The 55,601-nt window shown below is 30.2% G+C and overlaps 2 protein-coding genes across 11 annotated transcripts; one reads left to right on the forward strand and one right to left on the reverse strand.

Moving 5' to 3' along the window:
• The first annotated feature begins 14,862 nt into the window (after positions 1 to 14,862).
• LOC134714967 (suppressor of Mek1-like) lies at positions 14,863 to 44,545 on the forward strand. 9 transcript variants are annotated; one of them, XM_063576717.1, is made up of 6 exons: positions 14,863 to 14,907; positions 21,479 to 21,522; positions 22,569 to 22,704; positions 35,813 to 37,174; positions 40,179 to 40,268; positions 43,473 to 44,545. In XM_063576717.1, exons 3-6 carry the CDS (start codon positions 22,621 to 22,623, stop codon positions 43,659 to 43,661), a joined length of 1,725 nt encoding a protein of 574 aa, XP_063432787.1. In that variant the 5' UTR covers positions 14,863 to 14,907; positions 21,479 to 21,522; positions 22,569 to 22,620; the 3' UTR covers positions 43,662 to 44,545. The 9 variants fall into 9 exon arrangements, with proteins under 9 accessions (XP_063432787.1, XP_063432786.1, XP_063432792.1 ...); XM_063576716.1 differs by lacking the exons at positions 14,863 to 14,907; positions 21,479 to 21,522 and adding an exon at positions 21,916 to 22,142; XM_063576722.1 differs by lacking the exons at positions 14,863 to 14,907; positions 21,479 to 21,522; positions 22,569 to 22,704 and adding an exon at positions 23,034 to 23,248.
• Positions 44,546 to 50,631: 6,086 nt separating this feature from the next.
• LOC134714968 (5-formyltetrahydrofolate cyclo-ligase-like) lies at positions 50,632 to 54,882 on the reverse strand. 2 transcript variants are annotated; one of them, XM_063576725.1, is made up of 4 exons: positions 54,763 to 54,882; positions 53,161 to 53,279; positions 51,663 to 51,915; positions 50,632 to 50,870 (listed from the first exon to the last, which is right to left on the reverse strand). In XM_063576725.1, the coding sequence occupies exons 2-4, from the start codon at positions 53,269 to 53,271 to the stop codon at positions 50,650 to 50,652; spliced, it is 585 nt and encodes a 194-aa protein (XP_063432795.1). In that variant the 5' UTR covers positions 53,272 to 53,279; positions 54,763 to 54,882; the 3' UTR covers positions 50,632 to 50,649. The 2 variants fall into 2 exon arrangements, with proteins under 2 accessions (XP_063432795.1, XP_063432796.1); XM_063576726.1 differs by having other exon boundaries at positions 53,161 to 53,276; positions 54,763 to 54,869.
• Between the last annotated feature and the right edge of the window lie 719 nt (positions 54,883 to 55,601).

The raw sequence follows: 55,601 nt of genomic DNA on the forward strand, positions 1-55,601 counted from the left end.
GAGGTTATCTCCCCCTAGTTGATTCTGTATCATAGTTGATGTAATTCCCCTCCATGCCACCTAAGATACATATGTATGATAGAGGTTTTCAGTCCAGAGGTTATCTCCCCCTAGTTGATTTTGTATCATAGTAGATGTTATTCCCCTGAACGCCACCTAAGATACATACGTATGATAGAGGTTTTCAGTCCAGAGGTTATCTCCCCCTACCCTAGGATACTTATGTATGACAGGAATCAAGCAAACAAACTTGTCACTGATACCTTGATAAACCTTTTAATTAAATGCTTTACTCTCAGTAGAAATGGAATTTTAACATAAATGTATTTCATATATACAAAGGATTTTATCAGCAGTCAAGAATATAAATGATTTAATCTGTCTTTTAAACGTAGATAAATCAATAAAGAAAAATGAGGCTTAGCACCTGAGATTGTATGAAGGAAAATAACAAGCATTAAGATCTGATTAGCAAAAATTCCAAAGACTTCCATGCTGTCAAATAATCAATCACTTACCGTCTATAGTCTAATGATTGTTAATCTTTGAAATAACAGAAGCTAAGGTATTGATATTTTAAAACAAAACAATACCAAGAGGCTCCTTTTGATTTTAATTCATGAAACAACATTATTTTTATGCCCTTTCTAAGATAATAGGGGAGCATAATCTTTTCTAGTACGAGGTTTTATAGTATGTGCGTCTCTCCCCCCCTGATGAATAACACGGCTAAAACTTTGATACAAAGAAAACTACTTATTAGTTGTTTAAAATTAAAATCCTTTTTATGGGTAGATAAGATTTTAGATATTTTTTCACTAGCCATATGACTTATTTGAATAGTAAAATTTTTGCTGAATGCTTGTCAGTCAGATAATTAACTAGGTAACAACACAAGTAAATTAATGACTGTACTTGACTTATACATGTACCCTTGCCAGAATTAGTAATTTAGTAAAATTCAGAAATATATTTGTTTTACGGTTTTTATTAAGTTTTGTTTGTTGATTTTTTTAAAAGTAAGGTACTATCAGTGATTAATGAAAATGAAATCCCTATGAAAGTAATCTTCTGTTTAAAGCATATAAGAATATGATAAATAACCAGATGCATTCTACGCACAGCTTGCATGTGTTACGCCCTTTTGTGCTCCTCTCTAATCCTTTAGTCTTACCTCACTCAATAATAGACATGATAGATTTGACTAAAATTGAAAAAAAGTACTAGTATATACAAAACACCATTTTAAGACTGACATTTCATTTACTGGTTTGAAGAAAGAGTTAATAATGTTGATAGACTGAAGCACAGACGGACAGACGCCATCAATGATACTCCCTGACACAGACGGACCAACTCCATCAATATGATACTCCCTAGCTTCATTGCAAGTGTGGGTTGAATAGAATTCAAATCAAAAATATTATATTGGGGACTGTAGACTTTTGTACTCATTGGACCCCTTACAATCCCTTATAAAAAATTATTAACAAGGAAAAAAATAAATCTAAAGCATATTAGTGAATGTCAAAATTCTTGTTTACGTTTTTTTGGTACTTTGATATAAATTGTGATGGAATATTTAATTGGCAGTTTGTAAAAGATAGAAATTAGTTATATTATTAAGTTTGTAACTTTTAAAATAAATTATGTATTAAGCTATATTAGAAATGTGTCAGTATTGATGAAAATGACAAGGTCATGTATTTATGATGTATTTATAACTAAATTGGTACTGTTACATAGAAATACCAGCTGTCAGAAACGAGAAGATGAAAATGTTTCCTGCGATGTATTTAATTAAATTTAAACATAGTTAGTTGTAGGCTTTGAAATGAATGAATGGAATATTACATAACACCATAGCTTCTAGTTATATATCTTAATATTAAATGGGGATCTAAATATCAGACATTTAATAAATTAAGTACATTTGACAGTGAAAGTTATCAAAAATTGTTTTTGGAAAATTTCCCGAAATATTGATGATAACATTGTAAGAATCCCCCATCAATTTTTACCTGAGGACTTATTTACCTGTAATTTTACCTAGGAAATGTATTTTCTCTGATGTTTTACACTTGACTGAGCAACATTGAATGTTATTACAAACTTTTTTGTGTTTTCACATTCTTAATAACAGACAGAACATCATATATAATTTATTGAGTGGTGATAATCTTGGCTTTAAGTTGTTTTTTATTGACACAGGAGGACAGTTGGAATATACACCACAATTATATTGTCAACATTGCTTCACGTCCCCACCCACACAGTTCCACCTGAATGCACGTTTGATGAATGGAGATGTAATTAGTGAAGTGGAAATATTTGTCATATTTGTAAGTAAACAATTAATACTTTATTGATCATTCACTAATCGGCCAGTACATATAATTGTTGTTATTCCCTGTGGTAGAATTGGGATTATTGTTCCTAATGGAATATTAACGTAAGTTGAAAATACTGTATAAATGTCATAATTTTATAAAAGCTAATATAATGTTGAAAATAAATGAAATTGCCAATTCATAATAGACCGATCTTGATATAATCAAGATATTGACATTATTTCTGCACATGATAAAGAATAGGATTGATATGTGCAGCATCTTGCTTTAACTGCTGTCATTCTACAGCTATTTAACAGGTATGTTATGTGAGGGGGGATCTTACGTTGTAGTAAGTCACGACTGGCCCCAAACTTTTAAGGTTATACAATTTCAGAGAGCAAGTAAAAGACTATGATTTAAACTTGGGATTATTTTTGATTATGGAATTTCTATAATTTCTTGTGCTTGAAATTTTTAATTAGTTTCATGTTTATGAGTGGCACATAAAGTTTTCCATACTATATATTTTGTGCAGATAGTGTTGTGCGCAGCACAGTACATTCTATTGAAAATGTTCTATCTTCTTTGTAATAGAAAGTGTTTTGGGCGGCACTCAGAACTTTAAAATACAGAATAAACGTAAAATTCATTAAAAATTTCAAGCACAAGAAATTATGCAAATTCCATAATTAAAAATTATTCCAAGTTGAAATAATAATCTGTTTAAAATTGTCAATTTTTGTTGATTACTCTTAAGAAATAAAGAGTTTCAGTATAATTGCAAGTTTGACAAATATCATACAAGAACAAAAAGATTCAAGAGTAAATATCTTTGCATCTGCAGCAAATCCTCTCATATTTTACATAGTTTAAGAGAAATATGGCATTGGAATATTTACTTGAATAAATCATATTTTACTGGTAAAACATTTCTATATTTTTATCTATATCCATTTAGTTGCATAACTTTTAAATTAAACCATTTTCTTTTAATATAAGGAAATAAATAATGCAAGCAATTTAAATGCAAAAAAGATATGATATGTTTGTCTGTGTTTACATAAGACTTAATCCCATACTTTGAAATTAAATTAAGGAAATTTCAAAGAGGCGAATTAAAGCACATTAAGTTATTGCCAATTTAGAATGTGTTAAAAGTATTGTGAAAATTTATTCAGACTTTGTTTGTTTTTCTGAAATTCATGATTAAAAAACCCAGAATTTTCTAGTTTGTAAATATAAAAAAAAACTTTATATCAAACTTTCCTGGATTGATCACCATGGTTATCAATGATAGATTTACATTTAATGTCCAGTGGCAAGTATCGATAGCATATTTGTGACAAAAAATTTTAATGTGATATTGATAATTGATATCAACTCTGCTTTAGATAACCTTAAAGGTTGTATTAAATATTTTTGATATAAACCCATTGGAACTTCTTTTACTGACTTGTCACAGCAGCAAAATCTGGAATTCACAGACCTATTTTTAATTGCTTCAGAAAAACAATCATTACAATGTGACAAAGTCTGATGTACTACAATATATTTTTCTTATTAAAAAAAAAAACAGATTTCCTATCTGATATAGACGTAAAGTACGGTATTACTTAATTTACATGTGGTTGTAGAACATATTAAAGAAAATCACAGGACGAAAAGTCAAGTCAGATTTCAGATTTTTTTTTACTTTTATTTACTAAAGACTTATATTTTTTAAAGGTTTTTTTTGTGTTTTTGTTTAACTTTTATATATTGAGCAGTTTTGTAAACAATATATTTTGACAAAAAATTATCAGGAGGTAATCATATCTAAGTTGAGCAAATAAACTGTCTAACATGTCTAAGTGGCTGGTTTGTTGACTAGGCTCATGGTGCCAAGAAATATATCCTTTGTATAATTTTATAATTCATCATTTAACATTGCAAATTTTTGTCTTATATATTCAAACCATGGTAAACTTATTTTCTGTGACTTAGTGTACTGCTAATTTTGTGACTTTTTGTCCTATCAATTTTGTGATCTTTTGGCATGTGACTTTAGAGTTCTCTAAAATTTGTGATATTCTGTCTTATTAATTTTGAAACGTTTTGCCCTGTGACTTTTTTGTCTAATCAATTTTGTGCCTTTAATTCTGTCTTGTTACATTTTGTCGCTTCAATTTTGTGCCCTTCTGTCCTGTGACATTTTGTGTTTTCAGTTTTGTGCCCTTCTGTCCTGTGACATTTTGTGTTTCCAATTTTGTGCCCTTCTATCCTGTGATATTTGGTCTTATCAATTGTGTGCCCTTCTGTCCTGTGACATTTGGTCTTATCAATTTTGTGCCCTTCTGTCCTGTTACATTTTGTTAAATCAATTTTTTGCCCTTCTGTCCTGTGACATTTTGTCTTTTCAATTTTGTGCCCTTCTGTCATGTTACACTTTGTCTACCGGTAATAAATTTTGTGCCCTTCTGTCCTGTGACATTTTGTCTAATCAATTTTGTGCCCTTCTGTCCAGTGACATTTTGTCTTATCAATTTTGTGCCCTTCCGTCCGATGACATTTTATTCTTCTTCAACTTTGTTCATACCATTATTGTGTGATATTTTTCTTATTTGACTTTTTATTCTATACCATGGTATTATCATTATTATAAGTATGTATTAACTATGCATCAGTATTAGTGCTATTCAATTGATTAGTTTTATTTGAATACCTGCTGCATAGAATTTCTTCATTTTTAAAGGTGTGAAGATTGAAAAATGTTATATTGATTAACATGTTGAAATGTAAAATAATTTATTTATATACCTACACCTGGTTATTATGATGATGATAACTAAGCTAAAATTAACAATTTTGTATGTAATAAGTTACAGTAATAATCCGTTTTCAGCATATATTCTTTAAAAAGCTAACCAAATAAATGCGTGCAAGGCAGTTCATTTGTAGTCCATTTCACAGTCTCCATCTAGCCAATGTATATTTTTTAATTATGTCCAATTTATGTTTTCTGATCTGTGCCTCTGTCCGTCCGTTTGTTTGTTTGATTGTTAGTTTTGTTCTTCTGCACGTCTGTCCAACTTCAGGTTACAGTTTCAGATTGAATTTTTGGTCGAGGTAGTTCTTGATGAAGGTAAAGAAAGCACTATCATATTGAAACTTAGTAGTGGTACACATGTTCCTTATGATATGATCTTTCAAATCAGAGATTTTTATTCTATTTTCATGGACCATAGAAATGATAGTGCTGATGGGGCATCTGTGTACTTTGGACACATTCTTGTTTTAAATATTTTGTTGATAGAATACATTGAATTTGATCATCTACACTATTGTAGGATGAAATAATGTAAAAAGGGTAGAAATTATTTTAAAAAGTTTGTTTAAAAGATCAGAAAAAAAGATCTTAATACATTATACATGTACCTCAATAAAGCTAACAATAGTGTGTTCTATCCACTGCTTATTACTTTTAACAAATGTATTTTAAATTGAATATGACATTGTTATGTATTTTAACTAAAACGTAAGCTAGATAGAAGTTAACTTGATATAGCTTTTTAAGTTGCTTAAATGATTATTAAAAATATGTAATTTACATACTATTAACCACCAATTATCACCCAGACATTCTATAAAACATATATTACCCTTGTAAATATGATGTGGTATCTCGTTAGGATAATATTAATGGTGGATTTTGACAAACTATTATTATAATGTTCTCAGATGGCAATTTCTTCCATAGAAATGTTATTCTGCAAAATATTTTATAATTTATCTACAAATAAATCTTATTGTTAAGCACGGCTATTCCAGGATGACCCTAGAATCTGTCCCGCTTTAACTATTGATGTCATACAACAATCACTTTTCCATTGTGGCGTCAGATATTTTGTATTATGACATCAAAATTTTACTGTGTGATGAGGTGTTTCCGTATTGTGTGTACATTAGAAGGCTGTAAATATTATTTATTTCATATTTAATATTATACATGTACCAGTAGTTTATTTTATTTATTTTTTTTATCTTGGAGCTAAGAAGGTCTGAGACCACAATTATTTCATAGTTGCATTTCGTTTAGAACATAAATGAAAATTAAAAAAATTCCACCAGCGCTTTTTCAATGAAATTTTTACAGAGTGTTGTGCTACTTATGGGACAAATTATATCAAAATTATAGAAAACTTCATCGGCTCTTAACTCAAAATGTGGACAATTTTATGTTTAGGGTGTCTTGAAATCTTTTGACAGCTTCTGAAGTGCCAATTTCTAACCTTTTTCAGCTGGACCAAATCACTACTTTCCTTTAAAATTTCAGGACTCAAAGTTTTATACAGTTTAATTTCACCTCCCTTCTTGCAATTTTAGGCATTAAACATGGAGAAATAAATTTTGAAAGGGTGTTAAAATTAAGGGCAATGTCAACACTATAGACTATATTCGTGAACAACAAAAATTAAGGGGTGACAATTGTGGTCTCGGACCAGAACAGTGCTAGAGAGAGTCTTCTTTCTTCTTTTTCCATTGAATTCCAGTAAAAAAACTGTTTTTGGATCGTGTGATTAAAACAAATGAAATAAGAAAATCCCCAGTATCTTTACTACTGTAGCATTCTGTACTCAACAATTAAAGTTCTTGATTAATTGGGCCACACTTAAAAATATTTTGATTTGCCCTGAAACCCTACCCAAAGGTTGAGACAGTGGGTAGTTAGGTAGGCACTTTTTTTTAATTTTTTTTTTTAAAGAAATTGAAGTATCAGATGTTTATTAAAATTGATAATGGAAATGGGGAATGTGTCAAAGAGACAACAACATAAGTCTTCATGCCTATTTGATTAAAAAAAAACTTCTTCTAATCAGGACAATAAAAGAATTTGAGTAGTCAGCTTTTTTCTGGGTAGGTAGCGTTTGGGCAAACAAACCTATTACATGTATTTATTATGGCCTTGTCTCTTGCAAATGATTTTATATATTAAAATTGATTGTTTTTACTGAACAAAAGAGAAATCTATGTTAAAATGCACTATCCAAGAAATAAATTTATTGCATTCTCTATTTTTTAAAATAACAAAAATAGTGAATTTATGATTAGCAATACATTGAAAGAGAAATGTCTTTTTTATTGTCTACTAAATTAAATTATTTATAAATATTGTAAATTGGACAAAAATATCATAAATACCATAGCATTATGTACAGATGAAGGACACATCTTGATGGGATGACACTAACAAGTTGTCAATATTTTTTTACAACTATTTTCTCACATAGAATTAGTAATTTCTTTATCAGGGAGGTTATACTTATAAAAAGTAATGAAATTAGTTCCTGTAGGGATATATAGTTCAACTGAAGTTTACACAGATAAAAGTATACTATAATTATAGGGGTTTCAATTAATACTATAGGCCCTTAGCATTTTAATGACTTTTTCATTGACAGTTCTTAAGTAACAATTTTCACACCATTTAAACTAATAAATTATACAGTAGTATATAAAAAGGATTTTATTTTTACAAGGACTGAAAATCAATTCAGTTTTACTGTAGTATTTTTGTTATTATGACAGATATGGCCAAAAGATGACACGTTGTAAATACATTAAAAAAAATCTTCACTTTGACTTTCTGTCAAAAGGCTATTGACCTTATTTATGAACATATTAGTTTGTTATTTGTTCTAGAATATATAGCATTAGGCCAAGTGTTTGTTTTAAATGTTACATGTATTGTAATAATATTAAAGAGTAAACACTAGTGGTAAATCCATGCATGACTCTATAGTTATGGCACTAACAGTACATTCCTTACTTCCTTTTATTAAAACTTTTCAGTAAAGATATACTTATTAAGGTAATAGAAATGACAAACAACTCATCTGAACTAATATTGCCTTGACTTTGAATGGTTAGTGGACACATTATTTGAAATTAAATACACTTATTGATATTAGTGTGAAAGCTTGATATAGCAATCCAATTTCCTTCCTCTTTTGTCTCCTTTAACAATCAGTGATACAATCATCTATACTACTAAAGGAAGAGAATGATTTCATTGTGCTGCATCTCCTCTGAAACCATACAAAGTCAGAAATACTTGTGAGGGGACGTATAAATGTAGTGTTTTGTAGTTCTTGTCTTTGAAACAATTTTTTTTCCACAGAAAACGCTAATTTTTGAGAAAATAACCCTTTTCTGAGACCGTTATCAATCTGTGTCTTATATACTTTTGTGCATGCTCAGTCGACATACTACCTTCGAAATTTAAAAACTCTTTGTTTCAAAACTTTTTAGCAATTATGAGGGTATCTTCTAGTATGTATTAACTGAATCTCTTGAACAATAAATGTAAGAATTATTTTTTTTTTGCACATTCTCCATAGATGTAATCATTATAAAGATCTGAAATTACGAGTGTGAAAAAAAGTTTTGATTTAAACCGGCTTTGCATAACCAAAAGAAAGGTCAAATATATATGAGCCATTTTGAACAATTTAGTCCTGAAACAATTTTTATACTACCGCAAAAAAAAATTGGCATCATATAATGGTATGATGTTGTTGTCTGCATTATCGTCCTTTCCTTAAAGACAATGGATCTCTATGAATTTTTTTTAAGGTTCAAGTATTTTGATTGCTCTGAAATTGTACCACAATGTTAAATACCACAAGTAAATGGTTTGGATTCATTTAAGGGGTTATGGCGCCAACAATTTCTATTTCAAAACAAAGAGCTATTACTTTTACTAGTTAACCTAATGCCCCCATTGATAGTGAAAATGGGGCTGATAGTTATTACACTAGAATCAATCAATCTTGAGACATGTGGCAACTAACACACTTGCACATCAGGAATACTTGAATGAATTTATATTATAAATAGTCCTACCTGGTACCACATTATTTTTATTCCAAACTGAATATTAAATTTATTGGTCTTTGGAATAAACTACGCTTGTGAGAGAGCTGTAAGTTGTCTCATTGACAATCATACCACATCTTTTTTTTACAGTGTATTTAAATTCTAAGGTTATCAATTTGAGATTGCTGTAAGGTCTTTGAATATTATCTTTGTCAATTTTTATACATTTTTTTTATTTAAGGAATGACTGTAATATTTTTTCTGTCTATGAAGAAAAAACATAAACACTGTGGTGCACACTGAATAAAGCACGTAGCGGGTTATTTAACAGTGTGCACAACATTTTTTATGTTATTTCGAATAGACAGAAAAAATATTACAGTCATTTCTTATAATTTGATTCTAAATTTCATTTTAAACCGTAGAAAACCATGAAAAAACGTTGATGACGTCACGGTCACAAGACTAAATTATGTCTATGGGCTCATAACTAAATAACGTCAGCCAATCAGACGCGTTACATCCAAAATTATATTATATAGTTATATATTTATGCTATACAGTCATCAGTGGCAGATCCAGAACTTTTGTGTAAGGGGGCCCACTGACTGACCTAAGGGGGCCCCTCCAAATACACATCAGTGATTCCCTATATAATCAACCCCAGTGTCCCCCGCCCCCTTAGTCAGTAACACTTTTGTTACGGCATCCTGACAATAATTCTATTTTGGCATTGCACAAGGTCATTCCTTCTCAGAGATTATAATTAAATTTCTTCACACTGAATCATTTGGAGGTGTCCTGATTGAATTCTAGTCTGGGAAAACATGATTTATTACATGTATTTAAATTTGAAGTAGCTTTCAGTAACTGCAAAAATTTATTGATTGATAATTTCTGTCTTATGTAATTTTGTTAATTTATTTTTGTGTTTATTATTATCGATCTGTTTTGTCAACCCCTTTTCAACTGATTATAGCGGTTTGTTCTATTAAGCTTTTTCAATTATGAGGGACCAAATTGAGAGCTCACAAACATGTTTAACCCCTGCAACACCTTTTATTTATATTTTACTCTTAATGGGTTAAAATCCTAGGCATTTTTTAATCTGGCTTTTTAAAATTTAAACATGGCTTTTTCATCATTTTTTTTAAAATTATACTGTTCTCTTCTCATATTTGAATTAGTATCCTGGACATTCATAGTTTATTGTAAATTTTTGTGTCTGAAATAATAATATGTTATATAGTGCTTAGGGTAATATTCACATATTACATAATGTGCTGTTAAAAATACTGTATTATATAATACTGTAGGAGGTATTGTAGTTAATTACAATTTTGATCTGTTTGTTGCATTATTGGCTATAGTACTGTAAATTCAGATATTATCGCGTGCATTTATTATTGCGATTTTGTCAATTTCAACTTAAATGTGATTTTAATTTTAACGATTTGGTGAAAAGTCATGCTTTATTCAGTTAAAATATTACAAAATGCGAGTTTTAATTATTGCGTTTAGGAAGTACACCACTAATTCATGGTCCCATTGCTTTCTATGTTAAATTCCTCCGTTTCAAGCAGGCACACCTCTTTTATTTTAAGTTCAAATAAAGTGGCAATCATTGCATTTCAAAGCAACACTTTATGGTGTCTTGTACTGAAAAAATCAACATACCTTGCATGGCATATAAGAAAGAACTGGTTCCCGGAACTTCAGATGTACCAAAACAGGTACTTCAGATCTGACAAACAGACAAAATGTACCCTCTTTTTAAAATTTGGTGCAGTTTTTTTAATATTCAAAACTAAAAGTCCAAAAGTGTTCTACAATGATCACCAGTCCTTCAGCTTTCATTTGATACCAAAAATAATTAAATATTCTACATATTTTGAAAGTTACACTCATGCGTAGGAACTATTTTGTGTTAAATATGTACTACTTTCTGGTATGTGCTTTCTGGCCGGGCCTGAATTAGTGGTGTTACACCTATAACAGAACCAAACTTGCTATATGGACTTGTTCATTACTTTTTTTCATTCTATGATCTATTTCAAGCAATAAAAAACATATAAAGCTTTAGTCCAAAGACTATTTTATTACTTCAAAGCTCAAATTGGACAGGTAGTAACATATGGGTTATTCAAAGAAATCTGCATATGTATATTACCAGTGGCCAATATATTTTTTTATTCTCAATATCACTGTTTTATTTATTAATTTCTATTAGGAAAGCTATGCGCTTACTAATTGTCATATCTTTATCAGAGGTTCTTCATTAAATAAAAATATATTAGTCCAAATTTAAGACATAAATGAGAAATTATCCCCCCTTTTTTCTTGAAATTCAAAACAGGCTTTTTTTTTGTATGAACCATAAATTATGTGGTAAAACATAGATTAATAACAGCAATTTATATATCCCTAAGCTAGATAACTTGCTAAACTGGTTCAAAATTGCATGCACAGTGAGATTTTAGAATTCTTATATGAGTATATACCATTTGCCTAGATTGTAAAAGGCTACCATATGAAAAACAAAAAATCTTGAAAAATCAGAAAATTATTTTGACCAAGAGCTATTCTGTTCCATATACAAGTCATAAAATACATGTTTTATGGATTTCAATCAGAAAAAATGCAAAAATAAGAACTTGGAGTCAAGTCCTAACTGCATGCATGTTGTATGACCATAAAAGGCTAACATACTTGAGTATGCCAATTTAAGACCTTAAATTTCCCATAAGCAGGTTGGTTGACCAAAAAAAGATGATTAAACATGATTACTAACATCATATTTGACTTATTTTCATTGGAATAGGTACAACTTCTAAAAATTGGATTTCTGGTTATTCTCTGTAATAGGAAGTACACCACTAATTCATGGTCCCATTGCTTTCTATGTTAAATTCCTCCGTTTCAAGCAGGCACACCTCTTTTATTTTAAGTTCAAATAAAGTGGCAATCATTGCATTTCAAAGCAACACTTTATGGTGTCTTGTACTGAAAAAATCAACATACCTTGCATGGCATATAAGAAAGAACTGGTTCCCGGAACTTCAGATGTACCAAAACAGGTACTTCAGATCTGACAAACAGACAAAATGTACCCTCTTTTTAAAATTTGGTGCAGTTTTTTTAATATTCAAAACTAAAAGTCCAAAAGTGTTCTACAATGATCACCAGTCCTTCAGCTTTCATTTGATACCAAAATTAATTAAATATTCTACATATTTTGAAAGTTACACTCATGCGTAGGAACTATTTTGTGTTAAATATGTACTACTTTCTGGTATGTGCTTTCTGGCCGGGCCTGAATTAGTGGTGTTACACCTTTACAACTCTGTCGCATTATTTGCAATAATAAAAACCTCGCAATAATTTCTGAATTTACAGTATTTAAAAGATCAAGGAGTAGATCTAAGCAGCAGGAATCATCAATTAACAGGCTATAAATTCAACTTGGAATTATTTTTAATTATGGAATTTGCATAATTTCTTGTGCTTGAGATTTTTTAATAAATGAAATTGTGCAAATTCCATAATTAATGATAATTCCAAGTTGAAATAATAGCCTTCAATATGATGTTTTGGCTGAAGGTTAAAGTAGATAAGGAGAAACTACAAACAATAAATTGATCAGCAAAATATGATCTGCTTATAAGTAAAAAGTCAACATGGCTGAATTCCTCAGCCTTCTTTGCCCTTTAATGATGATTTTTACACATATTTTGTGTTGTGTTGGAAGCCAGAGCAGTTATACAAAAAAATAACCAACACCTTAACAGACTTGTAACCACAAAGTCATAAGTTTAACTCTCAGTTTTAATTTTTGCTTTTAACTTTGATGGATAGACAAAAATGTCAGACTGACAAAAATGCATGTTGGTTTACAGACAATGATATGCATACATCAAAGCTATTATGTTGTAATTCCATGTGGTCATCAGGTCAATACTCAAGCATGACAAGGTTAATTCTAACACTTGTTGTTATTGATATTTAGAATTTTGATGAAAATTTGAATGACAGGTCTTTGATGATGTGATACAACCTTGAGATCGAAAGATGTTTTCCTTACATACATTTCATTGAGGAACTAATGCAGTCTTTGAGTTTATAATTATATCAATGTAATTAAGATTTTATTTCTTTCTGTCCATGTATTAAAGTATTAAAATCAATATAGACTTCCTGTGAAACATAGACATTTCTTATTTCATTGATCATGTTGATGTAGCAAAATCTTTGATGTTTACCGTTAAAGTTATGGAAAACATTAAAAGTATTGACATTTCACATGTTAAAACCTTTCTGTCAAAAACAAATGAGAAAAGCTGTCACCAATTGTTTTTAAAAATATTGAATGGACATTGTGAATCACTTTTATTTAATCATGATTACCACGTCAGTTTTGACATGACCTTAAGGTCAAAAGACCCATTTTTTTCCAGTAACATCTGCACCGCCTCACATTTGTTTAGAGAATTTCTAAACTATTGATATCATGTTCAAGTTGAACACCTATTTGTATTTTTTTTCTGGTAAGTTATATGTTAAAATTCAAATATTATATGTATTCATTTATAATCCAGAATTTGTATTCCTCAACAGCTTGTTATGCACCCACAGACTTATATACATACTATATAGATATAGGAAGATGTGGTGTGAGTGCCAATGAGACAACTCTCCATTCAAATAACAATTTAAAAAGTAAAACATTATAGGTTAAAGTACGGCCTTCAACACGGAACCTTGGCTCACACGGAACAACAAGCTATAAAGGACCCCAAAATTACTAGTGTAAAACCATTCAAACGGGAAAACCAACGGTCTAATTTATATAAACAAAACGAGAAACACGTATTTATTACATAAACAAACAACAACTACTGTACATCAGATTCCTGACAAAAAATAGGACAGGTGCAAACATTTGCAGCGGGATTAAACGTTTTAATGGATCCAAACCTTCTCCCTTTTACGTCCATACATCCAATAATTGGTGTCCATTCTCTTACTTTTGTTTACCTTAACCAAATGTTATAAAACTTATACACAATGCTTATTACCACAAAACATAGATAAAATTAAAATTTGGGTAGTGTCACTTTTACAGTTTTGTTTCCGTTCTCTAATTTAGTTTGCCTCAACCAAATGTTATGAAACTTATGCTTATTACCACAAAACACAGATCAAGTACAACTTTGGGTAGGGTCATGTTTACAGTTCTTGAGTTATGTCACTTTATATTGACACCATCAAATTATTATCTCAATATTGAGGGATTGATCCACATTTGAATTGTTCCAAACCAGTTAAGATATTAAAGTTCATTTTGATTTTTAATTTATTTTGCTGATTTCTTTCTTTTGTCAACAGTACAAAGTTATCAAATGTAGTCCCATTACTGAGGAAGAAATTGAAATCTATAAAGTGAAAACATATATTGCCCTTCCCTATAAGTATTCAATATCTCCTTGGACTAATTCTTGACTGAAAAATACCCCTTGCAGCAATGTTGTTAATGGACAAAACTGTTCTTCAGATATCTAGATCAAGATTGTTTGATACTATTATTAAAAATTAGGAAAAAAGTATATTTTCTTCCTTAGGATGTTTTTGATGTGTAATAACATTGATGTTACCTGTATATTTGTAGGTCTTACAAGATAGTAAGGGATGCTAATTAGGAATCAGCTGACAGATTTTACAGGTAAAGAAAACAAGGGAAAAAAATATTTACCAGCCCAGGAGTCAGCACTTCTGTGTTGAAATGAATTATCATTGAAATAGTCAAAATTATAAATTAACTTTTTTATACAAAACTTTAAATTTTTTAAATACAAATTTTTTTCAACCTCAGGAATAGATTACTTTAGATGTATTTGGCAAAACTTTTAGGAATTTTGGTCCTCAATGCTCTTCAACTTTGTATTTTATTTAGCCTTTTTACCTTTTTTATTTGAGCGTCACTGATGAGGCTTTTGTTGACAAAACTCCTGTTTGGCGCAAATACAAAATTTCAATCCTGGTATCTATGATGATTTCTTTACAACATAAGGTAAATCTATAGTAAAAACACTTATCTGCACTAAATAAAGATGTCCTAGAGAACAAAAGTATTATACAAATTAATTTTTTTAAAGAAGACATTAATGATTTAAGGTAAACCAGTTATATCGTCTTAAGAAATAATCAGTTCTAAATGTGAATGGAAAAAAAAGCGCGAATAGGAATGAACTTTAAAAAATCTTGTGAATGGTGTATTTTGACTTCTGCGTCACATTTTACACCCTTCATATTTAACAGTAAGGTGTGAAATCTTATGAATGAATTGCTATTTCTGTTGATATTGACAACAGAGAAGTTGTTATCATTGTCTAAATAAACCTTTTCATTACAAACAAGTAATATTTCTCAACATAATTTATTGTACTCAATAGTTTAGTCTATGGTAAAAAGCCAAATAGGAATAATTTTTATTCCATATGAATTGCATTAGAGAAATAAAAACATGTTTTGAACTAATCATATATATGTCTGTCTGAAATATCTTCCCATACACCAGAAGTTACCATCAGAAGGCATGATCTTTCTGATACCAATCTTTGAACTTGCCATTGTTACAGCACAAAAGAGGCAGTTATTGGTACTGAATTTCAAGGTTACAGTAAACCACAAAATCCTTGAAAGTTGTACCTCACAAACAAGTATCAAACATGAATTAAACATATTTTTTTGAATCAGGCATTTCAGACACTGTCTGGTTCCATGTTTACTGTAGCTTTCCAGTCCAATGTAAACATAAACTTATGTTTAGATTTTATGCACAGATTCTGGTTAGGAGTTTTTATTGTGATGTATGATTACCTTCTAATAGATATAATGGTGCCATCCATTAATGAAACCATTAGAGTTTGTTTTTATATGAACCTTAATCACTAACTAAGCTTTGTATTCTACATTAGTTTTTATAATGTTCATCAGAGGTTTGTGATTAGCATGACAAGACATAAATCCATAAGATCATATTTTTTTATGTGATTAAATGTCATCTAAAGTACATAAAAAGACAAAAAGAATTGATAATTAATTATGGAGTCTGTATTTCAATAGGATATGTGATGTGTTTTGAATAGGTTGCTGTGTTCATTAAGAACAGCTATTGTCTGACTTTTATATCATATTTTAACTTTCAGTTAATAATAATGTTATATGAAAGGAAAATGTACAGTAGAGACTATTCAATAACAATGCACCTGATAGAATACAAAAATCAATGACATAAGTAATGACAATGTCACATGATATAATACAAAAATCAATGATATAAGTAATGACAATGTCACATGATATTATACAAAAATCAATGACATAAGTAATGAAAATGTCACATGTCAAGGAGTGGTCAATATTTTGTTTATCAAAGACCACAATTATAAATTCAAAGAAACAATCATTAATTTAGTAAAAGGAAAAGACTTCCTATTGAACCCCCTGTTAGGGGAAACAATATTTTATTGTGAAAATAATAACATAACATAACGGAAAATTGGGTATCAGAATATCTATTAAGGAACCACCCTCACTCTTACCAAATGGTCATTCCCTTAGGATGGAAAAAAAAAGTGAATTTTCACTTTTATTTATTTTTCTCCCCCCCCCCCCCCCCCCCAACCCCTTTACTGCTGACGGAATCATAAATTGTGGTTTCAGAAGCAAGTCTTGCAAGTTAAAACAAATATACTATTAATTGATAATAAAATATATGTGTTGTAGAATTAATTGTTGAATAATTTTATTTCTAAGGCCGATTGGAATTTAAGAGGGTTACAAGCTTTGATCTGTGAGTTTCTTTTCCTTTCATATTAGACTTTTTGTTGATGTGAAGTTTAGGTTTAAGACAGTTTGCTGCTAACAAAATGAAATAGCATCCTCAATGATGGATAAAGTTTACCCTGAAAGGATCAAGTGACCTTTAATATTGATGGATTTTATTTGCGGTTAATCTGTCATTGTAAAGATTTTGGTTTAAGTAAATTTTTAGGTTTTTGAAAGTAAGGTATATGAAAGTTCACAGTTTTTAAATGCATATGTCAGTACACAAAAATTGTATGTTGTCATCCAAAAAAAAGTGTATAATCCACCTCTGAGCTTTGTTGTGGTCTATATTATAGTATTAATGAATGGATGTTTTTATAATGGCCCTGTTATATGTCCAAGGTCTGTAATAATGGTCACGGAAGTCTGTAATGGCACGAGGGAAGGCAGAGGGCCATTACAGATATCCAAGGCCATTATTACTGACGGGTGACATATTGCTGTGTTGCTGCCAAATTAAATAAAATACAAAAGAGCCTTGTAATTATATTATTTTCAAAACATAATTAATTTAATACAGCATGTGTTGCTGCCAAATTAAATAAAATACAAAAAAGTCTTGTAATTAAATTATTTTCAAAACATAATTAAAAATAAAACATTAACAATATTAAATTTATACATTTTTGGTTTGAAAATATCATCTATTCCTGTGAGGATTCAAATTTCTGATTTCTTGAAAAAATGTTAATGTTTATAGTTTCTGTAATGACCATGTTTTTCTGTAATGGCCGTTTATTAATACCCAGTTTGTCTGTATTAAGCCCAGTTAGGGTTTTTAATAAACAGTATTTTTTGGCTTTAATGTACTTATAGTTGGTTAATAAAGTTCTTTTATCATTAGCTATATGTTTAATATTGTTTTACCACTCTGTACCTACATTTTAAAAGTCTTTCAATTGTGTTGTGCCATCTTAATTTCTATTATGAATGCTGGTGTTGTATAACCACAATTTATAAGTCAGGCATAATGAAAAAAAATATCCTCTTGTGCCATAAGGTAACACAAAGATCAATTGGTTATCTTTATACAAAAACATGGACCTCAGCTTCACTGTGATTCATAAACTTATTTTAATATGAATGCCCAATCTGTAAATGCTATCTGATCCTAAATACCATGAAGTATTCAATGTTATTATGAATAGTATTGGTATTACATATCTCATATTTTCTAGAGCATGTTGCTATAGCAATAGTTTTATAAACTATGTTTATTTGATTTAATAATGAAATAGTGAGGTAAAAAAGTACAGCAGCCAAACAATACAAACAAAGGTTCATAAATAAAGATATTTAGAGGTCACCAAAGGATTTGAATGAGCATATATCATTCAAATTCTTTGGTGACCTCTAAATATCTTTATTTATGAACTTGTATTGTTTGGCTGCTGTTAGAACCAGAAAAATGGAAAAAATATTACACTAAAAAAAAATTGTATGCACCTGTCCTAAGTCAGGAGTCTTTTTGAATGGTTCTACACTCGTCATTTTTATGGCCCTATACAGCTTGATGTTCAGTGAATGCCAAGGCTCCCTTTTGAAAGTAGTACAGTGACCTTTAGAGGTTTACAGCATTGTCCTTATGGTCTTGTATTAGATATTTGTATTATTGGCAATCATACCACAGCTCCTTATTTTTATACAGATTGTTTCTTTGTAATAATTGTTATAAAAATATAACTGCTTTAATTCAAAGATAGCTTCATTATACTGAAAATAGTAAATTAAATTGTTATAATATATTTTATATGTTATTCTTTTTCCTAAATGCCACTAGTGTCACAGTCTTTTTTACTTAATGTTTATATGATGTGGGGAACTTTAAATTAGCGTGTAAATTAGATTAAAGAAAATCTTGATCTAATTTTTTGTTTAAATTAAAATTTTAAATAGTATACTTGGTGCCAGTCACTGTTAGCCTAAAGTGTTTACCTATAGACAAGTTAATCGTCAGTCTGAGTACATGTTTTTCTGTTAGTTTTCCGTTGTGTGTTCAGCACTTGCTAAGCAATATTACATCACATTTAAAAACAAACCAAAACCACAACATTTTAATAATTTTAAAAATACCTAATAGGTAATAAACTGGTTCCTCATTATAGGAAAACAAGAGGTATTCGTGGCTATCAGATTTGCTATATTTGAGAATGACATCTCAACGGTTGTTCACTTAATTAACAGTAATGAGACTTCGTTAGTAAATCTTCATGATACCAGTTTTCTTGAAATTGGTTCCCAAAAATAGGAAAACAAATTAAATACATGTAATTCCAAGAAAAGAACCAGTATGATAATTTTCAGATGAAGAGACAAAATCATTCCACATGATGTTTTAAGCCTTCATTTAATTAGGAATCAACAAAAGAGAATTTTGCACACATGCAATAAACTTTCTACCCAAGTTAATAATTTGGTTGATGACCAAAATACCAAATTGATGATTTAGTCCAGTTTGAATGACTCATCAATAAATCTTTCATTTAAAATTGTACTACATTTATATGTTTAGTTACATCAAGCAAAATAATCCTGTACATAGTTTTTTTTTTCTTTGAAAACAATTCTTTTACTAATAGAATGATGAGCCACAGGGCTCAGGCTACAGTGTCATGGGCAAAACAGTCGCTTTTCCATCTGTTATTTTTCCCCACAGTAAAAAATGTCATCTAGTTGCTTGAATGTTCACAACAATCGCTTTTAGTCATTTTTGATATTGGCATTTTTTTAATTAAAAAAAAAAAGAATCTTTGGAATTCTATGTTAACATTACTATAAGGTATCTTATTACAATAAGGAATTGCTTGACTATAAGTCTTGTAATATTTTATATTAGATTTGAATTTTTGATATCTGAGTATAAAGGTTGTTATCCTGCTTGGGTTCACATATTGTTGAAGGTTGTATGATGACCTCTAGATTTCTTTCTTAAGCTTACCTAGTCTGAAAGATCATTTGATCTATTGCTATCACACGGCTGTCCATCTGTAAATTCTCATATGTCTCATTCATCTGTAAACTTTCATAATTTCATCTTTTTCACTAACTTTTAACCATGCTTGGCAAGGACAAGATCTCATTTACAGGCATGGATAAAGGAGGTCCCATATAAAAGATCCTTTTTGGTTCTGATCATTATATTTTCTGCACATCTTTATCATTGTTAGTGGCAAGACATTTTTGTTTTAATGTGAATGTGTCTTTTTTCCAGCAATAATGGGTTATACATATATAACCAATGATGAAAAAATATTTTACAGTAAACATGATTAAATTATATTTGTTAACCAATATATAGAAAAGTCAATATGGATTAGTCCTGTTAAATAGGTCAGAACATTAACAGGGTTAATATAGATTTCTCCAGTCTTGACAGCAACTGGGCAAAAATGTATTTATCCATGCCTGTAAATGAGATCTTGACAGCAACCTTGCCAATATGTATTTATCCATGCCTGTAAATGTGATCTTGACAGTAACCTGGCCAATATGTATTTATCCATGCCTGTAAATGTGATCTTGACAGTAACCTGGCCAATATGTATTTATCCATGCCTATAAATGAGATATTGACAGTAACCTGACCAATATGTATTTATCCATGCCTGTAAATGAGATCTTGACAGTAACCTGGCCAATATGTATTTATCCATGCCTGTAAATAAGATCTTGACAGTAACCTGGCCAAAATGTATTTATCCATGCCTGTTAATGAGATCTTGACAGTAACCTGGCCAAAATGTATTTATCCATGCCTGTAAATGAGATCTTGACAGTAACCTGGCCAAAATGTATTTATCCATGCCTGTAAATGAGATCTTGACAGTAACCTGGCCAATATGTATTTATCCATGCCTGTAAATGAGATCTTGGGAGTAACTGGGCCAATATGCATTTATTCATGCTTGTAAATGAGATCTTGACAGTAACCTGGCCAAAATGTATTTATCCATGCCTGTAAATGAGATCATGGGAGTAACTGGGCCAATATGCATTTATTCATGCTTGTAAATAACATCTTGACAGTAATCTGGCCAAAATGTATTTATCCATGCCTGTAAATGAGATCTTGACAGTAACCTGGCCAAAATGTTTATATTCATGCTTGTAAATGAGATCTTGACAGTAACCTGGCCAAAATGTATTTATCCATGCCTGTAAATGAGATCTTGAGAGTAACATGGCTAATATGTATTTATCCAGTCTAGTATGAGAGAACTGATACCATGTGACTTATCCAGTCTAATGTGCCTAATTTGATTTGTCCTAGGTTCAGAATTTATAAAATCACCTGGTATATTGTATGCACAGTCTTCCTCCACATGTTAAGTCCAATAATACTGTAGTCTGTTCAAGTAATTATACTTAAAGTTTAATATCAACTGAGCATTTGTTTATTGCAGATAATGAATTAGAGAAGTTTGAACAGCATCATTGGTAACCAAAGGTAAATTTATAAATATGGAGAAAATGACAAAGTAACCACAATGTTAAATCATACAACAGCATATAAATATTTTTGATACTTTTCATTATTTTCATGGTGTTTGTGGGTACAGATAAACCACGAAATAAAATTTAAATGTTCTAAAAATTATTTTCTATGAGGTTGTATGCAGACTTAATAGCAAAACCATGAAACCAAATTTCCACGAAAATTGTACCAGTACCGAACTATTCAAGGAATTGTGATATTTCTGTCTTTCGATGTGTTCTATTTTTAGAAAACAGTAATATTTCCCCTCGTTTTGTATGTTCTATTGAAAAAAGGTAGTAGTTGATATTAGTATATAGGTAAACCAGTATTAAATGATACTCATGTTTTGCTTTCATTTTCAATTTACCAATATTCCTTCAGAAAAAGCTTGATATATAGCATTACATGTACATGTAATAACAATTATTGGAAGAAAACAAACAATTTCTTAAAGGGACTTCTTCACAAATGTTTAGAATGAAGAATCTATGTGTAGATTAGAATATAACAAAGGCATCACATCTTTGTCCAATCATCAGCTTGACAATTGGTCAACATCTTCAGGTCTTCAGAAGATTAAAATATATAAGGTTAGAAATTTTAAAGGAAATTACTGATCTATAATTAACCACATTTATCTTGATTTACCATAAATAAATAATGTAAAAAGGATTTGTATATGTGTGACATTCATTTTGAACAAGATCACAGCTCTATTGAAATCATGACTTATCTGGGTAGTTTTTAAGTGTGGTCCTTGTCAAAAGTAGTTAGCCTATTACAGAAAGTCTAAAATCAATGTCAACTGTTAGACTTTAAGCTGCAAAAAGACATTACTTTTAAAATATAGTTGGATGATGTACATTTAGGGTTAGAAAAGTAAACAAACACATTGACAGAAATAAAAAACAATCAATGGATTTAACCGAATCAAAATTGCACTGAAATTAACTTACTTTAAACAGGTAGAACTTATATAGAAAAGGTCATATTCATTATAACATTTTAATCTTCAGATATGAAAAGATGCCCACGTTCGTTTGATGAAAGAGAATTGATTGGTTAAAGATGAAAGAGATAGATGAAGTTCCAACGAAGATTAGTGTTAGTAAGATCTGTCTCTTCAGGAAAGGATCAGATATTGATCTAGAGGTATGTATATAGGTAAATCAATCAATTGTGGATAGATTGTGATTTTACAGCCTACTTATTACCTAATTATTACCTAATTAATAATGGAAAATAAGGGGAATAAAAGGTATGAAGGTCTATATGGTAGTCTACGGTATCTATCACATGTATTGGAATTAGATACATGAATATGTCGTTACTGGGCACCTGGGGAAAAAGTTTCATGGTGTTAATTGGTACAAGGTTAATGGAGGCTATACATTGTAAATATTTCTAACAATACCTATCATTACCTGTTTTATAAGATTAAAATTGACTATTTGTTGCAATTTTATAAATGGTTATCTAAATTAAGGGCTACAGGAACATTTTTTTTTTCTAAACAAGGAAAATTTACATTTTTGTCAAATGTCTAAAGAATTTATTACAAAGAGTTGCACTTAAGTGATATGCTGATCTATTTTTGATGAATCAGAATGATGACTATGTCTATAATTGGAATGTATATGAATCTGTAGTGAATATGAGATTTATATGGACAAAATGAGAGTTAGAATAATATAAGGTAAAGTAGGGGTAATACATCTTTATGTTAATATCTGTACAATTAAAACTGGTAGATTTGTTGAAATCGTTGAAGGTTCCCCTTTTTTCAAAATTTTGACAGAAAAATAAAATGTAAAATAAATCTTGGTTATAATTCCCTCATTTTAATGAGAAATTTTGTTTTTCTCGTTTTCTCCAAGAACTCAATGATAATGTTATTCAAAAAAAATTGAAACGACTGTATTATTAAAACATAAAAATAAATCCACAATTAGAAAATCGTGAAGTTGTATTTAAAATTGATATTTCTACAGTTTTAATGTACAAAAATGTATAATATTTTCTCGTTTCCCATGGGCTGTCCCGTGTATTTTTCATAAACCTGAAATGCCTGATTTGAGGTTATTGAATTGGACCATAGAAAAGTTGGTCTAAGACTAGATGGATAAGTATAAAAAAAAATTGAAGAAGTTTGAAAGACAGGTTAGTCTGTTTTCATACCAATTTGGCAGAGACAGTTAACAGATTATGCCATATGTGACTACAGTCTTAATAGTTTATCATGTTAGGTAGTACCATTATTTCTATATGAAGTAAGTCCAGTTCTATTCTTTCATTTAGAAGATGTGTTTTGAGCTCATGCTTCACCCAATGTCATCAAATCTATGTTTTTTTGAGCTAGATCATAAAAGTGGGTTTGGAGGTATATCAGGTACCAACTAAGTAATTCTTGTGTCTTACTACTGTATCTGTCCTCTTATTTGTTCTCCTCATGTCAATTCTCAAGCATTTGTGTATACCTGTCTTTACACTCTTTGAGTTGTTAGATTGCTGTCTTGATGTAAATGGCAAATTACCTTTTATTCACTTATTATAACACCTATTATTACTAATTTCTATATTCCGATCATCCAAGAATTTCAAAAGATATAATTTTGTAGTATGTTTAATAGTCTTGACCTCTTGTTTTATCAGGATATTATGCACTTATTTCTCATCAAGTGATGTCTTTGGACCAAGGCATATATTGCTGAATTTATTGATTCAAAGGAAGCAATCTCATATTAATGAGTTTTAAATGCAATTTATTGGCAAATCTTTCTATTACCACTAAATACTTCTATTATGGTCTTGCATACAAGTACATAAATGCAAATAAAGATAGGTCATAAACATATAGAACAATCAGTTTTTGCATAAAAATTTCTTGAGAATTAATTCACATTTATTTTCATTTAGAAAATTGTAAAATAAAGTTTTTGTTTCTGTTTCTTTGTTTCCTAAGTAATGGTCGTAATATTTTATAGAAAGTGATTTTCCTTTTCTTTTTCTTTTTATAAGTTCTTAAATCTTTTACTTAAAAACATAAAGTAGCAATAAAACAACAAACACATAGTCATAGAGATGTACATTAATATATTTACAAGTCCATTCTGTCAGATTATTTGTTAGCACCACTTCTAATGTCCAGTTTCCATGTAATTTCACCTTTACCATACATCTGCTACATTTCCAGATCAAATAAAATTTGTGAAGAATGCTATACCTTTTGTCCCCAGTTGACACCATTGTGATACATTGTGGGGGACATAGAAATTTGGTTTGTCATTCCATATCTTCGCTGGGCTTCCAAAATGTTGTAAATGAAAAAAAATATCTCACAAACAGGCTATGAAAATTTTGATTTTATGCAAAATTGCATTGTATGTGCTCTCACATGTACAGTTCTTTCAAGATTTTTATCAAACGTATGTTGAAGGTTGATATCAGCAATCATGTCTCTGATAATTTCAAAAATCAGTGCAGATCAACTACTTTTACAAAAGTTATGCACCTTTAAAATTTAATTATTTGGAAATTAATAATCTAAGCCCTCTCAAGCCAATGTTCTATAAATAATAAATTAGAGCCCAAAAAATTGACAAAAATTTTACTCATTAGCCTTGACCAAATGCAATATATATGCAATGGCATTTGAACTATGTTCTTTTATGAACACATTTTTCGAAAAATGACATGATTTAAACAACCTTTTTGAGAAGAAGAATTTTTCATACTATTTTGTTGATACCCCAATTCCCCTCCCCCTTAATTTCCTTAGTTATTCCACTATATAGGCAACATATAGCCATTATTAACATCAACCATTTATTTTATATATGATATCATTTTACAAAATTAGTTCTTCAGTATATTTTGTATTTAATGGATTTTTTGGTATCCTTGGTAATATAATTGTCAACCTTCGGCTTGTGATATATATTACATATCAGATTGACAATTTTCATTATCAGCTTATTTTTATTTTGCATGGTAATGTTACCAGCAGCTGCAGAGGTTTACATCTTACCAAAAACAAAGATACAATTTCATTTACAGAGTAAAATTAATTACCAAATTTGAACTTTTAGCATTGCTCCTATAGAGATTCGTACATTGCTGATTGACCTAAAACTAATGTGCTTTATCACATTCCATTAAGCTTACTGAAGATCATACAAGCTTTTCATTTATGATTGGTCTACCATATATAATTCTTCATTGTTTTTTTGTGTATTAGAATTTCACACCCAATAATCTGTTGACGTATACATGTATTGGTCAAAAAAGTATGTGCAAAAGATATATTTCAAATATTTAATTAGATATCATACCTGTCAGATAATTAGAAATCAGGTAACTTTGTTTCTTGTCAGAAAAATCAATATCTGAGATATGCCATCATCTTTCATAATGTTTTGTCACACCTCAGGGGGATGGAGGATATTATTACTTCACAGAGCAAGAAAAAATGGGTAGGTCCAACTATTCTTATCACAGCCTTCCATTCATATTTTTTTATTGATGGGTAGTACATATATGTATTTGACAATTTTTAAATTTTTTTATCTTCTTCATGTTAAATTTAGTATCTTAATCTAAGCTGGAATGATTATAGACAGCTAATTCTAAAATGGGTCTTCCTATGTCATAATGTTTTGAATATTTCTCTTACTTTTGCATATACTCTTACATGGAAAACTTGTAGATTTTGAAAAAAATCTTTAATTCCATAAATGTGTAAGTAATAAGCACCTCTATTGATAACAGTCTGCACCCAAAACTTTTTAATCTACTAGTCTGGACACTAAATATGAAAATTTGTCCCTATATGACTATATAAAATTTCGAAAATTTTCACTAGTCCGAAACAATATTTACTAGTCTGGGGCATCGGACTAGTGGCTAACAGTGCAGACTGTGATAATGGAGCAGCACTAATGTGTATCTGTTAATTCTCCCTACGGAACAAGAAGTGCTATTTTGAAAATTAAATCATCCACATACTTAAGTCCAAATAAACACATAATCCTTGTTTTTCTATGCTGCATGTATGCTATTGACCATGCTATTATATTTGTATTCAAGGCCTAGAAACAATTAAGAGGGAATCAATATTTAAGTTACCTAGCATCTCATCTATCAAACACTGCAAATTTACTCACAAACACTCAGCAGTCATACAAATCTTAGTATGGTGACCTTTAGTTGACCTTTAGTTGTCAAATGAGTGTGCATCTTGGTATGGTGACCTATAGTTTTAAAACTGTTAATGATCATATTAAATACCATTTTTTGCTGATTTTGTCATACCTTTCAACCACAAACTTTTGTACCTAATGTAACAAATATTCCCACAAAGTTTGAATATGTTAATTTTAATATTAAATACCACAAACCACTGATGTTTTAACAAACCACAGAAATTGATTTATAATTATGAAGGTACTTCCACAGTTAAAGATGTATTGCAAGTCTTTGCAGTAATTAATAATTGGTTGAAAAGCTTACCAATTTATGATTCTGAAATGTCAATTTTGTCAATTTTTTTTCTACTTATGAGTAAAATTGAGAATGGAAATTGGGAATGTGTCAAAGAGTGGTTGCTTCTGAATGCTGGTTTGAAATACGTTCATTGAAGGGTGGAGCCACTAGTTATCATAATTTTTTGGTGATAAAATTGAATCAAATTTATAGAAATCTAGTATGACTTGTAAATGTACTGTCAGTCATGATACTGTAAGTATTAGGCTGAGAAGTTTACCCTTTACATCAAGTTAGAATTCTCAAATGTCAGTTTTGTTTGAAATTACAAAGTCAAATGATGTGCTACTGAAGCAATGATTAAAAAAGAAGCAGCTTATCCAGATTTTTGAAAGGTAAGGTAAATCCAGAAAACTGTATATTTACTGCAGAATGGAACAAAGAGAAAAAAAAAATGATTTTATGCTAAAAATGATATACTTTCCAATCACAGGGGGTGGACATCCCCTTCCCATCTGAATCCTCAACTAAAAAGTATTGTATTAAAACCTCTTAAGCATCTAAATAATTGATGCTTTTAAGGCTATGTATAAGAGGCATTTTATATTTTAAATTCTCAAATTACTTCTTATAAAAGTACTGAATCAAATGTTATTTTAACAGAGAAAAAATTGCCTTTAATCACTCTTTAAAAAGTGCTCTTCATTGACTGACTATATCTTCACTACAGTACAATTGGTTCCAATGAGATGAACAGTAGGCAGTATTACAGGATGTTTTAAATCCTTTGTTCCAATAAGATGAACAGTAGGCAGTATTACAGGATGTTTTAAATCCTTTGTTCCAATGAGATGAACAGTAGGCAGTATTACAGGATGTTTTAAATCCTTGGTTTCTATAAGATGAACAGTAGGCAGTATTACAGGATGTTTTAAATCCTTGGTTTCTATAAGATGAACAGTAGGCAGTATTACAGGATGTTTTAAATCCTTGTAGATGGATACTGAATGGGGATTTTTATTATTCACAGATCATTATGTTTATCTCCTGTTTGTGTCTCTAAAACATGTGGTTTCTGTTCTATATGGTTTATATGCTTTTTATAATTTGAATGTTAGGTAACTGTTTCTATTTCCTGTTACTGTCTGCCATTTGTATGCACTTTATTAAACAAAAACAAACTATTTATTAAAGTTAATCACAATAACATATAGTGTGATATTTTGATATTAAACTTTGTTTTTGACCAAATGGACCAAATGATAAAACATTATTCACAATGATTACTGACTTTAGAGCTAGATCACATTTCGGGAAATATGTAAGTCCTATTGTTATTCCAAAATTTAGGTAGTTTCACCTTTCAAATAAGCATAAAAAAATCCTCAAAATTAAATTTATGAAATATTTCAAACCTTACAAATAAAATACATTTCTATATACCACTTACACTGTCAACAACAAAAACAGGCTGCCTTTAGACGTTTCTTTTAATCTCTAATTCCTAGTTTTTTGTTGTTCTTTGGTCAGGTTGTTGTCTCTTTGACACATTCCCCATTTCCATTCTCAAATTTATTTGTTTTAATCTCCATTAAAAAATTGATATCTTAGGAGATTTAATTATTGATTTTTGTATACTTATGAATCTGATACTCTTTGCTCATTAGAAGATGCTGCATTACTACCTGAGAAAACATGTAGTAAATAAATAAATAATGAATCACCGTTAAATACTTCGACTTCAATTTTCATTTATAAAAAGTAATCAGATATTTCTTTGAATGAAAATAAGTAAAGATTTATCTAATGACTAAAACTTAAGTTTATAGCAGAAGATTCATGTATAATATATATATATATAAAGTTGTTTTGTTATGTGATACCTTTCTTCGGAATTTGAAATAGATATGTGCTTACGCTAGGGTTAAAGATTCTGGGGAAAAATTGATTTCTTATATCTATTTATCAGAAAAAAATCTCTGATTTTGAAGTAATGACACTTGAGTGAAATAGAATGAAAATTGATTTTTTGCATATAGTACGTTTATCATGGTATGAAAATGAATCCCAATGAAGCTCAAAATGACATTTCATAGGTTTGCAAGAAAATACAATAGACCCGAAAGAGTTTTAATTCCATTTTCATAAAGAGTGGTGTATTTATATAAACAATTTATAGTCAAGATTAGGACAAAACCTACTTGATATTAAGGTCAAGGTCTTTAGACAGTTATTTGAAATAGTTTCAGTGGGTAGCAGATGCTAAGGTTTGCAATGTTTAACCATTAATGTTTTTGGTTGAAAAGTGAATAATTTGTATATGGTCTTCTTGTATAAGTCATTGAATTAAAAAGGCAAGCCTTTAAAGCAAATGATGTTCTTTTAGGGATTATATGATGTTTATAAGATAAAAAAAAAGGTAAACTTTTGATCTTGTCAATGAAAGGGTATTTTATTTTTAACCTTAAAAGGTGAAGTAACGAGACTGAAAGTGACAAGAGACAGATAAGCGTTATTTTGAAGTTTGTACGGTGACTGTTTAGATATGGAGAGGAAGATATTTAAGATGCTAGGAAGTGGAGATTGGTCGCCACCCTTCTTACTTTGCCTGATGATTTAATCCTGTCATAGTTATGTCTATATTTAATAAGGTTTTATATGAAGATAGGAGAAAACTTGGATTTCCATGGTCCTCTAGGGTAGGATGATTTTTTTCTCATTTTAGATATTTTTATTCAAAGAAAATCTTCTTTTGAAAAGTAAAACAATATCAAGTGCTTTTGTCTGATATTTTTGAGAGAAAAAATCTATTCACATAAGTTCTGCTTTATTTTTTTATTAAATAGAAAAGTTTAAAAGTTTAAAAAGAATAGATTATACTCCAAAAAAGAGTCAAACAAGTTGTTTCTACATTTCTTTCAAAAATAATATTCAAAATAATTTACAAATATAACATATTGTTTTTGAATTACTGAATAAAAACAAAATTTTAATCTACTCAAGTTGAAGTTTGATAAAAACTGAGTTCTCATCAGATGCTCTGGACTTATTATATTAAGGAATTAATCTTAAAGTATAAATAAATAACAAAAATCAAATGCTAAAACCATGCTTAGGAACACTGGTGCATTTCAAAGATAACTTTAATAAATTTTGCATCTTTTTATTTCTTGTATTTATACTTTTGCGCAGGCGCAGGTGAAAATATAATTGTTATTTATAAAAAGGAAATCATAGGATATATGGCAGGATAAATTGGTTACTTTGTCAACTTGATGCTAGATTGATACTCAACAGAAAATATCAAATCTAAGTCATTACAAAATGGAGGAAAACTTAGAGTGAATTTATCTGTAATGAGAAAATTAAAAAAAAAAAAAAACCTACACACCGAAAACATAGTTCTGCCATACATCTGACATGTTTTACTGTAATCCTGTTATATCCAGCTTCACAGATGGCATACATCATAGTATTCCTTTTATATCCATCCTCACAGCTCACATTCGTATGAATTGTTTTACTGTAACCCTCTTATATCAAGCACCACAGCTGATATACACCTGACATGTTTTCCAGTATAAACCCTCTTACATACAACCTCACTGCTGACATACAACTGACATGTTTTCCAGTAAATACCCTCTTATATACAAACCAGCAGTCACTGCTGACAATTACATCTGACATGTTTTCCAGTATAAACCCTCTTATATACAACTTCAATGCTGACATACATCTGACATGTTTTCCAGTATAAACCCTCTTATATACAACTTCAATGCTGACATACATCTGACATGTTTTCCAGTATAAACCCTCTTATATACAACCTCACTGCTGACATACATCTGACATGTTTTCCAGTATAAACCCTCTTATATACAACTTCAATGCTGACAAACATCTGACATGTTTTCCAGTATAAACCCTCATATATACAACTTCAATGCTGGCATACATCTGACATGTTTTCCAGTATAAACCCTCTTACATACAACCTCACTGCTGACATACAACTGACATGTTTTCCAGTAAATACCCTCTTATATACAAACCAGCAGTCACTGCTGACAATTACATCTGACATGTTTTCCAGTATAAACCCTCTTATATACAACTTCAATGCTGACATACAACTGACATGTTTTCCAGTATAAACCCTCTTATATACAACTTCAATGCTGATATACGTATGACATGTTTTCCAGTATAAAACCCTATTATATACAACCTCAAAGCTGACATACACCTGGCATGTTTTCCAGTATAAACCCTCTTATACAACCTCACTGCTGACATACACCTGACATGTTTTCCAGTATAACCCTCTTATACAACCTCACTGCTGACAATTACATCTGACATGTTTTCCAGTATAAACCCTCTTATATACAACCTCACTGTGTACATACACCTGACATGTTTTCCAGTATAAACCCTCTTATACAACCTCACTGCTGACATACATCTGGCATGTTTTCAAGTATAAACCCTCTTATACAACCTCACTGCTGACATACACCTGACATGTTTTCCAGTATAAACCCTCTTATACAACCTCACTGCTGACATACACCTGACATGTTTTCCAGTATAAACCCTCTTATACAACCTCACTGCTGACATACATCTGACATGTTTTCCAGTATAAACCCTCTTATATACAACCTCACTGCTGACATACACCTGACATGTTTTCCAGTATAAACCCTCTTATACAACCTCACTGCTGACATACATCTGACATGTTTTCCAGTATAAATCCTCTTAAACAACCTCACTGCTGACATACACCTGACATGTTTTCCAGTATAAACCCTCTTATACAACCTCACTGCTGACATACATCTGACATGTTTTCCAGTATAAATAAACCCTCTTATATACAACCTCACTGTGTACATACACCTGACATGTTTTCCAGTATAAACCCTCTTATACAACCTCACTGCTGACATACATCTGACATGTTTTCCAGTATAAACCCTCTTATATACAACCTCACTGCTGACATACGTATGACATGTTTTACCCTAATCCAGTGTTTATCAGCTGTTCAAGGATTAATCCATCCAAAAATACTGTTTTGCAACTCATTTGTTGATTTCTGAAGAGCTTTATCTGTATTCACATCCAACATCAATGTTCCTGTCCATTCAAAATAGTGAATTTCCCTTTTCTTAGGAGTTAATGCCTGCATCACCTGCATTTTGTGTATATCATCATTGTTATTTTACAATCACTGGATCAAAGTGAGTGTGGCCTAGATGAGAATCAAGACCCACTCAGGTTCATCTTTAAAAAGGCTGATTTGAAACCCTTACAAAATTCAAATCTGAACCCACTTTGACCTCAAGCAATACTATTGGTGTTAGACATGTTAGATATACCCATAAAGGCATTTAAGTGGGGTCTTTCAGCAATTTAACCATATTTCATAGTAAATCATGATAAATATGGATATCCAATTACAGTAACATGAATGGTTTCATGGTGTAAATGAGAATGTGTTTGCTTTTCAGAGCTTTTGTTTAGGCACACCTACGTTATATTGGAGTTTTTCCTCCCCAAACTTCTCTGTATCAGTTAATTGTTTTATGTCACGTTTTGTTTGTATTTCCCACCTACTTAATTCCTATAAAGTGTCTTACATATTATCTCGATTTTTTTTATTACACTTTTTACATTTTTTGGTTTTTTATCAACTAACAATTCCTGTATGATATAAGTGATAAAAATAATTAATGAAAAATGGCTTAAGATTTATTGTAACCTTTTGAAAAAAATATCCAATCTTTGATCCAGGAAATGAGAAAGACAAATGATCAATTCATCGACTGACATACATACATATTTATTTTCTATATTCTGCATGTTAATATATTTTTATTTGTCTCCATATAAGGAAACCAATTACTAGTAAAATAGAAAAAGTTGTCAGACACATACGGGAATAAGGAAGCTTTTACATGTTGTTGTTTGTACACCTGTTATTTAATTTAACATAAGTTTAGATGTTAATCTTGTACGTATTTGTAATTTCAAAAGATAACATTTTTTTAAACACCTTCAGGGAGAGAATTCATTAGTAGAAAAGTGAAATGTTTCTGGATCAAAGATTTGTGTTGATTTTTCACACCTTTGGATTTAACAGATAATTGCCATTAAAGTCACCACACATTAAAACTTACACTGACATAATGATGTGTCAAACGTTGATGGATAACACTTCAATGTAATCAAGTCGCTTTTTGTATTATTATAAAATTGCATATATTTGTGTATTGCCTGGTGGTATGATAAGTGTGGGAATTTTCATCTGGTAAGAATTTTCAGTTTTAACTTTAATTTATGGAATACATAAGATTTTTAGATTTTTGTACAGTGATTCTATAGAAGAAAATTATATATGTGGATAAAATCTGTCGTAGAGTTGTCACTGGTTCAGACGTACTTATTATATATATATACATGTGTATGTATATAAAGCAACATATGAAAAGGTTACTTGTAATTGACTGAGTATAGTATGATAAAATATTCATGCCAGATTGAAAAGATAATTTGTTTGAATTAGAATATTATAAAGTTACATGTACAATGAATAATTTTAGACACATTGTTAAAATTTTCCTTTTCAAACATAATATTTCCTGTATGTTAAAATATTAAAATTCATTTTTATTCAATTTTGTGATGGTATGATTAATGTCAGAAAATCAAAGACTTTGTCATCTATCTAACTTATATCCTTGATGTATAAATGATGAAGAGAAAAAGACGGTGGAAAATATCTTTTTGTAGAAATTCACATTTTTTATAAAATTCCATCCTTCAATTTTTTTGTAAAATGTCAGAATGAATAAACTGATATTGTTTTTTATGGCCTAAGAGAAATAAAAACGCAAGGCCCGACTTGGACAGTGATCTATGTCACTTTTAACTTTGATGTATAAATGATGACGAGAAAAAGACAGTTGAAAATATCTTTTTGTAGAAATTCATATTTTCTATAAAACATTGCCTCATATTCAATTTGCAGGCCATTACCTTCAATTTTTTTTGTAAAATGTGAGAATAAATAAACTGATATTGTTTTTTATGGCCTAAGAGAAATAAATTCACAAGGCTAGCCTTGGACAGAAAGGAAGTAATTATATATAATTATATACTGTGGTAGATATACTCTGGTCACTAACAGGTACTATTGGCAGGTTAAATTGAGTAATGGATCAAAATACCTGTAATTAGTAACTAATTAATATTAGACAGGTGAATGTTAAAATGGAGGGCACCTGTTCTAGCACTCACATGACAAACTGATAATGATGACAAAATGTGCATTATTACAACCGTTAGGGCATCAGCCTCGTCTGGAACAGCACAACCAAACACTATTTCTTATAACGGATAGATACTATGGACAAACACATCAGACTAAAGTAAGTCAGACAAACAAATAACTTGTGTAGCCCAGACACAGCAGAATGTTATCTATAGATGATTGCTTGTTCAAGCTTTTACCCCATCCTCTTAGAAGATGCGACTTGCAGCTTTGTTTACACAGTCCAAATATACCAGAAATCTATTTGTGGGCAATTAATGGATGAGGATGTTCATATGTACATAAAAGGGGGGACAAAGACACCAGAGGGACATTCAAACTCATTGACTCAAAATAAACTGACAACGCCATGCATGGCTAAAAAAGAAAAAAAAGCAAACAATTAATAGTACAATAATTATTCAAGTACTTTGATGAAATCCATGTTTAGAATGTACTTCTGGAGAATATGATTTGTATAAAAGTTTTACCTGTTGATTATAAAATTGATATTTTTCAATTATTATTGTAAGTGTTAAGTAGGATTGTTTAGGTTGTTTTTAAGCAGCATGAAATTACAGTCAGCAAAAAATACCGTTTAACACTTCCTACACAAAAGTATCAGAATTTTAATATAACTATATAATATCCCATGTGATATACAATTCTGGGAGTAAGTTGATGTTAAAAAGATTATATCCGATATGATATACAATTCAGGGAGTAAGTTGGTGTTAAAAAGATCTTGTCCGATATGATATTACAATTCCAGGAGTTATAGGAGGTGTTCAAAAGGTTTGTCAGCTATCTTAATATTGATAAAAAAATATTTTTTCAAATATTTCTAAAATCTGCTTTTCTAATGTTTTTTTTTAATTGAAGATCAGCATCATTGTTATAATGTATTTTCATGTGTTTTGTCACATGTCACACCTCTATCATGATTCACAACAGTGAAACTCTCTGACTCTTGATACAGGATATGAAGATGTGCTTCACTTATTTCAAATTTTATTTACGGTAAAGTTCTTTTTTGTATAGTTTAAATATTAAATGCTATCTAGGACCTAATCTGTTAGGTTTTATTTTATATTTTCTCATCACTGATACCTATGCATCAGGTTGGAGTAGGAACTTTTAATCGTATACATCATGTAAGGTGAGTTCCATGCACCCTGCTTAATAAATAATTGTTGTATCTCCATTGTCAGTAATTAGCCTTTTATTGTAAGGCAAATTTCTGCCTTATACAACATACCCTCACTTTTTTAGGCAGTCCAAATTCCTGCCCTTTTATCATTGTTGCCCAAAAATTATTGTTTTTGCTCAGCCTGAGTAGTAATGATAAGAGTAATATATTAATGTAGATAACCTATTTCTTTGAACTTAATTGTTTTTTAGGCTATGATACTAGTATACTGACAGTTCATATTTTTCTTTATCTATTTTTAGGCAATATTTGGTGGACGTATAAGTAATAAAAAGACCAATGTTATCAAAACAAATCCAGTGTACAAAGATGGAAACGGAGTGAAAAGGGGAAATAACTCTAGCAAGGAAAATGATATGGGTGGTATAGAAATTCAGGTTTATAATAACATACCAAAATCATCATTAGAAAATACAACTAAACATGAAAATTTGATAATGAAAGAACAATTGATGACTGAAAATTCACGAACAGAGCGTGATAAAGTAACAGTAACTAACGGTGATGTTTGTGTGGGTGATATCATTATAGAAAATGGGTACAGAAATCCGTCATTTATATCTGATACCGATAGTGAGGCAGGACTTGATGTGATGGAGCATACAGTGAAATACTCTGGGGAAGGGGAGGGGAAAGGTAACATGTCTGGGTCAGAATGGCCAGATATTGATGATATTGCTCTGCCACCACTGTCTCAGGAGGAAATTGACAAATCAAAGAATAGTGATGATGAAGCTTATGAAATGATAGACTACAACAGAAATAAAACAAAATTCAAAAATGACATTGATCCTGGTGACATTGAAATTAATATAAGTCAGGACTTGGAAGCCAATGTTCAATCAGAGGTAAAAGTAACTGAAAATCTGGTTCAAGATAGAAAGGATGAAGTTCAAACGGTCTCTACAACATTAATCCAGTCTGAGGCTCAAGATCAAACAGTTTTAGAAGTTCAATCAGAGTCTGAGCCTGTTAATGAACAAGACACTTTAGAAAAACAAGGAAATGAAAATGACAATCTCTTAAATGGTGAAATGACGCACATTACAACAAGTGATCTCAGTTCTAAAGATTCCAACGAAAATGAGAAAAATGACACTAAAAGTGATGTTCAAAACGAAAACAGAAATGAAACTAATCACCAAAAGACAAATGGTTCCATTAACAAAGAACCAAAAATAAATGGATCTGTGAATTCAACATATTCTCTTGATGAAGACAGCTGTGTAAATGAGAAAGGAAAATCGAAAAAGAAGAAAAAATTAAAACAAAGAAAGAATTCACTCCCAGATCATATATTAAACTCATTGAATATGAAACCATCTAAGCCTATTCTTGTCCCTGTAGTCATGGATGATAGTGCTATGTCAGTAGGTCGTTCAAGGTCAACGGACAATTCAAATGAACAAAAATCAGTCAAATTTTCTGATGACACTGTGTTTAATGATACAAAACCAAATAAATACAAACAAGAAAGATTAAATTTAAAGGATATTTATAAGGGGAAAATTTCCAGTAAGGATGCTGTTGCCAAACTTAATCCGGTGTTTCTTGACGAGGACAATCAGGCTTTACAAGACAGGAACACAGAAGGTGGCGACCAGGTAATATACTTACATAACCAATAATTAAGACATGTTGAAACCGTCAAAGATTTGAAGATTTTTTCCCACTTCATAGAAATTTAATTTTGAAAATGTAATAAATGTATTATTATATTAACAGGGTACAGAATACATAAGGGAGTTGACTTTTTAAAATAAGTTTAATGTTTTAATCACATACTATTAGGGGCCAGATGAGGACCACCTTTTGGTGTGGGATTTTCTTGCTGTATTGAAGACCCATTGGCAGCTGTCATCTGCTCTTTGGTCTGGTTGTTGTTTCTTTGACATATTCCCTAATTCCATTCTCAATTTTAATAGTAAAGGGAATTCAAGCTTCATTTTGATGACCACTAGTTTTTGTTAACTGCTTTATTATATATCCAATGCAATTATTCTTGTAAATTATGTTGTTCAAATTTCTTGAAATTTTTACATTTTGGTCAACAGATTAATATTTTTTCTTAACTTTTGTGAAAATAAAGGAGTAAGTTCGGTAAGGGCCATATTTGGCCCCAATTCTAAAGTTCATAGTTACAAGACAATAACTGTTTTAAGTTGACTTTAAGACATGTTAGGAAGTTGAACTGAACTGTTTTTGTCAAAGTTTAATTCTAACACTTTGATTTTTACTTCCAAAAAAAGTCAACATAAGGGATTTTGGTGAAATTTGACAAAATCAGCTATATTTCAACCAAATGAAGGACCAGGAAACATATAGCGCAGGCGTCAACAAGCTTAGGATTCAAATAAGACATGCTATATGTCTTCACAAACATTATTTTAAAAGATCTTTGTTGTCGACGTATGCGCTCTGTTTCCTGTCCAATGATCTATAGAAATTTACCCATTTTCATTGATTTTTTAGTAAAAAATCAATATGAGTACAACTTGTGACGTCATAATGAAACGCAGAAATGTAAAATTTTCAACAAAATGGTTTATATCCTAGCTAGTCAATGTATTACCAGTAATTTATCGTGATATTGGTCGATAAATCTGAGTTTGAAATTTACGCTAAAAATGGGGGCCATTTTAGGACCTTATCGAACATACTCCTTTAGCCGAATCTATTTAAGTCAAAGTGTTCAGTAATTGGTAAGCTCTTTCATACACACCAAAAAGCCACAAATGATTAATGTTGCCTTTGAATTTTATTGGGAAAATATTTAATATGAGTAATGATAAAAAAAAACAAACTTTTACATGTTTATGAAATTTAGCATTTTTCCTTTTAACAGTTTAAAATTTTCAGCCTTTTTGTGAATATTTCAATAGAATATTAATCACCTGTTTAAAATATTGTTTAATAATGTAACAGTAACTTGGTTTGTGACAATGAAGCAATATGTAAATATAGAGACAGCATAATGTTACACCTTCTCAATGATTAAAGAGAGGAGATTTAATTTGAAAAATCCAGTATTAATTTTGAAAGTTCAGTCAAACAAATTAATATTCTTTTACCTCTGGCCTTGAAATCTATTTGAAACACCCAATTATCTTGCACTTTTGAATGTCTGTGTGGTTAGGTTGTACTTTATATTTTTTCAGTTTCCTATTTTGGATAATGACATAATGTTTCAACGATATATTTTTTTTCACAAAAATCACCTTAGATATATGTCTGACTCAGCAGGATAACCATAAAATTCTAATAAAATTAAATACTCACTTTTAATAAAAAATAAATAAAGTGCATCTTGATATGCAAGTCAAATCAGTCAAAAGGATAATTTATAACCAGAAAAGGAAAAGTTATTGAAGCATTATTTATAAAATGATATACATGACTAAAATTTTTGAACTTTAATTAAATGTCAGTGTTGTGGTATACCTATGTTGTTGAGCTGTAAAATCTAAAAGTTATCTATGTATGAAAACATAAATGCAGCAACACAGAAATGTTTTATATTTTCTTACTAGTTTTCATGGGACTTTATTTTAATGCCAAAGGGCTAGTGTGACCTATTGCTATAATTTTGTGTCCTTCAACTGTCATCCTTTGCCTGTTTTCAAAGTCTATCTTCTGTCACAAAAGTCTTATTTGAATTAAACTTCTGAGCCAAATAAAACTAAAGTTAGCCACAATAATCTTTAGGGTATCTTGTTGAAAAAAATGTGCCTGCCAACCAACATGGCTGCCAATGCTGAAAATAACACATATAGGTAAAATGCTAGTATGGTCTATTATCTTGTTAGCCATTACAAAAAGAGAAAATTGAGAGGCATAAATGTGTAATATTGTAAGGTCTACTTATCAGTTACTTTTTTAGAAAAAATATTTTGATATGAGAATCACTGATGAGTCGTATGTAGACGAAACACACATCTGGCATACTAATTATAATCCTGGTACCTTTGATTACTGTTTACACCACTGGGTCGATGCCACTGGTTTTGTCCCTGAGGGTATCACCAGCCCAGTAGTCAGCACTTCAGTGTTGAAATGAATATCAATTATGTGGTCATTTTTATAAATTTACTGTTTACAAACTTAGAATTTTTGAAAAACTAAGGATTTTCTTATTCCAGGAATAGATTACCTTAGCCGTATTTGGCACAACTTTTTGAAATTTTGGATCCTCAATGCTCTTCAACTTCGTACTTGTTTGGCTTTATAAATATTTTGATATGAGCGTCACTGATGAGTCTGATATAGACGACACCCGCGTCTGGGCGTACTAAATTATAATCCTGGCACCTTTGATAACTGTTATGTAGACATTTCATCACAAAAGTAAATATATTTTGGTTTGGTCTGTATGTTTTTTTTAGTTTTTGTTTCATTTAAATGTTTCAGAGTTAAGTATGACGTCCATTTTCACTGAACTAGTATACATTTTTGTTTAAGTCTGCCTCTGGGTGCAGGATTTTCTCATTATTTTGAAGACCTATATAGGTGGCCTTTGGCTGTTTTCTGCTCTTTGGTCAGGTTGTTGTCTCTATGTTTTATTTCCCATTTTTATTTTCTATATTACATATGTTTTGATTTGTGTTTCAGTATGATGATAATCTGAATACACCAGCCTACATGAAGAACTATTTAACCTCTCATGGTGGAGAACAAGGACCAATCAGACATGCTGGACTTGTAATTACTTTTATTATTTCTTTATTTTGTTATGCCTGTTTCAGTTAACAGTTACTTAAAGATTGAGATCAGATTAATGAAATATACTTTCTTTTATTATGAAAATTCCACTGGTACAAGTTCTAGAATTTTAAAATTTAGGCAATGTAACTTTCTGAATTTTTCTAAATTTCATAGAGTAATTAAAGTGTCTTTTTACATTTGACTCTTTTCCTGTTGTATTATGTTTTCACTTGTTTTGATCAGAAAGGTTGTTTTGACTTGAAAGCAACTTAAATGAAAAAAAACATCCTCCTATAAAGATATAAATTTTTGTACACCATATATAGAACAGATAAAATCTTCATACAGCAGTTTAATCATGGTTGACGACTCCAACTGCCTTTTATTAGTAGTAAAAACAAAATTGGTAAAAAAATTCAATGCCATTGGAAAAGGCTGATTGCATCCAAATTTGGAGTAATTGATACATTTATGATCTCTTTAAAAGAATTATGATTTATTATCCAATAAAGTTATATAAAAAATGTCTATTACATAATAAAACTAAATAGAGAAAATAAGACAAAAATTCATTAAAATAGTATTTTGTATGTCTCAGTTAAGTGTAAAATGCTACTTAACTTTATAAGACAAATGATGTTATAACAGTTATAGATGTGAAAAATAACCTAACTGAAAAAAATGTTCATTGTTGGCAATACATATTGTACTTAGAGATATTCTAATAAGTTCCCGGGAATAAGTTACAATTTGTTTATTTTGAATTATTTATAATATTGTGCTTGTTTTAGTCTGTCTAAATCGGTTTTCAAAAAATATTCAAGTGACCTTTTAATGCATAAACTTTCCCTATGTAGGTTTTAAAAACAGTTACACTTTATATAATATATTAGATAGATAGATAGATACTTTATTCTCTAAAAACTAAATACAAGTTTACAGAGAAACATACACTATAAATACATATACAATAGTTAAATTAGTCAACAAATACAGTTAGATATTTTAAAAGTAAAAAATTATAGTTTAAAAAGTCTGAATAATCTTTCGAGTGCGCCTTGTCTTTTTCTTTTTTCCTGCATCGTTTTCAAACCATGATTTATTTGATTTCCGTTTTTGTGTATTGTAATGAAATATTAATTCATATGACACAATTGCTTTATTAAAACAATTGTGAGTTTAATACATCTTCCTTTGTGACTGGAAGTAATAAGTTAATGTATGCAGGAATTTACTCTTGGTGTAAACGTGATAGATGTCCTCTTTAATTGTTGTAATTATTTCACATCTAAAAATGTGTCATAACACTTCCATCTCTTATTTCTAAATAATTAATTTAATTAATTATCTACACAGAGTATGTTACGGATTTAATAACTGTAGGTTAATTTGACTAATGCTATCTATTTTAAATTTAATAACTGTAGGTTAATTGGACTAATGACAGTAATGTTACCTATTTTGAATATAATAACTGTAGGTTAATTGGACTAATGTTACCTATTTTGAATATAATAACTGTAGGTTAATTGGACTAATGTTACCTATTTTGAATATAATAACTGTAGATTTATTTGACTAATTTGACTCTTGTTGTCACTTACAGTCTGAAGCTAATATTTTTTTCTAAATTTCATCATCTCCAAATGGTTATTATATGACCTTTTTCTCTTCTAAAACTGCAAGGACCCATCTTGTCAAAATGTTTATGAATGTTTCTTTGAAGAACCTGTCCTTGTATTAGTGCTGATTTTATGATAAAGATGTAACATAAGATTTCCAGTAAAAATAAAATGGGATTTCTATTTTTTCGTCCTCTCAGAAAAAGCTAGGCTTCACTAAGTTTGACAGGAGAAATTTATTGTAAATATACAACTCAGTGATATTGACTGTATTCTGTGTCACATGGTCATGTTTAGAATTACAGTTTGGATGACAATATTAGACAAAACATCACAAGCACAACCTCTCAAAGTAGTCTGGTCTAAGGGAGGTAATAAATGATTGACTTGACAGTTTAAATACTTGAGTGATATCTAAATTATTGTAATTTGTCATTTCAATGAAATAATTGTGACCATCTTTGATGGACAGAATGAAAATTAACATTTGACTTTAAACCAATTTACAATCTTAATCTTCAGTCCTGAATAAATTGTGATCAATTGCTAGAAGCACCTCTTTGTTACAAATCCATCAAACACATTTTAATTTGACGTAGGAGTACATGGTGTAACCCAGTCATAAACCATAGTGCAGTAGTTTTACATTGTAAGCTAAAGAGATATATCTTAATCTTCAGTACTGAATAAATTGCCATCAAGTGATTTTTTTTTTTACAAATTGATAAATTAAGCTGGAACCTAACACTACAGGGAGATAACTCTGTAAAGTCAGCTAACTGTTTAATTACGTTGTGTTGTAAAGGGAATATTAAGCTTCTCAATAATCAAAATTGGTGTTTGTCAAACTGCTATATAACCAGTGTAATTATTCTTACTAAACGGTTGGTTCCAAATTTTTGAAATTTTTATATTTTTGTTAAAGGGTAAAAGTGAATACATTGTAAAAATTTTATGAATACGAGCCAAATTAAATTTAGTGAAAGTGTTAGGTACCACCTTAATAGAAAAACAAAAGGATATGGCATATACATTCATGACACAAAATAAGTTAATGCACAACAACACAAACACATACATGAAGCAAAGGTCAGTGTTTTTATTACTGTTCTTCATCTCAAAGTCACAGTGAGGGGTTCAACACAGAAAAGCGGGGGAATTTTATCTCACTGCAATTTTAAGACGGCCCCTATAAGTCCATTCAAAAGTATGAGAAAGATTAATTTTATGAAAATAAGGAGATGTGGTATGATTACCAATGAGACAACTATCAATTAGAGTCTAAATGACAAAAGATGTTAGCATCTATAGGTAAATGTTCAGTCTTCAACAATGAGCAAAACTCATAATTTATTGTGAACTAGTGCCCAACATGAAAAATTGTAAAACTGTATACATGATTAAATTAATGGCTTGCTTATAATGACAGAACAAGAAATGAAAATAGATCTGACATATTTTGAATGACAAAAGAAGAGGAAATAATTTTTCTATTAATAAAAAAATATTGATAATTATTGTGTATTACTTGGAATTTTACAATAATGAAGAATACAAATATTTCCTTTATACTTTACAGGATGTTGACAATGATATTGAAAGTATTGGCAGTGAAGGGGCGGTCAACTATGACAAACTAATCCAACAAACAATTGCAAGAAAGAGACGAAGTCGAGTTCTACGCCTTATATGTGCAGTATTTACATTTTGTGTTGTGATTGGAGTTGTGGTTGTTTTAGTCATATTTGTTGGGCAAAAGCAGTCATGATTAGAATACTGGTACATGAAAGTGGGGCTATTAATATATATATCTATGTAGTCAGAAAGAAGCAGACATAATTACAAAATTTGGAGATGAAAAAAGCAGGGTATATAATATTAGATGCAAACAGAAATTATGATTATTTTAATAAGATGTCCTGACAAATTATGTTTACCATTGATGAAAAATGATTAAAACAATTTCCATGATGTTATTACTTCATCTATTCATTGTTAAAGAATATGAAGATATTATTTTTAGTGTAAAAGTTTTTTGAGAAATGATATTGCATTAAAAATCCTATCATTTTATCAGAACATTATGAAGTTCCTTTTATATGAATTTCTCTATATAGCATTAAAAATTTGGATTTTTAATTTAAAAGGTTATAAATGAGAGAAATTTTTTGGTACAAATGTACAGCATTCATATATTTGCCATCTGGTCAAGTACTGTGTAAAAAGTAGTACGCAATCTGAATACAATTTGTAGTGTTGTATTAAATACATCCTGCATATCATCGCAAAACAAATTCTTCTTTTTAATATTCTGGAGTTGATTTCACCAAAAAACATACGACTAAGATTGGTCTTAAGTCATGAACAAATCAGTACACTGTAGATTAATCTTAGTCATAAGTTTTTTTGTGAAATCGGCTTCAGATTTTCATGTTTAGAAGAAATATGTAATTTTATACATTGGTTCTTTGAACAATTTGTCATAGCTCTATCATTTCTTTTCTTTCTTTCTTTCTTTACATTTTCCACTGTTACATTTCATAGTTGTTGGGGTTTTTTTTAATAAAAAGAAATCTGAAAAATTGAATGAAAATATTTGTGAAGTAAGTGATACGGGTAAAAGTTTGATATGTGATTAATTTATAAACAGCAGAGCCAAAAATGTTATCATTAAAAAAATATTTTTTGTATTGAAATATTATTGATTTGAAAATAAGAAAGATTTTCTTGCTTTTTAAGTTTTTAAATTAATGTTTAATTCACTACTTACTAAAAATCTAAAAAATTTAACATGATTGTTTTCTGAAATGAAACACCTCTATGACACCAAACTGTGATGTAGATTAACCTTGTTTGAACCACCTATGCAGTATGGACTGTATTTTAGTAAAGATTTTATATACATGATGGGAACATGTTTTATACTGACAATGCATTCATTTTATAATATTGACTGAGTGTTTTTTTTAGCAAATGCAATGCAATATCTACTTCATTGATGACATATAAAAAAAACATTCTAGGGATGTCCGAAACACACAAAAAAATTCTTTGATTGTTAACAGTTTATATTTGTCTTGCCAGAAAAACTTACAAATGTTTATGTATATTTTAGTATCATTGATTTATTTATATTGTATTAGAATTATTATACAGTGAATATCATGTTCATAAATCTCATTACTTACTTGTTTTCATTTATCATTTTTCACTTATTTTCTAAAAGTATTTACAGCTTATTGTAAACTCAATTTTAATGTTTTTTGTAGAACAATATTGTACATGAATTGCAATTCTTAATTATTTGTTACTGTACACCAAAAAATTATCAAATCTAAACAGAGCAGTCATTAAAATTGCTCTCAAATCACTTAAAAATAAAATATCTTCTGTTTATATTCCTTCTTGAATGTCCCATATTTGTTTAATGTTTAGGAAAATATTAAAACCATATTAACCTGATCCTTCTCTTTTATTGTTAAATGTGAAACCTAACTGTTTGGAATCTTTCTATAAATTGATGTTTACTGTGAAACATATAACCTACTGGAATCTTTATAAATAATAATGTTAACCATGAAACTTACTTGGTGGAAACTTTTTATAATAATGCAATCAGAAAACCATATTTTTGGAACCCTATACAAAGAGTTTTTACTTTGATTAACTTAGATTACCTCCATACCTCATAGCTGTGTCAAAAAATCATAATCAAAATGGTGCTATATTATTAGAAATAAAATGATTATAATTTTATCATCTAGTTATCTTACTGAGTACAGGATGACATTTTTCTTTGTAAATTGTACCTTTGGGTTACAGCATTGTACCAAAATCAACGCCTCTTAATAATTCAGCATGATAATTACTTTATGAAATGAGAAAGATATCCCATTTAACATTCCTAAAATTAAAATAGTGGAAGGGATTAACTAGTATGAATAAAAGGAAATGCGACCGCAGAGTTCGAACCCTGAACATTGGGGCAAGTATGCACACAACATTCAAGCTTGATACAGCTCTGAATTTGGATTGTGATTAAATAGTTGACACAACACAGGTTTCTGACACATAATGAATGTGGTCTAAGAACTTAAACTTAAAAACTTTAAATTTTAAATTGGACATAACCTATTATGGTCCAATATCCAAAATCTAAATACATGGTTAGATTCAGCATATCAAAGAACCCCAAGAATTCAATTTTTGATGAAATCAAATAAAGTTCAATTTTGGACCCCAATTTGGACCAACTTGACAACTGGGCCTATAATCAAAAATCTAAATACATGTTTAGATTTGGCATATCAAAGACCCCCAGGAATTAGATTTTTGTTGAAATCAAACAAAGTTTAATTTTGGACCCCAATTTGGACCAACTTGAAAACTGGGCCAAAAATCAAAAATCTATACACATTTAAATTCAGCATATCAAAGAACCCCAAGAATTCAATTTTTGTTACAATGAATCAAACTTAGTTTAATTTTGGACCCTTTGGACCTTAATGACCCCAATTTGGACCAACTTGAAAACTGGGCCTATAATCAAAAAACTAAATACATGTTTAGATTTGGCATATCAAAGACCCCCAGGAATAAATTTTTTGTTGAAATCAAAACAAAGTTTAATTTTGGACCCCAATTTGAACCAACTTGAAAACTGGGCCAAAAATCAAAAATCTATACACATTTAAATTCAGCATAACAAAGAACCCCAAGAATTCAATTTTTGTTACAATGAATCAAACTTAGTTTAATTTTGGACCCTTTGGACCTTAATGACCCCAATTTGGACCAACTTGAAAACTGGGCCAAAAATCAAAAAATCTATACACGTTTAGATTCAGCATATCAAAGAACCCCAAGAATTCAATTTTTGTTACAATCAAACTAAGTTTAATTTTGGACCCTTTGGACCTTAATGTAGACCAATTGGAAAAGGGGACCAAAAATTAAGAATCAATATACAGTTAGATTTGGCATATCAAAGAACCCAAATTATTCAATTTTTTATGAAATCAAACAAAGTTTAATTTTGGACCCTTTGGACCCTTATTCCTATACTGTTGAGACCTCAACTCTCAAAATCAATCCCAACCTTCCTTTTGTGTTCATAAACCTTGTGTTTATATTTCATTGATTTCTATTTACTTATACTTAAGTTCTAGTGCGAAAACCAAGAAAATGCTTATTTGGGCCCTTTTTAGTCCCTATTTCGGTAACTGTTGGGACCAAAACTTCCTTTTATGGTCATAAACCTTGTGGTTAAATTTCATAGATTTCTACTGACTTATACTAAAGTTATAGTGTGAAAACCAAAACTCTTCGGATGACAACGCCAACGTGATACCAATATGTGACCAAAAAATTTTCAATTTTTGCAGTGTATAAAAAGTAAAACAAACATAGACTTATACAGGTTATAATGGCTTGATGGAGGAAGTCAGATCTTAACAAGATGAGTTTGACATATTTGTCCTTCTTTACTTTTGCATAAAACCCTTAAATTGTTGGCCTGAAAAACACTCAAACCCGACAATAAATCCTCATCAAGCATGGTATAATGTTTGCCCTAATGTGATGGTATAATGTTTGCCCTCATGTCATGGTATAATGTTTGCCCTAATGTCAAGGACATATGTTCATCAATATTATTATTTTCCATTTGATTCTTTATTTGTTCTTTTCTGCACATCTCCTTTTATTCATTCTAGATTTATCATACTCTGCCTTTTTCAAGAATTATAGTGCTAACGGTATCTGATATACAGCTAGTGAATTATATTTGTGTCTTTTTGAATTATAAAGTCGTAAATATAGAAAACACCATCCATTGTATAGAGTTCAATGTTTCTGTAATTAGTTAATCATACCAGATCCCTAGTGCCTTTTATCAATTTACTGTGTATTCCTATGTTAAATGTATAATATTAAGAGTTATCTCCCCTGGTAACTAAAATAACTATAACCAGTGCAGATGTAAAAATTGATTTAAATATATGATATGATTTGTAATTTTTCAACCTATTGGTGTTGGAAAGTCTTTAGAAAAGCTACCATCAAAAGTTATCCATTCTCCACTAAAAATCTATTTCAAATCTGTTAGAAACCAATAGGTCAATATGTATTATGATAACTTGTATTTGTTTTCATTTGTAGTAATAAAATAATAATTTGAAAGTCATCCCCGATAAGAATTTTGAATAATGACTCAAAGCAAGCAAAAATCAGAAGAGATGATTCATGTTGCTGTATACAGAGTATAGAAAACAAAACTTCATATATTTAGATCTTTTCTCTGCAAACTGAATGATACTGCCTCCTTTAAATATCTCATTTATAGTTTAAACCAACACCACCAGTTTGAAAGTCAATGCAATTAATGTTTCTTGAAATACTTTGAGAAAATGATAGTAAATGTCAATGTTGTGAAAGAAAAATAGAAAATTTGTGATATAAAATAAGGTTGTGAGATGGGAGATAACTCCTTGATACAAAACTTAATGTCTTTGTTGTTACAGATAGTGTATATTTTTTGTTGATGTTTGTTGCTCAATAGAAATACCATATTTATAAAGAAAATCCTACAAACTATTATTTCATAGTTTTAATATGAAGTTAAGTAATAAATATTTATAAACCTAAAAATTGTGTTTTATGGATGGAATAACATGGTCTGATGCAGTTAATAATTTTCAAGTTTAAGATTGGTCCTCAGTATTTATATACCATATGATTTGATTTGATTTGATTTTCTGTGTTTTAGTGCCACTTTTAAGCAATGCTTTTGGGGCTATTTTGTGGCAGCTAGTTTTTTATTGGAGGAGGAAGCCTAGCAAAAACCATAACCTTCAATAGGAAAACTGACAATCCTAGTCAATTAAGATTGAAGTTGATTGCACCGGCAAGAGTGGGGTTTGAAGTCAGAACCTCGAGTGTTGACTGGCTAGTGATTACAGTATAAACTACTTAGACCACTTGGCCACCAGGCCCCATATAATGATTGGACAATAACATTAAGATTTGTTGTCAGAGGTATACCACTATATGGCTTATAAATTATCCCTGTCTTAAAAACCAAGGAGTTCAAAATAATTATTTGCTGCTTCTCCTTAAAGAATGCACTATTTAGGAATAGGATTAATGTCAGGTTAGCTCAGAGCAGAATAAATGTTTTAAATGTAACCTGTTGTTCTTGGACTGCAATATAGTGAATTAGTGAAATTATTTTTGTGTTTATATTCATTTTGTATAAATATAACAACACTAATATGATAGGTGTAAAGGATGTTATAAACATCAAATCTCAAATGTTTTTACATATGAATACTCAGTTTACTTGTAACAATATCCTGATCTTTTTCATTCATTAGACAAGTATAATCTTCCACAGATTAAAATTAGGCACCTACACATTTAGTTTTAACACATTTATTTATAGTGGATTGGGAAACAATTTAATTCAACTTACCGGTATGTTCATCCCTTTTCACTATGCTGATGCCAGTGCTGCCTTGTAGTGGCATTAGCCTGCTCTTTTTCGCAATCTACAAGGGTGTATTTTAGGTGCAAATGATATTGCTCTCTCTTAACACAGATCAGTCATTTATCATCCCCTTCTGACAGACTGTCACCGTTTCTCAAGACTATACTCGCATATCGTCTCACAGGAAAGCTTAACATTCAGTCCTTGAAATTTTCTGCCCCAAACAGGGTTGGAAACCTTGACCATCCTACATATTTCATAAAAAAAATATGAAAACAGGTATAATTGTGAATGAAACAATTCTCCACAAGAGTTCATATGACAAAGATGTTAACAGCTATAGGTTACTATACTTTAACATTAGCAAAACCAACTCCGCAAAGTAAGCTATAAAAGGCCCCAAAATGACAAACATAACACAAGAAAACTAGCTATCAGCCTAAGTTCTGTACAAACCTAACACAAGAAAACTAGCTATCAGCCTAACTTCTGTACAAACCTAACACAAGAAAACTAGCTATCAGCCTAAGTTCTGTACAAACCTAACACAAGAAAACTAGCTATCAGCCTAAGTTCTGTACAAACCTTACACAAGAAAACTAACTATCAGTCTAAGTTCTGTACAAACCTAACACAAGAAAACTAGCTATCAGTCTAAGTTCTGTAAAAACCTAACACAAGAAAACTAGCTATCAGCCTAACTTCTGTACAAACCAAACACGAGAAAACTAGCTATCAGCCCAACTTCTGTACAAACCTAACACAAGAAAATTAGCTTTCAGCCTAAGTTCTGTACAAACCTAACACAAGAAAACTAGCTATCAGCCTAAGTTCTGTACAAAACTAACACAAGAAAACTAGCTATCAGCATAAGTTCTGTACAAACCTAACACAAGAAAACTAGCTATCAGCCTATTAAAGTTCTGTACTAACCTAACACAAGAAAACTAGCTATCAGCCTAAGTTCTGTACAAACCTAACACAAGAAAACTAACTATTAGCCTAAGTTCTGTACAAAACAATTGAAACAAATATGATCTACAGCAACTAATGAAAAATAAAAACAATATGTTTCAGAATATTTCTTCCACTTTAAACTTGTATTATTAATAAGGACTGCACAAATTCTATTTCATGACAAATTGACAATATCTTGTACCCATCTGACTTAAATTCAGGAGAATTCACATGTTCAGATGAATAAATTCTAGTAATTTTGTTTTGTCGCATGCACAAATTTATTACACAGGAGTTTCATTGTAATGATTTATTAGCTATCTGGAAACAAAACTAAATCCAACTTTTTGTCATGAGTGTCTGTAGGTATAGATTCACATATCTGTTCATTAAAGGCTAAGGCAACAGTGTATGGTTTATATCCCATTTTTTCACATTTCTGAAGATATGTATCATAATATCCTTTTCCACGACCAAGTCTATCACCGTCAGCAGAGAAACCTAAACCAGGCATAATTATCAAATCTAAACCTCCTGAAACATACAAAGAGAATATGTATCAAGTAATGTAAACTTACATGTAAAGCTAAAAAAACATGAAGTATTTCTAAACTTTCTGTTTAACATTTGATTATACTACAAGTAAGAGGTCTAGCTAGCTATAAGACCAGGTTTAATCTATTCTCTACTTAGAAAATACCTTTACTAAGTCAGAAATATGACAGTTGTATTCCTTTCATTTGATGTGTTTGAGCTTTAGATTTTTGCAATTTGATAAAGGACTTTTCATTTTGAATTCTCCTTGGAGTTTGCAATTGGTATTTTACTTTTTACTTTGTAATGAAAATGAAATTACCATCATTTTCAGCAATATGTTTAATGCTTTGCCACCTTGACAGTTCCCCTGCTTACACGTTTTTTTCCAGTGGCTATGCCACTGCTAGGCATGACATTAATGTGCAAACAACTGTAAAAAAGGAGATGTGGTATGAGACAACTATCAACAAAAGACCAAAATGACACAGACAGTAACAACTATAGGTCACCGTACAACCTTCAACAATGAGAAAAGCCCATAAACTAGTGTTTTTTTAATAGCAGAAAATTTAAAATCAGAAGGATAAACATAGCTGTAGGTAAAACTTTAAGTACCAATATTAAGGTGGTACCTAACACTACAGGGAGATAACTCTGTAAAAATCAGCAGAACGTTTTAATGAGGTTGTGTTCATAAAGGAATTTAATTCTCAATGATCAAAATTTCTAAATTCATCAATTTGAAAGTCATTGCTCTCTCTCCCTTCCTGATGACTGTAAATGGTTTACCTGTATCAAGTGCATCAGGTCTGACATCATCATCTGCTGGCTGTTTTATTTTCCATTTTGTTTCTGGAAGTTCTTTATAATCTTGCCATGAGTTTAACTTGACCATTTTCATTTTAGGTCCAATGTATTGCGGTATAAAACATTCCTTGGTCTTTATCAAGTGTTTTAGAATAGCTACTGTCTGAATTTCATCTGACATGTGTAGGTATACAGATACCCTCTTACTGAACTGGAACTTTTCTAGAGATAACAACTGAAAAAATATATTGATTATGTGTATTTTAATGTTGTCATTTTAGTTTATTCAATTTTATAGTGTAAACAATTTGACAAAAATTAACCCGAAGCTACATGTTTAATAGACACTCCAGTATGTACAGTAAACATAATTTTACTCCAGAAATAAGTCAAATATGAATTCTTTTAATATCAGATAATTTTTTTCAAATTCAATCTGTCTGACTTGTTTACCAACAAACAACACTAGCAAACACATACTTTATAGCATAACAATTTAGTAGATTAATCCTAATTTCTCAAAATATATAAATATATCTCTCTGTGTCTTATCCAAACAAAACTGTCAGTTCTATCCATAAAGAGTTTGATTTACTATTTGAGGTTTCACCAAGTCTAAACTTGAAAATGGAAATTCGGAATGTCTCATAGTGACAACAACCTAACCATAGAGCAGACAACAGCCACGGCCACCAATGGGTCTTCAATGTAGCAAGAAACTCCCTCACCCAGAGGCGTCCTTTGGCTGTCCCCTAAACAAATATGCATATTAGTTCAGTGATAATGGACGTCATAATAAACTTTGAATTATACACAAGGAACTAAAATTAAAAATCATACCAGACTAAGAAAGGCCAGAGGCTCCTGACTTCGAACCCAAAATTGCGGTGGGTTAAACATGTTTTTTTGAGACCTCAACCCTCCCCTATACCTCTAGCCAATGTAGAAAAACAAACTAAAATAAACTACTAGAACACCATTAATACATACACACTACAATACGGCGAGTCAAATTTTCCAAAAATGACAAAAATGAAAGGACTGAATCACAACCTGTATAACGTCGCCATTCTCTACAATTTTTAAAATGACAAATCAAAACAAGTATCCTGAAATGTAAACATTATATTAGGATTAGATCATTTACAATTACTTCTAATATTGTATTAGATAAAATTACAAAAATTACATTTCAAGAAAAATACAATGTCTTTATTTCTTCAAATTCATTCCTAACTAAAGATAGTCCAACAGAGAGGGAGTACACAAAACTAAGTATCTTAAAGATAGTCCAACAGAGAGGGAGTACACAAAACTAAGTATCTTAAAGATAGTGCAACAGAGAGGGAGTACACAAAACTAACTATCTTTGTCTTTGTAGATAGTCCAACAGAGAGGGAGTACACAAAACTAAATATCTTAAAGATAGTCCAACAGAGAGGGAGTACACAAAACTAAATATCTTTGTCTTTGTAGTTACCTTGTCTGTTACAATTTTTGACTGTCTCTGTTTTTCACTTTCTGTCAAACCTGCTACTCTCTGTTTAATTTCTTTCCGTAACAAACCCTTTGCTGCTTTTAAACTATTCATAGTATCTGCTGCAGGAAAAGTGAAATAAATAAAAAGTTTACTGAACATTGCTGAACAATTTTGTCTATGATTTGAAAAGACAGGATTGATGTGGGACAGAAATATGTAAACATAAAACAATATTAATGAAAATATAATTTTCACAATGGGTTAAGATACCAAATATGTAGTTTTTTGCTAAACAATTATTTGATCCCCGATTTGATGAAGATAAATATTCTGGTCAAGCAGATGAAGAAAATAATTCTGTTTGCAGATTTCCCTAAAACCTTATAATATAGCGTCAAAATATTCAATAAATTTGTTTATATTCAAATTATCTACCCTGTTAACTCAGCTTAAGGTAGCTACAACAACAATTGGAAGTTTTTAACAACCTTGACTGGCTATACAGCCCTTGCACAGTCAGTCATGTGAAGGTTGCCAAGGTGTCTTCCTCAATCTTATAACTTTGAATTACCAGAAAACAATTGGTCTTGATCTTGATAAAATGTGCAAATTTCAAGAGTAGTAGGTAATTCATGTGTAAAACTTATCATTTTGATATACATGATATAGAAAATGACATGTTCACTCATATTTATGGCTGCATTTTTACAAAAAACAGAGTACTTTTGTTTGATTCAATTTTTCTAATTTTGCCAATTAAAGGGAGACAACTCAAATGTAAGGGCAGATAATTCAGGTAAAGTTTCTTTTATTATAGAATTTGTTAGGTTTTTACCTATTTTATGTAGCTAGAAAAACAGGTCCCTTGAATCCATTAGTTCTTTTACTTATCTGAAAGCATTTTATTAGAGCTATCTTCTCATATCTTTAATATCCAAAAAATTCATGGTGAAGTTTTCGTCTTCAGGGGAGAGGGGGGGGGGGTTGTTCCATGCTTAATCTATACAAAATCTTGCAATTTTGCACAACCTGTAAATTGAAATCAAGTGCAGTGACCCATTTTTTGTATTATATTTTTGAAAAAAAATCATGATATAAACTACTTTTTTGAAAGAAAAAAAAATCTATGGATTTAATCAACCTTAAAAACAAAATTATATCAAGATTTTTTTTAGTATTTAAAATCAAATTATTCTAATAAGATAATAGATCATCATAAGATAATTCATATCAATTTTTCCATTCAGGTAATAAATCTCATTGCTAAGGCCAATTTGCTAAATTGCAAAATACTAGTAGTACAAATTGTCAGAAGATTAATAAACTGCATTAATTCGCATTAACCTCAACCAAAAGTAACATATACTTCTATTCCACTCCCCCTCCCCCAAAAAAGAATAAAATTTCAGTTTAAGTTCAAACAATAAATAATTACAAAGAAAATATGTTAGGTGTCGCCAACTTTCAGTTCTAATCACAAATAATGTTGCTCAAAGGCCGCCGTACATTTTTTTCCTAACGTCTTCTCTAAAAACTTCGTTTCAATCAAAACCTTATATTCTAAAACTGAATTTTCTTACATAAATAACTTTAAGACTTTACCTGCTATTAATCTAGCTTAACTTTTAGTTTGTTAATCTAAGTGACAGATATTTCGACAATTCATATCAAATACTCTTTTGATGAGAAACACTTGGGTTAGTTCCCTTTCATCATCTAAACAAGAACATGTATGAAAAACCATCAGAGACATCTATTCATTTTGGCAATTCAATTCAAAGCTTTATTTATAGTAAATATTCAATACTCTGCAACAACTCAAGCTATATTTAGCTTCCTAAATCGACTGAATAACAAAATTTAATATACACACATACAAAAATCGGGTAAACAACTCAAAACATGCTCACTGCTTGACAGTTGACGAAGTATTAGATTGGTGATGATGCCAGGCTATATCATATAAGAACAAGATAATACCGAGGAAGTTCATTCTACGATACCAAATCGATGTTTAAACTCTTAAGGAGGCTCGATGCTATAAACACTTTATATAAGAAATTCCTGATTTTGTTCCTTTAAGTAAGTAGATCAAAATAATAAAATAAAATTAGGGGAACGAGCAATGAAATGACAAATGTCAAATCGGCACAATGTTCAATCACTGAGCCAGGTCTATACTATAAGCGATCCACAGACGAACTTTTATTAAGCTAACTATGTGGTATGGGCTTTAATTGTTCAGTTTTGAAGGCAGAATGTTCACCTACACACACAAGCAGCTGTTAATTTCTGTGTCATTTGGTCCCTTGTGGAGATTTGTCTCATTGGCAATCCGTGATACCAAATCATTTTTTTTTTTTTAAATATTTCAATAAATGTGTCTTTAGCCTTTTTTTAATCGATTCAAATGACTATTAAATTTTAAGACTTTTTGGAAG

The sequence above is a fragment of the Mytilus trossulus genome, chromosome 4 (genome assembly GCF_036588685.1).
Source record: "Mytilus trossulus isolate FHL-02 chromosome 4, PNRI_Mtr1.1.1.hap1, whole genome shotgun sequence".
Lineage (NCBI taxonomy): Eukaryota > Metazoa > Mollusca > Bivalvia > Mytilida > Mytilidae > Mytilus > Mytilus trossulus.

What these genes read in the sequence shown, in the direction of transcription:
- LOC134714967 (XM_063576715.1), top strand. Translation starts at nt 34,362, where the DNA reads ATGATGACAAAATGTGCATTATTACAACCGTTAGGGCATCAGCCTCGT. An exon ending in GACAAACACATCAGACTAAA is followed by an intron (nt 34,479 to 35,812) that starts GTAAGTCAGACA and finishes ATCTATTTTTAG; the next exon opens with GCAATATTTGGTGGACGTAT. An exon ending in CAATCAGACATGCTGGACTT is followed by an intron (nt 40,269 to 43,472) that starts GTAATTACTTTT and finishes TATACTTTACAG; the next exon opens with GATGTTGACAATGATATTGA.
- LOC134714968 (XM_063576725.1), bottom strand. Translation starts at nt 53,271, where the DNA reads ATGAATAGTTTAAAAGCAGCAAAGGGTTTGTTACGGAAAGAAATTAAA. An exon ending in CAAAAATTGTAACAGACAAG is followed by an intron (nt 51,916 to 53,160) that starts GTAACTACAAAG and finishes ATATTTTTTCAG; the next exon opens with TTGTTATCTCTAGAAAAGTT. An exon ending in ACCTGATGCACTTGATACAG is followed by an intron (nt 50,871 to 51,662) that starts GTAAACCATTTA and finishes TGTATGTTTCAG; the next exon opens with GAGGTTTAGATTTGATAATT.